The sequence below is a fragment of the Entelurus aequoreus genome, linkage group LG16 (genome assembly GCF_033978785.1).
Source record: "Entelurus aequoreus isolate RoL-2023_Sb linkage group LG16, RoL_Eaeq_v1.1, whole genome shotgun sequence".
Lineage (NCBI taxonomy): Eukaryota > Metazoa > Chordata > Actinopteri > Syngnathiformes > Syngnathidae > Entelurus > Entelurus aequoreus.
Genome location: NC_084746.1, coordinates 45,066,571 through 45,131,585, shown reverse-complemented (window position 1 = coordinate 45,131,585; position 65,015 = coordinate 45,066,571). Strand labels below are relative to the sequence as shown.

Here is a 65,015-nt window from a genome sequence, read left to right as displayed (position 1 = left end):
GGAAAAAAAACATATATAAGTCGCACTGGAGTATAAGTCGCACCTGCCGAAAATGCATAATAAAGAAGGAAAAAAACATATATAAGTCGCACTGGAGTATAAGTCGCACCTGCCGAAAATGCATAATAAAGAAGGAAAAAAACATATATAAGTCGCACTGGAGTATAAGTCGCATTTTTGGGGGAAATGTATTTGATAAAACCCAACACCAAGAATAGACATTTGAAAGGCAATTTAAAATAAATAAAGAATAGTGAACAACAGGCTGAATAAGTGTACGTTATATGAGGCATAAATAACCAACTGAGAACGTGCCTGGTATGTTAACGTAACATATTAAGGTAAGAGTCATTCAAATAACTATAACATATAGAACATGCTATACGTTTACCAAACAATCTGTCACTCCTAATCGCTAAATCCCATGAAATCTTATACATCTAGTCTCTTACGTGAATGAGCTAAATAATATTATTTGATATTTTACGCTAATGTGTTAATAATTTCACACGTAAGTCGCTCCTGAGTATAAGTCGCACCCCCGGCCAAACTATGAAAAAAACTGCGAATTATAGTCCGAGAAATACGGTACTCATAAATACTTTTTGAAGATTTCTGAGCTCACATGAACACATTAGAAATTGTTTCCTTAAAAAAACTAATTGTTAAAATGACTCTGGTTGTAAATGCTTTAATTCATACAAGCATTTCTGGGTTGTAGCATTAGCTGATTAGCATGACGATCGTTGAATAATAATACTTACAAAACTGCAGAAATTATCCACAGTTAATTTGTATAGCGAAAAACATATTTTTAAGGTCGTATACATGAACAGCAAAATAACTGTTCAAAAATACCTTCTCATTCTAGTGAGTACGCAAATATGAATTCTAGCATTTCTGGGTTGGCACTTTCGCTGAATAGCATGACATTGGGTTAAAATATTTGTCCAGAGGCCAAAAGCAGACTGCATGTAAAGTATATATATATATATACACACAGACACAGACACACACGTACATATATATATATATATATATATTTACACATATATTGTATATTACATGTATCCATCTATCTATTTGCTACCAGTTGTCACTCTCGAGGTCGTACATATAAATGTATATTTTTGTGCATATGTCTATATAGTGTGTATATAAGTGTATATGAATATTTATGTATATATATACATACATATGTATGTATATGTATACATATTAATGTATATATGTGTATATATATATATATAAATATTTACACATATATATTACATGTATCCATCCATCTTATTTGCTACTGCTTGTCACTCTCAAGGTCGTACATATAAATGTATATTTTTGTGCAAGTCTATATAGTGTGTGTGTATATGAATAAATAAATGATAAATGGGTTATACTTGTATAGCGCTTTTCTACCTTCAAGGTACTCAAAGCGCTTTGACAGTATTTCCACATTCACATACATATATATGTATACATATACATAGTCATGTATATATGTGTATATGTATACATATATATAGTCATGTATATATGTTTATATATACAGTATATACGGTGTATATATAAACAATGCAAATACAATATTTATACAGTTCTTAAAGGGGAACTGCACTTTTGTTGGAATTTTGCCTAACGTTCACAATCATTATGAAAGACATGACTGATGAATAAACAAAAGAAGCATTTTAAATATTAAATAAACGTAAATAAAAGTCTGCTTACAGCGAAGCCAGTGGGAGCTCCACTATTTCACCCATAAAAACCAATAAATAACCATTAAAAAACCGCCAACAATACTCCGTATACATTTCGTGACTAGAATATTAACCAATAGTGCTATTGTTATTATAAGCGCTATGGCAGACAAACTATTTATACCGTTTGTCCTCATGTTTACATCACCGAGTGGTCAGCTGTTTCCTTGCTTTCCTGCAAGTTTATTCTAGATCATAAATCATGCATCTCACCTGGACAGAAGACGCCTGCATAGGTAATCCAACACATTGGTACACTTTGACAGCCATTTGGGACATGAAACTGGCAAGGACGACATGAAAAGACACAGGGTATCCTCCCGCCTCCCCACACCTTTTCTTCACGAGGATTATGAGTCATTCTTCTTATAAATGGTAATATATGAGAATCCTAGTGACAGCAGACATTGTACAGTATGATTGTTGGCTCTAATAAAAGCCACAGTGAGTAATCAGTGATGGAAAAAAACCCCAAATGAGATGCGTTTTTTTAATGTGCTGTGTATGCTTAAAATGATCAAAATACGTAAATATCAAATGGTATTATAAATGTGCCTGTTACTACATTACATATATACTTACATCATGTATATAAAATCTTAATGGAGGTGTTTGGATGTTTTAAGAGCTTTGTAGGCGGAATTGCACGGCTTCTATATAGGCTCCATTGTAAGCGGACTTTTGATCAAATGTATTTAATGTTATGTATTTCATAATGATTGTGAACGATAGGCAAAATTCCAAAAGTGCAGTTGCCCTTTAAGTTTGTCTAGTGATATTGGTATCAAAATATAATTAGTGAAGTGTATTTATATAGTGCTTTTCTCTAGTGACTCAAAGCGCTTTTCATAGTGGAACCCATTATCCAAGTTACATTTAAACCAGTGTGGGTGGCACTGGGAGCAGGTGGGTGAAGTGTCTTGCCCAAGGACACAACAGCGGTGACTAGGATGGCAGATTGAACCCAGAACCCTCAAGTTGCTGGCACAAGCGCTCTACCAACTACGATGCCCCCATTAGAAAAACGTCTAATAAAGTTGATGTCAAAATCACTACACTAACTTCAGTTGTAGTTACAATTTTAAGTCAAAACCTCTTTTTTTTTTGCCTGTGCCCTCATGCTGATATTGATTGCACAGCTGTTTTTACTTCTAATCGGCGTTCGCAATTATTTAAATATACATATTATTCTTATACAAAATAAAAAAATGGGAAGTTTGTCGAACATGTATGAACATAGTGAAACTTGTAGTAAAGTTTCACATATTTCCAGTTGATCCAATTTCCATGTTCTCTGTTTGTAACATAACAGCGAATAAATAAAATAATATCCGCGGGGTATTTTTTGGGTGGGACAAACTTTGTCTCATTGGTCCCTGTTGTTTTTTTCTAATTAATAATGTCCACATAGCTCAGTTAGCAGGTTGTGTTTTGACTTCCTGTGTTGGTTATAATTAATTTGCACCATCAGCTTGAAAGGTTGCTTAATTGGATTGGGACAAAACATGACTTAAGGTCATTGACTAACATTACCAACGTAGTCCACAGGGAGGCGATATGTCTGCAGCGAACACACTGTACTGATATTAAAATTAAACTGGAAGCATAAGCGCCAGAGGACACATTAATCTGGGAACGTTTCGCGGGCCAGACTGAAGACGCTGGCTGGTCACACTTGGCCTGTGGGCCGTAGTTTACAGATCGATGCTCTAGCTAGTCATTGCTTTTAGACTTAGACTTACTTTTTATTGTCATTCAAATTTGAACTTCACAGTAGATAAGAACGACATTTTGTTGCATTAGCTCGTTGTAGTGCAAGATAAAAGAGCAATATGGTGCAGATATAAATAGATTACTGTACAGATAAATATATTGCACTTTTGCATATGCATCCACGTTTATGGATGAACCGTATGTTATGTAAGCATCAGCATAAATACTGTCAACATTTAACTTTGTAGCATAAAGACGCCCTCATGTTATCCAATTGTGTAGCGACAGGATTAATTTATCATATAAAAATTAGTCTAAGACAACACTAATTTTAACTAAGGTTAGTAAAGCAATCTTTGTGCATCCTACTGCCTTGAATAACTCAAACATGATGCCAAGTATCATGTTTAAAACCAGTGGTAATGATGTTTTCAGTCTGGCAGTAAAGTAACTTATCTTGGGGTGTGACTTGTAATAATAGACGTGAGTGAGCAGCCTACAAAGGGCAACAATGTGACAGCAAATTGCGAGGTCAGGTCTTCTGACGTACCATGGCCAGCTTCTTCTGCTTCTGTGGTATTTGCGCCATCTGAGGCCAGCGGCAGGTCAACTTCCAGGGAAAGCAAAGTGCCGTCACTCAAAGGGTCGAACAAAAAAAAGTCGACCCTTTTCAAAACATCGACCTTCAGGTGACAGTAAGTTGACGCCGACTTCTTACCACACACTGCGGAACCCCCACAGTGGCCATGTGACCTGGGCCAGTCGCCATGACACTTCCTAGATTTTACATGTGAAGTTACCCAGCAAGGGCCTAGATATGTAAATAATAGTTAGTATTCCAACATGATTATTTATTTTCCACTTTTAAGATAAATAAATGCATAGTGTTAAAAATATGTAACATAACTAGTGCAGTTGCATCATTTGACAACCCATGACGGATCTTTCTTGATGGCGTCGTTCTCTGGGCCCAAAATGGCCACGCCACACGTCTTGTGACCGGCGCATAGGTACCTGCACGATGAAATAAAATCATCAGCAAAATCAATCCCAACAGGTCGTCAACGTTGTTATGTTTATCATTTATGGTGTGTCGGTTAAAACCTTTCAGCTGCGTCCAGAATGTTTTCATGGGTGACGGCAAAGAGTCTTTCTCTGTGATGCTGCTTCATCTCGTCTGTCAGTCCACTCAGGAAGACGGACAAGCCTACAAGAGCGTGGTTACAAAGGACAGCAATGGACGACTGTTTTTGGTCTCTTTCCTCATTCTCAAATGCACCATTCGCTGTCCACCAATAAACACACAGCACTGGGTGGATAGATGGCAACTAGCTAACCTTGCGGACATGCAATCAATGATTGTGGGAGCTTGAAAGAGGGCAGTATTAATATGCATTGGATTTGGAAAGCCAGGATTTGCCAGGCCAAACAAAACAAACGGGCGGGCCAAATTTGGCCCCACTTTGGGCATCCCTGGTCTAAATAATCTTTGTTTTATTCATATATGTTTCGTTTTTTTTTTTTAAATTAATGTCGAATCAGTACAGCAGGTTCGAATTGGCTTCACTGCAATGGGAGATATGGAACCCTTCCCCTATCAACTTATTTGGTTGCCTTTATATATATAAACTTCATCAATCAATAATTAATGAATGATTGATTGATTTACTGATATTAGACTTAGACAAACTTTAATGATCCACAAGGGAAATTGTTCAACACAGTAGCTCAGTTACAATGATGGAAAGTGTAAGGATGAAAAGGACAATGCAGGTATAAATAGACTAAATATAGCGATATAAAATATAACATATATGCAAATATATACATATGTGTACAGTATATTATATATACAGATATATTATATTCTGTCTATTACATATATACAATATATAACAATTACCATGTACAATATTACCGTATATGTAACAGCGGCAGCATAAAATAGAGAGTAGATCCAGCAAAAAATAGAAAATAGACATTAAAAACAAAGAGAGGTAGCTGACATAGAAGGTGTCAGGTAATAGGCAGATATCATCGATTGCTGTATGGCGAGTGATTATACAGCTTGATGGAGTGCAGAATGAAGGAGTTCTTGAATCGCAAAGTGCGGGAAGGAAGATGAAGGAGCTGAACTTTGGACATTATCTGGAATATAATCACATCACTATAAAACATATTGGTTTTAATTGAATGGTAGTCGTTGATGCAGTCATTTTGTCTATTGTTCATACCTGATTAGTTATAACAAATACAAATATTCACAAAACTTGTAAAATATCATTAATACATTATTTCTTAATATCTAATGATTATTAAATATTGCATTTTTCTGGGTGTGTCTTTTATGCACACACCCAGGCTCCCATAGCCGCCAAATCTACTTCTGGTCACCACAGTTTATAAACCCTTGTTTATCGCTGTTAATTGGTTCCGGGCCTGGCTGTGGTAAATTAATTTGTGTATTTGTATAGCTAGAGAATTAAACCCCGTTTCTAAAGGTGTTTTATACATTAGGAAAGCCCTCTAGACATGAAATAACACCCAGATAGTCACCTTTCCAAGCCACAAACTTTGAAAAGCGACATGGTGAGGAACGACTGCATTACAATACTCACTAGGCTCCAGTTAGGCCCTGGTTATGGATTCTTTTGATACCCTTCCCAAGTAAAAAACAGATTTTTATGGCTTACCTTTGCTAGATGGCGCCACAGGTGAGTCGACAGAGGAGAATATGGACAGCTTTGCTTCGTCGATGTCCTGCTGGCTGAACTGGCCCGACTTGGCCCACTCCACACCTCTTCTAAAGGCAGAGAGTGTCTGCACCGAGTTTGGATCCCTTTGTGAGCAAAAGTGGGGGAAAAACATTAAACCCCATTAAACCCTGCAATTACTCCACGTTCCTGCCTACCTGTAGGAGTAAAAGGAAAAGACTCCTCCTCCCATCTTAGCTCCGCCCCCATAGGCTCCGCCTTTCTCTCGAATCTCTCCATGGAGGAACTTTGCTGTCATCATTCTCGCCAAGACACACAGACTGATGGGAGGAAGCAGTTACAAGTCAACAAGGAAAAAGTGGCCTTTTCATTTGAGTGGAAATTAGGTCACCTGGCGTAATGCTCGTGGTTGTAAGGAACTGTACGCACAGACTCGCTTACAAAGTTTACTGGGAATGGGAGCTGGAAGAAGGTCTTCATATAACAAGGGTGGAAATCGGGGTCCTGGTACAGAAAGTTTCAGTGTTTAGCATGTTGAATCCCTGCTTGAGGCACGTGTGTTTAAGAGGAATATAAAGGAATATAGGGAAACAAACATTGACAAGCTTCCTGCTGGGTCCAGAGTCACTGAGGACATCTAGTGGTCTCTAGTGGAGAAACATGTCAAAGCAAAGTCAGGTCCATCTTCAACCACAGTGAGTCCATCACACTCTCTGGCATTAAAACAGTGGCAACATCCTCGCGTGTAAAAAAAAAACACTCTGCGTGTGCATTTCCTCTCTAAGCGTACTAATTTTACGGTTGCGCAGCGTCTTTTGCTCGCCCTTGGGCTCGGTTTGCGCTCACGATGTGTCTTTCTTTTTCTCCACTCCTTTCTGATTGGTCACTGTCTCCTGATCAGAAACAATTTAGACAAAATAAGCCAATATCAGTGTTTTTTGTTAGTTATTATCCGTATTCTACACTACACCCTATTAAACGATGACATTACCTATTACTACTGAATGATGTTATGTGAACGTGCCAAAAATGGCAATACTTACCAACAACCCTTTACAACTTGTCAATAAAGATAGCTTATTTCTACCGACAACATGTTTTTCTGGATAAATGATCCCCAGGTAATTGCAATGTTGCAATATATAGAACTACTTTATATAGTATAATAAAAGGTAGATAATTTATCCATGCTCTTATGTCATAGTGCCAGAGTGGCAAGTGTGACACCCTCAAAATGTGACCAAATTTCTGTTTTTATTATTAGCAATTTAATTCATAAAGAAGAACATATTGGGGTATTTTGTCCAAAACTTAGACTAAACTAAAGACTGCTCCTCTTCCAAAATTATACCGTTTGACAGTAACAGTTGCCTTGGATTGTCTCTGATCAGGAGACAGTGAGGGTTAAAAAGTGCCCAATCAGAAAGGAGGGGGGTTTCTAGGTCATCAATTCAATGCCCACTCCTAATTAACAAAAGGGTGGAAATTCACGTGTGCGGAGAAGGAGGGAGACACATCACAGATGCAAACAGAGTCCAAGTGCGAGCAAAAAAGCAGAGTGTTTTTTTTTGCGTAAGGATTTTTGGCACTGTTTTTACGCTGTGACACTCCTACCTGGATGATATTTGGCCGCACGGCTTTAAAGTGCTTCCTTTTAGCAGCCACGTCCTTCATGAAGCTTTCCACATGCGTCGCAGACTCTGACACCTGCTGAGGTGTGGCGTTGATGGCACACCTGAAACCACAAATAATAATTAAATATGTCCTAAAACCAGCTGATGGAAAAGCGACGTGAGCCCACCTCATGTTGTCAGGATTGAGGATGTGTTTCTTGATCCTGGGCAGCATGCGAATGACCTGAGTGAGGTCTGACATCTCTGCTATCCTCTTCATGAACCGCACCTAATAAGAGTGTTTGTTTCACCTAATTAGCTGACATCAATACAAAGTAATTGATCTAATACCTGCTCCATCCCATCAAAGCTCTCATGGAGGTCCCCTGCTGGAGTCAGGTGACGGCTCGCCCGTGTCACGGCGTACATGTGGCCGGAGTAAGAAATCCCGTTGGACAGTTCCTGCGCTGACATCATCACCAGGACCCTCAAACGCTCCTCATCGTCAAAATGGGGGCTGAAACAAAGCCAAAAATTAGTTCAGTGTCTTAGTTTTTGTTGTCAGTGGACATACCTGTTGAAGATGTCCTGCCACAGCTGGAACATGTGAGGGACGTTCCTGTCCAAGCAGGAGGAGGACAGGAGGACGCCCTGAGACAGACACGCAGTGTAAACATCACAAATTGTGAGGTTCAATGCTTGTAAAGCGCTGACCTGTTCAAACATGTCCAAGCTGGAGCAGTCAGAGATGACCTGCGGAGACACGGACATGCCCCCCGTCCTCATCTCCATCTGCTGGGCTTGCTGCCGGTAGTCCAGAGACCCACAGCCCATCCTGACAACAAAAAAACAGTTTAGCTTCGTCATTTGTTCACAGCTCCTGTTAGGCTGACACACTTGGTGACGACGCTGCAGAAGAGCGGGACGTAGAGCTTCAAGTCCTCCGGAAGCGTGTTGAGGCTGCACATTGCCCGGAAGTAAACCAAACCGTTGGTGGGCTGCTCACAGAACTGGACCGGTACGCCTTCTGTGAAGGTAGCATCATGAAACACAAGCATTCTTTGTCAAACTTGACATTTTTAAAACAAACATGTCCTCAGTAACATGTTTTCAAGGTGCCATACCTGCACTGCTCATGAGCACAGGGGTGATGGGAATAGTGGGCGCAATGTCTGACACTTTGAGGGCCGGCAGACACGAAGCATCCTGAGTCTTACTTTGAGCATCCAGTAGCTGAAGACCTTAAAAGGAAGACACAAAAAAGGTCTTATTATTTAGCTATTAAATACTAGAAACAGCTCTAAATATGGTACAGACTACAGTATAGTTGTAAAAGTACAATGACAAAAAGAAATTAATACCTCTTTTCCCTCATTACATGTTACCTTTCTCATAGATCTCCTTCTTGTCGCCGTCAGACAGAGCGCTGATCTTCTCCTGAAGTTTGTCCTTCTCTGCTCTGGCCTGGTTCTCCAAGTAGGAGTCATCTGGACTCATGGAGAGAGTCAGCCGATGCGTGTTTTCCTACAGGAGGAACAAGACTTCATCATCTGAAAATAGGGTTTCTGTATTGCGATATACAGTATATTGCAGCCTTTGACAATGTTGATATATAACAATATATTATTTGGCATAAATCATAACAGAAGTATTTTAAAACCGGTTACAGATTACTCCTCCCTTGGCTGCTGACATATGATGATACTATACTGTAGGATACATTATTTAAAAAATGTCAGACTGTAGGATAGTTTGAGCCCTTCAATACATGGATATTAGTAAACAAAAAGGATACATGTTGCTGTTCGGTCAGTGGCAGATTTTTTCCAACAGTGCTTTTACATTAATTTAAGGTTGAACTGAATTATAAACTGAACTAGTATACACGGTCAGTATTACCATATTACCGTAATTTCCGGACTATAAGCCGCACCAGCTAAATTTAGGGGAAAATACAGATTGCTCCATATATAAGCCGCACCCGACTATAAGCCGCAGGGTTTTGATGTGTAATTACCATAGTATATAGGAGTTCTTGCTACCACGGAGGGGATTGTCGGGACAGAGATGACTGTTTGGGAACGCAAAGCGTCCCATTTATTAACTATAAATCTTTCAATCATTCAATCAAACTTTCACATCCTTGACATAGCGAACAGCATTCGTGCAGAGTACAAATAATACAACGGTGCAAAGTAATACAAAGTGCTCGCCTGTACGTTATCAAAATAACCAGCCTACCGGTATATGAAAAGTCAGTCTTTAATCATTGTGTCATTGTCTTCCTCCTGCGTACTAAAACCACCGAAATCCTCTTCGTCGGTGTCGGAGAAGAACAGGCCGTAAATAAGCCGCACCGTTGTATAAGCCGCAGGGACCAGAACGAGGGGAAAAAGTAGCGGCTTATAGTCCGGAAATTACGGTACTGTAGCGCAGTGGTCAACCTATTCACAATGCATTGACGACACGTTTGTGGCAGCCTTTTGCAGATTGCCTCTCTCAGTTTTGCGGGACATGGCTACAATGTGTCATCAACATGCATTATTACATTATGTTAAATTAAAATCTCTATCGTAGGCCAATCGTCTAGCGACTATACATCGCAACACTACTTGAAAGCAGCTTACTTTCAACTAAAACTGAAAATTCATTCAAATTAGTAAACTAAAGCCTATGTTTTCATTAGTAATTTGTTCCAAAAGGTTTGTTCAAACCCTAAACAATATTTCCCATAAGAAATAAATCTGACCTGCCAACATTTGGTGTTGGCAATTCTGGAAATCCATTCTTACACCATACCCAACCATGTCCCCTGCACTTTTTCAAAAGGCAGTTATTGTACCCTGCACTTTTTACCCCCATAAATAATGTTGCACTATCAAACACTATCGCCCAGCGACAAACGGCCGCTCAGGCTGAAGTTAGTCCCTTTAGACAAGCTCATTGATGGGCTTTTTGGCGTGGCCTTTTTACCATCGTGTCCAGGGACCTAACTAGGATTTGACAAATACAGAGGAAAAAAATTGGTTGTCCAAGAGGAACTCTGAAAAGCTGAAATCATGGGTATCCCAGCACTATATAAATTATATTACCTTGAGCAACACAATGAATTTTCCGAACACCAAAAGCTTTAGTTGAGCTATAACTATCTATCACATCTAACATCTTTGATAATCAGCATGATTTTGTAACGGTCTACTTTTTTATCAACATCGTGAAGTTTAGCATATTAAACAATTTTAATTTTCATTAAAACATAAATTTAAAAAACATACCAAATTTTCAACCACGACCAGGGTTCAAACCCAAAATTTTCTGCTTTGCACTGCAAGTACTAATGACGTCCGCCACGGAGCCACCGGAAGTGATGAAGGAAATTTTGCCTTCATATTTTAATCAGTGACGTGGTCAGGAATACGTTTGGAGTAAAATATTATATGATGCGCCTTGTCGTTCTATAAATTACATTTTAATGTGCTTCTTCACGCAAAGTGCCACCCCCCTCCAACTCCCACACTGATCGCGAAGCCATACACAGAGCGCATGTCCTGCATTTAGAGCGGGGTGGCACCTGACTGACACGACGACAGCCTTATACCAACAAAGACAGCGTTTCACATTAATTTAATTCACAACATTAGTTACATCAGTGTGATGTAATGTTAACAGCTCATTTTGGATCGCATAATGTTTAAAGTAAAAGTGGACTAGTTGTTGAAGTTGTAGTGGGCTGTGTATGACCAAAGATTGAGAGAGGATGATCTACCGCATGGTGATGTACAGCGCACACAATGTCCTATAGAAAGTACATTTACCGTCGGTCATATCATCATCCTTTTGTCACCTAAAACAATCCAGAGGACATGACTTTGGTGTCCTCGATAGTAGTTGGATCATGTCAATGATGATTGACAGCACGCAGCAGCTGACCAATCAGCGGTCGGATGCGAGATAAGAACAATTTGGTCTCCAGATGAAATATGAATCATGAGCAAGTAAGACAAATTAAAATAATCAAACAAGAGTCTAGTGTTCCACTCAAAAGTAGTTATGTTGTTGACTAAAACTTTGTGGCATAAACACCCCAGCTGTCACCGCTAATGGAATATGAATGCAAATTACAGCTCTGTGATTGCTGGTACTGCAATATCTTCAGTATCAGTCTTTTGTTCAAGCGGACATTGGGCGATTCCTAGCATAAACACACTAATTAACAATAAACTATTAGTATTAGTAATGTTATTTTGTACAAAAAATGAGTTATTGAACATTTTGTTTCCCATGTATTCATATTACTTCAAAAACAATTATCTAATCCCTTCAAATTACACCTTCTGTATGCAAGCCAGCTGTGTCCCCCCCCCCAACCCCATTACTGAAAACCAAATTTGTCCCAATAAAAAAAAGTCCAGAGATGGAGTCACTGATGCAATGGATTCTTTATCTGGGGACTCCATTCTAGTTTCTTGCGTGCAATATTTGGCCACACCATAACGGAGACGGTATACAAAAACAGAGGCAAGCAGTTTCGAATCATACGAAAAAGGAGGTGTACGAAAACTGATGGACCATTGTATATTTTTTAATAAACAATTAACACTATCTGCGCACGTACCTTAAAGTAGTGTTGGACTTTGTCCTGCAGGAAGCGTGGGTTTTCTTTCAGGGCTTGTCTGAACTTAGTGACACTGTTGTTGATCTGCAGCAGCTCCACGGGGTCACCATCATGGTTCCACAAGGACGCAATGTACTATCAACACAACAAGAGCGTTCGGCATTGAGAGGCTGACAAATATACACAACATGCTTCAGAGTGAAGGACACAATAAAAAGGATAACAACAAGCTCACCGAGGCCAGAGACAGGCCAAAGTTGGTGGACTGGTGCTTCATTTGGATCTCCAGCTTGTGCAGGAGAGCCTCAATCCTCTCGTCCTCAAAGCCTTTCCTTTGAAAGAAGAAGAGAAATAGCTTTTTGAAGCGATTTCCATATCTAAAGTAGCTCGTTTAGTCGGAAAACAAGTTAGATATGGATTAAGGGCACCCTCTGCTGATTGTGGACATAAATTATGATTCACAATTCAAGACTTACGCAATGATGTCACTGATGGTCTGGTGAATGATGTTCTTGACCTTCTCCGAGTCTGCCTCAGCCATGCCCTGGAGCCCGATGCTAAATGACGCCTCTTTGGTGCTGCCGTCGTATCTGCAGGAAACAACACATTCATCACACTGACACTAAATTGTTCTTCTGGTTCTTCTCTCTGAGTGTGCACACACACCCCACCACAGAGGAGAAGTCTGTTCCTATTTTGGGTTCGATTAGAGCTTTGTAAAAGGGAGCGTTTGGACCCGACGTCATCAGTGAAGACAACAAGCTGAGTGTGAAAGCTTCGAAGGTGTCGGTGATGCTGTGGAAAGAAAACCGAAGCTAAATTTCACGTTTTCTTAAAATGTAGAGAATGCATGAGGACAGCAGCAGTTGTCTTACTCTCCCAGCATGTAGCTGACACACAGCGTGTTCTGACGGGATTGATCAGGAGCCATGGGGTCAGGACTGCAGGTCACATGGTCGTCTCTCTAAGGAATAAACCAACAGTCAATGCATATTTTAAATAAAGCATCTCAGACTCTTTGTAGCTTACAGGACTGGTCCAGTGTGGCTGAGACGGGACTTGCGTGTTGGGATCGATACGATCAAACTTGGACAATGCCTCCACGTCAATCTGTTTCAGATGTTGCTCCAGAGGCAAGTCTCCGTAGGTGAAGAACCTGAGGAACACCGTGACAACAGGATGTCCAAGGAATATGTACAATAGTACAATGGAAAGAGTATGCCATCTTGTCTTCATATATTGAATCATCAAATAGGATTTAGAATAGAAAAGAAAAAAATAGGGTTGTCCAAATCAACATTTTTCCAATTTTTTTGTATCAGAGCCGATCCGTTTCGAGTCCTGATCTAATACCGTACTTTGACAACAGATTATAGAAATGAAAATATTTTCTTCCAAGTAATTAAACACAAAAAAACATAAAACTTATCTCATTAAATTAAGAATTTGCTAGTATTGTGGTAAATCAGATTGTGTATATATATATATGTATATATATATATATATGTATATACATATATATATATTTTTTTTTTTACAAAATAAAGTGTCGAGTGCATTATAACTAAACAAAAGAAAAAAATTCTGATGGTTCTGATTTAAATCATTTGGGGTTTGCCCTCAAAGCCTTCCTGTATCCAGAGCCAAAACAATAACAAAAAAGACCCACAAATATTTTGTAATAATAAAACCAGGAAAAAGAAAAATATCAATCTGATTACTTAATTATCGTTTGTATACGGATTCTATACTAGGTATCAATAGAATGGACATTTGGATCAATCATCTTAGGGTTGTGCAATAAGACAATATACAATTTAAATTATATAAATTTGCTGACAATAGAGCTTTTAATACTATCGTTATAATGAATGTCGATGACACATTTTAGCTGTGTCCCGCAAATTTGATAGCGACAAGCGAACAAAGGCATCCTCGCTAGCAAGCTAGCGGACTAACGTCCCTCCACAAAGAAGCTTCTAAATCACAAATTCTCGCCTCAATGGCGGCAGATCAACTGTTTCTTAAAAATATCTTTATCACTGTAGGACAAGAAGACTAGGAATAGCTAAACATGCTACACTACATGCCATAGGAGGACACAAAAACACATAGCTAACCGGCTAATTTTTGCTTTTGTTTAGTTATGTTGCTTTATTGACTTCATTGGAAATGTTGTACATTATGTAATATGAGAAAATAATTTAAATATGAATTGTTATTTTCCGATTACAGTTGTGATCCAACATTTTATGGTTTTGAACATTTTAAATATCAGCATTGGTATGATCAATACTGCTCTGAAACTAGTTGGTATTGGATTGATTCCCAAATTTGTAGTATCGACCAAAACTAATGTAAAATATCTAAACAACAGAAGAATAGGTGTTTATTACATTTTAACAGAAGTGTAGCTTGAACAATGTTACAATAGCAAGTAACATAATTAACAGTAATTTAGCAAGTAGATTAATAATAGTTTTGAGAAAATAGTACAGGATACAGTAAACACAATATGTTACTGCATATGTCAGCATGGATCCATTATTATATAATATGCCAGGGTGTACACCGCCTTCCGCCCGAATGCAGCTGAGATAGGCTCCAGCACCCCCCGCAACCCCGAAATGGACAAGCAGTAGAAATGGATGGATACATTTTGCAGCCTTTGCTTCCTCCAGTAAACTTTAAAGAAGACTGCTGGAGGCTGAAAGAGGAGATGCTTGTCAATAAGCACCCCCCGCGACCCCAAAAAGGGACAAGCGGTAGAAAATGGATGGACGGATGGATGTTGATATATATACCGTTATCGCTAAAGGCTTCAATATGTATCGCAAAATGGATTTCAGGCTTGGGCAGCACGGTGAAAAAAGGGGTTAGTGCATGTGCCTCACAATACGAAGGTCCTGGGTTCAATACCCGAAAAGGACAAGCGGTAGAAAATGGATGGATTTCAGGCCATATCGACCTTTCCTACCCCTACTTTACATTGAAACTTTAGCAGTTAGCTTCTTGCGTTGTCCTGCTTGGTGTGTGTAGCATGCTTAGCCATTTATTTTCCTCTAATCCTCCAGTGATAATAAGTATATGGAACAAACTTGGTTCATTTTGCACCACGGTGGTGAGAATAAGCATGCATTAGTTCGCACTGTAGATAGACATTGAGCAGGTGTTCTGGAAAGACATGCATGCACCCTTCTGAAATTCATGTAGCTCCTTTATGTATGTAACAAGAAATATGAAAATGTAAACATTATTATTAATTGTGTCTCCCTGAGCGTGCATCCATTTTGAAGGAATCTTTCACGTGAGTACCATCTTTAGCCATGTAAACACTAACACAGCTGCTGTAATGATTGGTTGGGCTCAGCAGATCATCAGCCGGTTGCAGTCAGTTAGAAAAAGGCAAATATCGGCCCCCGATCGGATCGGGACATCTCTAATAAAAATTATTCTTCGGTGTGTGTGTGTGTCTGCGCTCTCCTACCTGGCATTGCTAGGGTGGTAATGTGTGGCATGGAATTGTTTGAGCTGCTCCCAAGTTAGGTCGGGAATGGCCAGTGGCTCGCCACCAGACACCACAGAGTAGGTGTGGTCCGGATACAACTTGTTCTGGAGGTGCTGACCGTACACGCTCTCGTTGTCGGACTGTGAAGAAGCACGAGCAAGCCGTTAAAACTGTTAGGATATTTCTAGGCTCACCGTCGCTACAATTAACTCACAAAAACCCCCTTCATCTCATTGAAGACGACTCCTTTAAACACCAGGGGTGAGCTGGCGTCCGTCGGGTTCTCGTTCTCCAGCCTCCAACCTTCCTGCCTGAATTGTTTACATGTTTCATTAAGACGGCAAATGTTAAACGATGGCTGCCACCACTCACCAGAAATCCTGCTCTCTTAAGCACGGGAAGAACACAGCATCCAGATACACGGACAGAAGATTCTGGAAGTCTTTCTCGTTCTGGGTGGAGAACGGGTACATGGTGTAGTCGCTGGCTGTTGGTGAAGAGACAATTCTTTGTAAACCACCATGTTACTTTTTGATCAATACAATTTTTCCCTAGCGGCACATTTCATTGTTTGTGTTTTCGCAAAAGTACCTGTGAAGGCGTTCATGAAAGTGGAAAGAGACCTGTTGAGCATCTTGAAGAAAGGATCTCTGCATGGATACTTCTTGGATCCACACAGCACTGTGTGCTCCAGGATGTGGGGAACACCTGTGCTGTCCATGGGGGTGGTCCTGAACTGGACGCTAAAAACAAAGTACCAGTAGAGACCATTACAACAAATAATCAATATTGTTGTACAAACTATGCACTTAATTGTGTGAAAACAAAGCATATTTTGCAACATTTGAGTTTTATTAGGGTAAAAAATATTTGTAAAATCTAGGGACGCACAATATTTTTCTTTCAAGCTGATAACTTCCTGGTTCTTAAGAACGATGCCGATAGCTTATTTATGTTATTTTATAAATGTCAATGTGACTGTAGTCTGTGCACACCTGGAGGTAAAAACAAAGTTAAATAAAGGTGGATTTGATCAAATGTACCTGTAGATTTGTCCTAACCAAATATGACATCACTAATATGGTATCACATCCATAAACCGGTGAAGCTTATGTCCTGATTAGGGATTGTTATTGTTTGTATTTGAATTTTAACTAATAATAGCACCAAATAGGTACTTTAAAAATGGTGTCGCTGCTTATATGGGCACACACAAATTTTAAACATGCACATTTTTGTAAAAAAAAAAAAAAGTTTATTAAAAAAACCCAAAAAAAACCGTTTTGTTTTTTTAATGAAATGTTGTCCAGTGATTTTAGGGGCAATTGGGAGCATCTTACCAGGTAGGATCGCTTGATTTGTAATTAACCTTCACTTGGGATGGGAATTGATAAGATTTTTCCGGTTCCGATTCCACTTTCTATTATGTTTAATGATTTGGTTTCTTATTGGTTCTCTTATCGATTCTTATATATAAAAAAAGAAAATATAAAGGTGGATTAGCATCAATTTTTTTTAATTTAACACTAACATGACCTTACAAAGGCAACAGTGAGGTTTTAAGAGGCACGCGTAGCATAGAAAAAATTACTTTAGAAAATAAATACTCTTCTGTAGAATTTAACAAAATACACCACATGTTGAAATTACACAAAAAAGTAACATTTAGTAAGATTTTCAAAACTTTTAAGAATCTTTTGTCATCTCCCTAGAAAATATACTGGTGAACCTCAAAATATTATAATGGTTTGTTAAGATTTACAAGGTGAAACTATCACACACATAACATGCAACTGAAGATATTTCAAGCCTTCTTTTGTTATAATTTTTGTGATTATGGCTTAAAGCTTATAAAAACCTTGAATCAAATATCTCAGAAAATGTGGGGTTTTTAAAAACTGTAAGCTATGATCATCAAAATGATAAAGGCTTGACATATCTCACTTTGCATGTAATGAGTTAATACCACATATTAAGTTTCACATTTGAAGTTGAATTGCTGACATGAACTGACTTTTGCACGATATTCTAATTCTATGAGTTTTACCTGTACAATGGAAATGACTGTGCTTGCAGGAAAAAATTCAACGTTTCTCCGACTACAATTGAACTATTCACCTCTTGAAAATCAGAAGCACTGGCAAATTGGTTCAAACTTTTGACCACAAACTTTTTCACTGTTTGTCTGTCCTGCATGTATTGTACCCTTCCCTGCCGCGGTAAAAGGAGACACTTTAGTACTGGGCAGCAGACATGACCTGGAGCGAGTACTGCCCTCCTCGGAGCCAGTCAGAATTTGTCTCGTCTTGCTCATCTAGATGAGGAAGCAATCATTTGAATTTAACAAATAATAGCGCTATCATCATAGGCGGTGATTTAGTACCTGTTGTACTTACGGTAGATCGTGAGATGTTAGCTAACTGCTGCTGGGATTAGATTGGCTCGGTTCAAAAACGCGACTTTCATTTATAGTTATTGCATACTGTATGTTTAAATGTCCCAGTCCTGCCACACTCGTATGTCCTCCTCTTAAAAAAATAGCAATCTTGCTAGGGATGTCCGATAATGGCTTTTTGCCGATATCCGATATTCCGATATTGTCCAACTCTTTAATTACCGATACCGATATCAACTGATACCGATATCAACCGATATATGCAGTCGTGGAATTAACACATTATTATGCCTAATTTGGACAACCATGTATGGTGAAGATAAGGTACTTTTAAAAAAAAATTAAATAATAAGATGACTAAATTAAAAACATTTTCTTGAATAAAAAAGAAAGTAAAACAATATAAAAACAGTTACATAGAAACTAGTAATGAATGAAAATGAGTAAAATTAACTGTTAAAGGTTAGTACTATTAGTGGACCAGCAGCACGCACAATCATGTGTGCTTGCAGACTGTATCCCTTGCAGACGGCGTGGCGAAGTTGGTAGAGTGGCTGTGCCAGCAATCGGAGTGTTGCTGGTTACTGGGGTTCAATTCCCACCTTCTACCTTCCTAGTCACGTCCGTTGTGTCCTTGGGCAAGACACTTCACCCTTTGCCTCTGATGGCTGCTGGTTAGCGCCTTGCATGGCAGCTCCCGCCATCAGTGTGTGAATGTGTGTGTGAATGGGTAAATGTGGAAATACTGTCAAAGCGCTTTGAGTACCTTGAAGGTAGAAAAGCGCTATACAAGTATAACCCATTTATCATTATCATTTATATATTGATATATAATGTAGGAACCAGAATATTGATAACAGAAAGAAATGGGGGGAGGGAGGTTTTTTGGGTTGGTGCACTAATTGTAAGTGTATCTTGTGTTTTTTATGTTGATTTAATTAAAAAAAAACAAAAAAACTAAACAAAAAAAAACCGATACAGATAATAAAATAGCCAATACCGATAATTTCCGATATTACATTTTAACGCATTTATCGGCATCCCTAAATCTTGCCTTTTTTCTGTCTGACCGACACTATGCACGTTGCATAATGACGTCATTCCCAATCCGTGACATTGTTAAGGGAATCGTTTGAAAAATTGGCTAACGATTCCAATGAATTTATACACTGAGAACTGGTTCTCAATAACAACCGGTTTTCGATTCCCATCCCTCACCCACCTACAGCACAGTTTGGGTAATCTCACCTCGTTGGATTGTTTAAAAAAAAAAAGTTTTTCAAAGCTTTATTTTAAAATTATCGGATTATCGGTGTGATGTCATATTTCCTAAAACGACACGATACTGATAATTATCGGGCACCTTCAATAAAATCCTAAAATCAATAGTCTTTGCAATGTTACAGAAAAAAAAAATGACTCCAACCATGGCAATTTTTGCCTGGAGTTTTTTGAAAAACTATGGCAAAATCAGAGATCACTGGTTTTGGACCAACCTGAAGAGATTATTGGGGTCATCCCTGGCTGCATGCAAATACTGAGCTCCTGTTTTATCATGAGTCAACTTGACTGCTGTGAGGAACAAGTCAGGTACAGCCACCACCTGTGGGAAAAAAACCCCTATTTTATTCCAAAACATAAAAGCATTGATTGATTGAAACTTTTATTAGCAGATTGCAAAGGAAGAGAATACATTATATGAAACAGTACAGTTTACACAGTACAGTACATATTCCGTACAATTGACCACTAAATGGTAACACCCGAATAAGTTTCTCAACTTGTTTAGGCGGGGTCCACGTTAATCAATTTATGGTAAATGAATCAGATTAATGATACCTAAAAATAACTACCTTAAATGGTAAAAGGATTATACTTGTATAGCGCTTTTCTACCTTCAAGGTACTCAAAGCACTTTGACACAATTTCCACATCCACACACACATTCACACACTGATGGCGGGAGCTGCCATGCAAGGCCCTAACCACGACCCATCGGGAGAAAGGGTGAAGTGTCTTGCTCAAGGACACAACAGACGTGACTAGGTTGGTAGAAACTGGGGATCGAACCAGGAACCCTCAGGTTGCTGGCACGGCCACTCTCCCAACCTCGCCCCACACCGTCCCGTACATAAGAAAGTTGCTAATTGACCTCCATTCAAATTATTAACCCAACACTATATAGTACTCTCCTATTGTGATAGCTATTTAAATCACCATCACATCAAACAGAAGTCATCATCAACTTTTAAGACATACTATTGATGGGGTGTTCGGGTCTGTGGGACCCGTTTTCATTTTTTATTCAAAGAAAAATGAAACAATTAATTAATTTTTTCAAACTGAGACTCACTGACTTTGGCTCATTTTTTGTGAAGAACATATATCAGGATACATATTTCATGACCACACACTATACACCCCCCCTACACATTTCTATTACATATAAGATGTCCGGGTCCACTGGACCCGGGGCTAATAGAAGTGTGGAAATTGATGTTCTGTGTAGCACACACACACACACACACACACACACACAGCAGGCCTAGACAGGAGGAGGACAGAGTGTAGGTACACAGAACATCAGAGGGTCAAATGTGCGAGAAAATGAGAGCAGACAGCGTTGACAAAACAATGTTGCAACCTTGTGTGGGAACCGCAGGTGCAGAAACACAAAAGAATAATCCTTGTGGGATGCAGAAACTGGCAGAGAAATTTTCCGTGCAACGTTCATATTGTTGTTACTCAGCCAGTGGGTCTGATGGACCCGTTGCATTTTGTGGCTTTTAATGCCTCACAATCAAACACTTTTATGTTAAAATACTGAACAGATGTTTATTGGGATAAGGTAAACATCTGTTCAGTATTTTAACATAAAAGTGTTTGATTGTGAGGCATTAAAAGCCACAAAATGCAACGGGTCCATCAGACCCACAAACGCTGGCTGAGTAACAACAATATGAACATTACACAAGGGTTTTAAACAATGGTATTAAGATAAACCACACAAGGTAGACTATAAGCTCAACGCTAAATGGAGATGTCTTGAAAAAAAACAAACCTCTTTGACTGTAAAGCCGTGGATTTGTTGACCTGCGTTGTAATGAAGAGCCTCCTCTTTTGCTGCTGTGCTCCTCTGCCTCCGTGGAAGCTGCCGGCATTTTAAACTGACAAGTACAAAACACAGCTCAAATTACACAGTGCTGGCAGACAATTTAAAGATGACTTTACGGTTCAAATCTTCATTAGTATGTGGGGCGGTATAGCTCGGTTGGTAGACTGGCAACTTGAGGGTTCCAGGTTCCCAGTCACTGCCATTGTGTCCTTGGGCAAGACACTTTGCCCACCTTTCTCCCAGTGCCAGCCACACTGGTTTAAATGTAACTTAGATGTTGGGTATCACTATGAAAAAGCGCTCTGAGTCACTAGAGAAAAACGCTATATAAATATGATTCACTTCACTTCACATATTAGTTACAAAATGCTAACATTCCTTGTAATCACCTAGTCTTCGTTTAAAATCCACATTTTAAAGATGGTTAATTACAGATAGTTGGTTAAATACAGCACATTACTCTCTGATAAACACACATTTCAGCTACAAGTCATGATAGCTAGCTTACCGTACATGACGTAGTTTCTCTAACACAGCCTTCGTGTGCCGGAACATAGCGGCTAATTTCGCCTGTGTTATAAGCGTCCTCTGTGTTTGGCTCAAATATACACACTGTTTTGGTCGTAACGACCGCAAATCTGCATTACTCAACACCTTCGTTGCCCTCTCATGCGGTGTGATGCTCAGAGTGGGGACATGTTGCTAAAGTGGCGCACGTCAAACTGTCCGCAACAACTGCGAGTACCAGAGTTCTAACACATGTTCCCGACGCAGGTATTGCTAACCTACAGCATTGTACCCATAGACTCTTATCAGTAGACGCAGCATTGGCTGGTGTGACGCGAGAAATTCGGCCGCCATCTTGAAGTGGTGACGAGGAGCCGGCGAGCAGCCTAAACTGACAGTTGACAGGTAGAAAACAAAGATGCCGGGCTGGTGTTCAGCGTTTTCCTGCTCAAATGAGCGGACTGTTGAAAATAGGAATCGGGGGATTACTTTTCACAAGTAAGATTTAACATTAACGTACTATTGGTTGTATTTTGTGAAAAGAATATTACCAGAGTTGAGAAGGAGCAAAGATCTTCAATAGTACTGGAATTGTAGCCGCTAGCAAACAAGAGAATGACCATAATATAATTGCTTGTCAATGAAATTAATTAAATTTGAAAAATGTCATACTTGTCATTCCTTCAGTGTGCATATTGGATATAGTTCTCTGCAAACTTATGGTGGCATCCTGCCTTCAGTGTGCATATTGTATATAGTTCTCTGCAAACCTATGAAATGTTCTAATTTGTCTTCATTATTTTGTCAGAATGCTTCATTTGTATGTGAAAATCACAAATAAATCTTCTGGGGGAGAATGACCCTCCTACAGGGGCTTGGTTTACAAACTTTCAGCCCCACCTAAAACAAAATTCACCAGCCGCCACTGATTATGATGCATTCTCATTTTAGGCAAAGTATAAGACAATACTTTCTTAACAGTATAATTGTAACTACGAATAAGTCTTCTTTTGCGTCGGATGAAAAGAGCACAGCTCCCTCCCCCCATTCTCAGCACATTCTACAGAGGCACTATAGAGAGCCTGCTGACCAACAGCATCTCTGTCTGGACTGGAGCCTGCAATGCCTCAGACTGGAAGTCTCTCCAGAGAGTGGTGAGGACGGCGGAAAAGATCATCAGGACTCCTCTTCCTCCTATCCAGGAAAACTCAAAAAGCCGCTGCCTGACCAGGGCTCAGAAAATCTGCAAAGACTCCTCCCACCCCCACCAAGGACTGTTTTCACTGCTGGACTCTAGAAAGAGGTTCCGCAGCCTCCGAAGCAGAACCTCCAGGTTCTGTAACAGCTTCTTCCCTCAGACCGTAAGACTCTTGAACGCATCATAATTAAATTATCCCCTCAACTCCCCCCAAAATGGATTAACTCGCTGGAATAAAAAAGACAATATAACATACATCCATAAACGTGGACACATGTGAAAAAGTGCAATATATTTATCTGTACAGTAACCTATTTATTTATTTATATATGCACCTTATTGCTTTTTTATCCTGCACTACCATGAGCTTATGTAACAAAATTTCGTTCTTATCTGTACTGTAAAGTTCAAATTTGAATGACAATAAAAAGGAAGTATAAGTCAAGTAACAATATTCAAATACTAACATTGTTGGGTAAAACAGAAATTGGTTTTATTCTGAATCCAGTGAAACAGATTGGTGGTTTTAGCTGATATAAAGACTTTCAGGTGTTTATATATGTTTATGTTTAAGTATTTGGCAGACGCTTTTATCCAAAGCGACATACATAAAAAATACATATAAAACAATCACTGTAAACATTATCATTTAAGGGAAGAATGTAATACAAAATATCAATACAAAGTGTCAAGACAAAATAAACTCTCTGCAATACAGTCTATAGGTCCCTAAGATATATAGATATCTAATGTATTCATACATTGTTTATGTAGAATATACGCATGTTTGTATAACCTAATCATATTGTTTCTTGAACTTAAAAATAGATGACTGTTTTTCCCCCCCCCCTTCTCTGGGATTATATTCCCATTTCCCAGTTTTGATCTCGGACATCTGGTCACTTATAGCAGTGGTTCTCAACCTTTTTTCAGTGATGTACCCCCTGTGAATTTTTTTTAAATTCAAGTACCCCCTAATCAGAGCAAAGCATTTTTGGTTGAAAAAAAGAGATAAAGAAGTAAAATACAGCACTATGTCATCAGTTTCTGATTTATTAAATTGTATAACAGTGCAAAATATTGCTCATTTGTAGTGGTCTTTCTTGAACTATTTGGAAAAAAAGATATAAAAATAACTAAAAACTTGTTGAAAAATAAACAAGTGATTCAATTATAAATAAAGATTTCTACACATAGAAGTAATCATCAACTTAAAGTGCCCTCTTTGAGGATTGTAATAGAGATCCATCTGGATTCATGAACTTAATTCTAAAAATTTCTTCACAAAAAAATAAATCTTTAACATCAATATTTATGGAACATGTCTAGCTGTCAACATTGAATATTGCATTCTTTCTTTTCACAGTTCTTTTTGACATACATTTTAGTGAGGGTCAAACCATCATGGCATGGGGAAACTCTGGGTTTATGGTAATGAATGGAATAGCCTACTTGATTTGATGTTCAGTTTATGAACTTACATTCATATTTTGTTAAAGTATTATTCAATAAATATATTTATAAAGGATTTTTGAATTGTTGCTATTTTTAGAATATTTAAAAAAAATCTCACGTACCTCTTGGCATACCTTCAAGTACCCCCAGGGGTACGCGTACCCCCATTTGAGAACCACTGACTTATAGCATATAAGAATATTATATTACTGTTAAGCAAACTATGAATAATAAAACACGCCAAAACATGTGTCCTTCATCATAGCTACACGTATGACAAAAAACCGCGTGAAAATCAGTAGTATTCAGTGAGGTAAAATGAATTAAATGCGTTGACAGATCATTGCTCCTGCCAAATGAATTGCACTGAGTGGAGCAGCTCACCACTCCAAGATGGCGGCCCCGCGTCTCGTCAGCGCCAGTAGGCAGTAGCGCTCGATGCTGAGTCTACTTATAAGATGTCTATGATTGTAACGCTGCGGTGCCATTTTTTTTGGCACACGTGACTGAGCCCCGCATCATCCTTGCGTGTGATTGGTCAAATGCGTAAGAAAACTACCTGTGATTGGCTAAACATTCTTACCAGACTTAGAGGGAGAAATATCACTAATACAATTACTTTCCGACGTAATTTGTTGAATATAGCCTAAGTAATGACACATCACGGAACATTTTAAACCAATTACAGTATTTGGCTTACTCTTTGTAATTTATGAGTGTAATTTCATTTTAAGTCCAATAGATGCCACTGTAGGACAGGTGTTTTGTTGTCAACATAATTTCCTCTTTTTATATACTGTACTGTATGTGTATGTTTGCCTTGCTCACTTTCTGCCATTAAAGGCTTGATAAATTAAAGACATTTAGTCAACATATTAGTTTTTTGTGAGCTCGGCAATATAGTCCATGACTGTGTTCAAAACTCATACTTACATTAATAATGAGCCCAAATGATGTTATATATGTCAGTGTTTTTTAACCTTTTTTGAGCAAAGGCTCATATTTTTCATTAAAAAAATACGGAGGCACACCACCAGCAGAAAACTAAGAATTTTGAGTTTGTTGTTGTTTTCCTGTGTGTAGTGTTTTAGTTCCTGTCTTGTGCTATTACTTTGGTGGCTTTTCCTGTTTTGTTGGTGTTTTCCTGTAGCAGCTTCACGCCTTCCTTTGAGTGCTATTGCCTGACCTGCTTTCTATTGGCAATCAAGACTATTTCAGTTGTGCGGACGCTTTCCTTCTTTGTGGGGGTCATTGTTGATTGTCATGTCATGTACGGACACACACTGTAAGTCTTTGCTGTCGTCCAGCATTCTGTTTTTGTTTACTTTGTAGCCAGTTCAGTTTTACTTTCGTTTTGCATAGCCATCACTATGCTTCATTGCCTTTTCCTGTCGGTTTTGTTCATTTTTGGTTTAAGCGTTACATACCTTTTTACCTGCACGCCGTCTCCCGCTGTGCTCTGCATACTGGGATCACGACAAACCATCCTCGACGCGTTCCGACTTCTACAAAGCAATGAACTACCTGCTGCCACCTACTGATATGGAGTATTACATGGTTACCCTGCCAAGCTCTACACAGCACAGGCACTAGACAACGGCACATTATTATAATTAATGATTTGCAAATAATATTTTTGGGACCAATTAGGTTAAAGTTGCATAATTTCCCACGGCACACTAGTGTTTGAAAAACACTGATATATGTTATACAGTATCCGAGTCCTGTTTGCATTAGGTTTATACCCTCCTGGTGGTACAAAATTGTAGTGCATTTTCTAAAGAAGACATGTTAAATATATAGTGGTAAATATACCAAATACTTCAAAAAATGGGACCCATTGCCTCCCTGCTTGGCACTCAGCATCAAGGGTTGGAATTGGGGGTTAAATCACCAAAATGATTCCCGAGCGCCGCGCACACTGCTGCTCACTGCTCCCCTCGCCTCCCAGGGAGTGAACATAGGGATGGGTCAAATGCAGGGGACAAATTTCACCACACCTAGTGTGTGTGTGACAATCATTGTGACTTTAACTTTAACTTTAAAATGAATGTTGAATATGTTCCTTCCTTTGCAGTTCAAATGCTGTGCAAGTAAATGGACCATTTTCCACTTCAGCGTTGCAATTACGACCTGGACTGAAGACAGAGTAAAGAGAAAGCTAATTGCCACCCAGCTGCATCTGCAGATAAAATTAGAAGCAGGTTAAATCATACATGTGTGACATATTGCACTGCAGACTCCCTCCAAGTGAACGCTCCTTTATACGGACCCTCCAGTAACACATGAGAGCTTTTTTTTAAGAGTGCTGACAAGTTCCAGTTTCTTTGGACTCCTTCCTTTGTGTTCCCACTGACAGCATGTGGGAGAGTTCCCTCAGCAGCACGAATAAGAAGCATGCCCACTTCTTGACAGAGTAGCAGGCATCTCCCAACATGGCAGCTGCCTCCAGTCTGCTTATGTCCTATTGTTATTAGTGAAAAGCTGCACCTTCCTATTAAAGCAAATACACAAAAATAAAACATATTTTCTTTCTTCCATGATTTTAATAGTACACATGAGGTAATTGTTACCTGATATGATGACATGCAATGCAATCAAAAGTCAAATTGACCTGTTTTTTGGATTTTCCGAACACTTGTGTATGTCACACAATGCAGTAAATAATCCCGTATATGGTTGGCTACGTCGTGGGTCATGACACTGTTGATGTGGCAGGTGGTGCCACGTTGTGCTTTCAGTGCTGTTTCCTGCAGGTAAATCCACAGGATTTTATAAAGGTCTGCACTGTCCAGACGCAGGCTTAAACTATCCATCAATGTCAGGTAGAAAACAAAACCTCAGCTTCTCTTCACCACTGTGTGTTTCCTATTTTTAACAGCTTTCTTTTACTGCTATTTCACAACCTGAGTGACAGTCTGCTGCTCTGTTGGCGTTTCCTCCCCGTGAAACAACTCCGTGTTTATTTCCTGCCGAGATATTGTAGTTGACTGCGGCCAAAAACTGTTTTAAAAGGCTGTAGGCGTAAAACTGTGACATCTTTTTTAATTGTTATGTGGCAGTAAAACACCACTATTAACAAGACAACCAAATTCCACCACATTGATTCCATTTGCATGCCGAGAACATAAAATTGACTTCAAAACATATCCAATATCTATATATGTACACTACCGTTTAAAAGTTTGGGGTCACATTGAAAGGTCCTTATTTTTTAAGGAAAAGCACTGTACTTTTCAATGAAGATAACTTTAAACTAGTCTTAACTTTAAAGAAATACACTCTATACATTGCTAATGTGGTAAATGACTATTCTAGCTGCAAATGTCTGGCTTTTGGTGCAATATCTACATAGGTGTATAGAGGCCCATTTCCAGCAACTATCACTCCAGTGTTCTAATGGTACAATGTGTTTGCTCATTGGCTCAGAAGGCTAATTGATGATTAGAAAACCCTTGTGCAATCATGTTCACACATCTGAAAACAGTTTAGTTCGTTACAGAAGCTACAAAACTGACCTTCCTTTGAGCAGATTGAGTTTCTGGAGCATCACATTTGTGGGGTCAATTAAACGCTCAAAATGGCCAGAAAAAGAGAACTTTCATCTGAAACTCGACAGTCTATTCTTGTTCTTAGAAATGAAGGCTATTCCACAAAATTGTTTGGGTGACCCAAAACTTTTGAACGGTAGTATATATATATATATATATTTTCTTAGAAAACAGTGTTCTGCACAATGATCACACACACACGCACACGCACACACACACACACACACACACACACACACACACACACACACACACACACACACACACACACACACACACACACACACACACACACACACACACACACACACACACACACACACACATTTATAGTACAGGCCAAAAGTGTGGACACACCTTCTCACTCACAACACAACTGATGGTCCCAACCCCATTGATAAAGCAAGAAATCCCACTAATCAACCCTGATAAGGCACACCTGTGAAGTGAAAACCATTTCAGGTGACTACCTCTTGAAGCTCATCGAGAGAATGCCAAGAGTGTGCAAAGCCGTAATCAGAGCAAAGGGTGGCTACTTTGAAGAAACTAGAATATAAAACATGTTTTCAGTTATTTCCCCTTTTTTTGTTAAGTACATAACTCCTCATGTGTTCATTCATAGTTTTGATGCCTTCAGTGACAATCTACAATGTAAATAGTCATGAAAATAAAGACAACACATTGAATAAGAAGGTGTGTCCAAACTTTTGGCCTGTACTGTATCACATTTAAATGATTAACTAAAACAACCTTAAAGGCCTACTGAAAGCCACAACTACCGACCACGCAGTCTGATAGTTTATATATCAATGATGAAATCTTAACATTGCAACACATGCCAATACGGCCGGGTTAACTTATAAAGTGACATTTTAAAATTCCCGGGAAATATCCGGCTGAAACATCGCGGTATGATGACGTATGCGCGTGACGAAGTCCGAGTAACGGAAGTTATGGTACCCCGTAGAATCCTATACAAAAAGCTTCATTTCATAATTCCACAGTATTCTGGACATCTTTTGCAATTTTTTTAATGAACAATGAAGGCTGCAAAGAAGACAGTTGTAGGTGGGATCAGTGTATTAGCAGCGGACTACAGCAACACAACCAGGAGGACTTTGTTGGAGCGCTAGCCGCGCTAGCCGCGCTAGCCGCCGACTTCACCTTGACTTCCTACGTCTCCGGGCCGCCAAACGCATCGGGTGAAGTCCTTCGTCCTTCTGCCGATCGCTGGAACGCAGGTGAGCACGGGTGTTGATGAGTAAATGAGGGCTGGCTGGCGTAGGGGGAGAGCTAATGTTTTTAGCATAGCTCTGTGCAGTCCGGTTGCTAAGTTAGCTTCAATGGCGTCGTTAGCACAGCATTGTTAACCTTCGCCAGCCTGGAAAGCATTAACCGTGTATTTACATGTCCACGGTTTAATAGTATTGTTGATTTTCTATCTATACTTCCAGTCAGGGGTTTATTTATTTTGTTTCTATATGCAGTTAAAGCAAGATGCTATCACGTTAGCTCGTAGCTAAAGCATTTCGCCGATGTATTGTCGTGGAGATAAAAGGCACTGAATGTCCATTTCGCGTTCTCGACTCTCATTTTCAAGAGGATATAGTATCCGAGGTGGTTTAAAATACAAATCTGTGATCTACAATAGAAAAAGGAGAGAGTGTGGAATCCAATGAGCCAGCTTGTACCTAAGTTACGGTTAGAGCGAAAAAAGATACGTCCATCGCTGCCTCTCAAGTCATTCACTGTAACGTTCCTCGTCTACGAATCTTTCATCCTCGCTCAAATTAATGGGGTAATCATCACTTTCTCGGTCCGAATCTCTCTCGCTCCATTGTAAACAACGGGGAATTGTGAGGAATCCTAGCTCCTGTGACGTCACGCTACTTCCGGTACAGGCAAGGCTTTTTTTTATCAGCGAGCAAAAGTTGCGAACTTTATCGTCGATTTTCTCTACTAAATCCTTTCAGCAAAAATATGGCAATATCGCGAAATGATCAAGTATGACACATAGAATGGATCTGCTATTCCCGTTTAAATAAAAAAAAATCATTTCAATAGGCCTTTAAACACCTGTTACCTAAATTATTTTTTAAAGTTATTGGTTAATTAAAAAAATATTTTTTAGTTAAAAAAAGGAGCTGAGCCAGAAGGCAAAGCTCTCAATCTACCGGTCGATCCACAATCCAATCCTCACCTATGGTCATGAGCATTGGGTTATGATCACGGGTACAGGCGGCTGAAATGAGCTTCCTCCGTCTGGTGGCGGGGCTTTCCCTTCGAGATAGGTTGCGAAGCTCTGTCATTCGGGAGGAGCTCAGAGTAAAGCCGAGGCTCCTCCACATTGAGAGGACCCAGGTGAAGTGGTTCGAGCAACTAGTCAGGATGCCCCCTGGGGAGGTGTTTAGGGCACGTCCGGCTGGTAGGAGGCCAAGGGGAAGACCCAGGACACGTTGGGGAGACTATAGACCCTTTTCCACCTCTGGTTCCTGGATCTGTAGGTTCCTGTAGAACTGAGTGGTTTGTGTTTCCACATTTTACAGTTCACGGTAGTTTATACAAATCTAGGTGATGACGTATGGAGGAGTGCTTTAGTATATTTCTACACTAATACTATATTAGGTCACAGTTATTTTACTGAAAAGTAAGTAGATGAAATACAAAGCAATAATATACAAAACGATATAGTGTACCGCGCCACACAGACAACTTCATAACAGAAGCTTGTGGAAATCACACATCAATACCTTAAAAGAAGGAAACGCACGGTTGCAGCTATTTCGGATACAACACATCTCAGACGGCAACATAGCAATGTTGAGCAACGGTTTTGGATAAGGCCTGGAAGAATGGCAGCCTGGTGGGATATGTTTGTCAACGAGTGTGTTGTGCCAGAGGAACGGCAAGAGAACTTTCGAATGTCCAGGTCAGCTGTGATTCTACTTAGCGAAAAACTTTGTCCATTTGTCGAAGGGGAGACAACGACAATGCGGGCTCCCGTGGACAGGGGAGTTAACAGCAGATACATTTGGACTGGCAAAGCAGACTATCAGTTATTGTCCGCAATGTATCTCGAGCGAATACTCAACGTCTTGTTTTGTACTCCATAACTATTGTGAAGCCATGAAGTGGTTGCGGCCGTCAAGTACGACCGCCAATTTCAGCCTAAAAGCACAGTGTCCTGAACAGATATCTAGATCCCTACATTGATTGTTGTAAAATGTTCATTATCACATTGTTTACTTTCACACGTCCATTAAAGATATGATTCATGTATGATGGCTCAGGTGTGATTCACTACAATAGTCTAACAGCTGCTGATGGTGAGGCAAGCAAGGTTTACTGTTAAAAGAAATGTGGCAATAGTCTACATTGAAACACAGGGTAAGGATACACTTCCAGGTTAGAGGTAACTACAAACCCTGTTTCCATATGAGTTGGGAAATTGTGTTAGATGTAAATATAAACGGAATACAATGATTTGCAAATCCTTTTCAACCCATATTCAATTGAATGCACTACAAAGACAACATATTTGATGTTCAAACTCATAAACTTTTTTTTTTTTTTTGCAAATAATAATTAACTTAGAATTTCATGGCTGCAACACGTGCCAAAGTAGTTGGGAAAGGGCATGTTCACCACTGTGTTACATGGCCTTTCCTTTTAACAACACTCAGTAAACGTTTGGGAACTGAGGAGACACATTTTTGAAGCTTCTCAGGTGGAATTCTTTCCCATTCTTGCTTGATGTACAGCTTAAGTTGTTCAACAATCCGGGGGTCTCCGTTGTGGTATTTTAGGCTTCATAATGCGCCACACATTTTCAATGGGAGACAGGTCTGGACTACAGGCAGGCCAGTCTAGTACCCGCACTCTTTTACTATGAAGCCACGTTGATGTAACACGTGGCTTGGCATTGTCTTGCTGAAATAAGCAGGGGCGTCCATGGTAACGTTGCTTGGATGGCAACATATGTTGCTCCAAAACCTGTATGTACCTTTCAGCATTAATGGCGCCTTCACAGATGTGTAAGTTACCCATGTCTTGGGCACTAATACACCCCCATACCATCACGGATGCTGGCTTTTCAATTTTACGCCTATAACAATCCGGATGGTTCTTTTCCTCTTTGGTCCGGAGGACACGACGTCCACAGTTTCCAAAAACAATTTGAAATGTGGACTCGTCAGACCACGGAACACTTTTACACTTTGTATCAGTCCATCTTAGATGAGCTCAGGCCCAGCGAAGCCAACGGCGTTTCTGGGTGTTGTTGATAAACGGTTTTCGCCTTGCATAGGAGAGTTTTAACTTGCACTTACAGATGTAGCGACCAACTGTAGTTACTGACAGTGGGTTTCTGAAGTGTTCCTGAGCCCATGTGGTGATATCCTTTACACACTGATGTCGCTTGTTGATGCAGTACAGCCTGAGGGATCGAAAGTCACGGGCTTAGCTGCTTACGTGCAGTGATTTCTCCAGATTCTCTGAACCCTTTGATGATATTACGGACCGTAGATGGTGAAATCCCTAAATTCCTTGCAATAGCTGGTTGAGAAAGGTTTTTCTTAAACTGTTCAACAATTTGCTCATGCATTTGTTGACAAAGTGGTGACCCTCGCCCCATCCTTGTTTGTGAATGACTGAGCATTTCATGTAATCTACTTTTATACCCAATCATGGCACCCACCTGTTCCCAATTTGCCTGTTCACCTGTGGGATGTTCCAAATAAGTGTTTGATGAGCATTCCTCAACTTTACCAGTATTTATTACCACCTTTCCCAACTTCTTTGTCACGTGTTGCTGGCATCAAATTCTAAAGTTAATGATTATTTGCACAAAAAAAAAAGTTTATCAGTTTGAACATCAAATATGTTGTCTTTGTAGCATATTCAACTGAATATGGGTTGAAAATGATTTGCAAATCATTGTATTACGTTTATATTTACATCTAACACAATTTCCCAACTCATATGGAAACGGGGTTTGTATTTAATTATACCACATTAACATTTGACAACCAAACAATTACACAAGGCAACTCGATAAAGAATCTGGGTATTATCTTCGACCCAACTCTCTCGTTTGAGTCACACATTAAGAGTGTTACTAAAACGGCCTTCTTTCATCTCCGTAATATCGCTGAAATTCGTTCCATTTTGTCCACTAGCGACGCTGAGATCATTATTCATGCATTCGTTACGTCTAGCATTAAAAGATTACAGTTGGTACAAAATGCGGCTGCTAGACTTTTGACAAGAACAAGAAAGTTTGATCATATTACGCCTATACTGGCTCACCTGCACTGGCTTCCTGTGCACTTAAGATGTGACTTTAAAGTTTTACTACTTATGTATAAAATACTACACGGTCTAGCTCCATCCTATCTTGCCGATTGTATTGTACCATATGTCCCGGCAAGAAATCTGCGTTCAAAGAACTCTGGCTTATTAGTGATTCCCAGAGCCCAAAAAAAGTCTGCGGGTTATAGAGCGTTTTCTATCCGGGCTCCAGTACTATGGAATGCCCTCCCGGTAACAGTTAGAGATGCTACCTCAGTAGAAGCATTTAAGTCCCATCTAAAAACTCATTTGTATACTCTAGCCTTTAAATAGAATAGGGGTGGGGGGGTGGGGGGGGGGCACAGATTCGATGACCACAGGTCTTACATCATTAAAATACTGTAGTTATTGTTGTATGTTTTATTGTGTTGTTTTTATATAATATTTATTACTGTTTGTTTTGGTTTTCAAAAGGCATATGTTATAATAATTGTGCTGTTGGGAGTTTGGGGGTGGCAAGCACCAATTAAATGAACTACTTTAAACTGCTGATTAAATGAATCTGAACTACTTCCATCTGGAACCTTCTGTTCTATCCTGGGGGATAGACCGAGTGAGACGTTTGTACAGTGCCTGTGTTTTTAAAAAGGTGTAAAACTTAAATTGTTTTATTGTCTTGTAACTGTAATCTGTGACATGTCCTGCTGACCTCTTGGCCCTTGTAAAAGAGATCTTGATTTCATGGGTTCTTATCTAGTTAAATACAAGTTGAAAATATGTATATTTTAATACATTTAAATGGGTGACGGTGTTTTGCAATCTGACTTTTTCAAGGTACGAACTGCCTCAAAGAACCAATTAAACTTGCATCTTGAGGTACTATTGTATTCATTGCTCATAACTCACTTCTGTTACTTTCAGTCCTGTTCGTCAAATGAGTCAAGTTGAATGAGATGGGTCGATTATCAGATTTAGAGTTGGAAAAAGACACGCATTTTAGTTTATTTTGAGTGAGTTCAAACAAGAAAATGCCCCCAACATATGAATAATAGTAATAATGATGATAATGACAAACGCTTTCAGACTCAAAAAGCATATTCCATGTTTGGAGATGTTTCATGTTAAAACATGTTGTTAGGAAGTCTAATTAATATGTTTATGATATTAAACATTCGGCTGCTTGGAAACGGAAAAGTCCCACAAGACTTTTAGCCGGGTTATTAACTCATGAACCAAAATGTTATTTTTGCCTGCATCGTTTTCATTAGCGCACAAGTTAAATGAGAATTTGGGCCGGGGTCTTTGGTAACATCCCATCATCCCCCTTCGACCCCCCTCTCCACCAATTAGAGTGTTGGAGCTGAAGCTAAATGAAGCATGGTGGCAATCTGTGATTACTTCAAACCCCCCGGCTTTGTCAAATCAGGACCCCAACGCAGAGAAGAAAAAAAGAGTAATAACAAAAAGCGCAGGAAAGATAACTAAGGATGCACACAAAAGGTGTGGAGAGGAAACAGTTAACACTACACGGCAGCGCCGGGACAAAGCCACAGGAAACAAGCCTGGAGAGCTTAAGTTGTTAGGAGGAAATGAGTATCAGGTGTGTGCACAGGTGACACCACCCCGTTACCCATTTTTGTACCACAGCTTCCATCCATCCATTTTCTACCGCTTGTCCCTTTTGGGGTCGCGGGGGGTGCTGGAGCCTATCTCAACTGCATTCGGGCGGAAGGCGGGGTACACCCTGGACAAGTCGCCACCTCATTGCAGTGTACCACAGCTTGTTTTAACAAAATTAATTAAAACCTTTAAAAAACATACTTAAAAAAAAAAAAAAATGTAAATGAAAAAAAAAGCCTGTTTTTTATTGGCCTTTTGCTAGGAATGTAAGGATTACCGTTATAATGATGAATTGTGATCATCGAATTCCCGATGGCAAGTATTGCCGTTTCAAATCTTAATTATCTTCAAACCGTGATTGATTACTACTAACTCACAGAAAAGTTCCTCCACTAGACAAGCCGCTAGCGCGCTAATCGCTGGCTAGCTTGAATACTAGAATGTGGGAAAAAATCGATTCGAATTCAAATCGCCATTCTCACGTTGTACGATTCAGTATCGATTCTCATTTTTCAAAAATCGATTTCATTTTTATTTTTTAATTAATCAAGCCAACAAAAAAATATTATCAACAACAGTATCAATATTAGTAACAATTTCAACATAGCAGTGATTAAAAACCCCTCATTGACATTATCATTAGACATTTATAAAAAAAAATAAAAAAATAAAAATAAAAATGAACAATAGTGTCACAGTGACTTACACTTGCATTACATCTCATAAGCTTGACAACACACTGTGTCCAATATTTTCACAAAGATAAAATAAGTCATATTTTTGGTTCATTTAATAGTTCAAACAAATTTACATTATTGCAATCAGTTGATAGAACATTGTCCTTTACAATTACAAAAGCTTTTTACAAAAATCTACCACTCTGCTTGCATGTCAGCAGACTGGGGTAGATCCTGCTGAAATCCTATGTATTGAATGAATAGAGAATTGTTTTGAATCGGAAAAAATATCGGTTTTGAATCGAGAATCGCGTTGAATTGAAAAAATCGATTTTTAATTGAATCGTGACCCCAAGAATCGATATTGAATCGAATCGTTGGACACCCAAAGATTCACAGCCCTATTGAATACTAACATGAATACAAGACACATTAACGTATTTCCCCATGACAAACAACACAAATTTTGCCTTTAATATCAAACACTCTAAAACAATTACAAATTAAAACAGAAAAAGATCAACTCAAATAATAATAGATCAATATTTTTAAGTTTTTTTCTGCCAAAAAAGAATATCGTGTGTGTTCTTTATTGATTTATGTATTTATTTTGAATAAATCTTGGTTAAAAGATTTCAGGGTGTGTATAAGTATACACACTACCATGTCCAAAATTATAACCGTGATATGAAATTTTTATGTTGTCACATCTTACTCTCTGCATATTCTGAAAATGTAATGAATGTCTTAATAATGAGATGTACTATTATATACGGTGGCGGGCCGTGCGTTTCCCACCTAGGCCTTCAGTGATGTCCCACTTCAATGATTACCTCTCAAAATACCATCATTGATGTCACCACATGACCATTGCTGTAGAAATACTATACAGGAACACATTTACGTACTACTTTGCATTGAATTTGATTGATTGATTGAAACTTTTATTAGTAGATTGCACAGTGAAGTATATATTCCGTACAATTGACCACTAAATGGTAACACCCGAATAAGTTTTTCAACTTGTTTAAGTCGGGGTCCACTTAAATTGATTCATGATACAGATATATACTATCATCATAATGCAGTCATCACACAAGATAATCATCAGAGTATATACATTGAATTATTTACATTATTTACAATCTGGGGTGTGGGATGTGGAAGTAGCTTACCACCACCAGGTGTGAATGAATGATGGGTTTTTAACATGTAAAGCGACTTTGGGTACTTAGAAAAGCGCTATATAAATCCCAGGTATTATTATTATTATTATTATATCAACACTTCAGTCATCAACAATTGCATCATCAGAGAAATGGACATTGGAACAGTGTAGGACTGACTTGGTAGGATATGTACAGCAAGTAATGGACATAGAGAGAGAGATCAGAAAGCATAAGAATAAGTATCTACATTTGATTATTTACAATCTGGGGAGGTAGGATGTGGAAGGGAGGGTGAATCACCTCAACAGTGTACAAAACAGGTTATTTTCTGGCACATTTAAAAATCAATAAACCCGTATCAGCAATTAAAACATCTCTTATGTGGTACTGTCAAAATTTAAATGGCAAAAAACAGGCTACATAGAAGGCCTTACTGACAACAACTTGTGATCTGATTGGCTATCACAACTGTCTATCAACTGTATGTCCCTGTTCACTTACAGTGCACAGACGCCTGCATTGTTGATTCTGAAGGCCCCGGGCAGATTTGGTACAGCATGGCAACATAAGCTAGCTGGATTCTGATTGGCTAAAAACTCTAACCTAAAAACAACAGCACTGGAAGGAGCATAATATGACATGAAGAGAATATGAATACTTTCAGATATTTAGGGAAAGTAAATTAAAAATTACTTTTCTCTTTAATTATGAACATGATTTCTGGTTATGTTAGGCCAGCAGAGAAGGCCTTGCTGACCACTGATTATATAGTATTATATAGTATAACCCTTACTTACTGGGAAAAGTTGGACTTCCTGGACATAACATATGTGCATGTCCTGTACATTCATGTGAAAAACTACAATAACCTGTCCAGAAGACAAGCCGCTCACAGTAACGTTAGGACGTGTTGTGTTTGTGTGCAGGAAGAAGCCGGGCCGCGACCTCTCAGAGCAGATGTTGATTGGCGGCAATGTTCAAAGTTAGTCTGCCCTCCGCCTACTGGCTGCAACTCTTATTTGTCTATTCTCTTTCAAGCTCCTTCACAACTCCACTAGTGCATGTTTGTGTGCGTGTGCATGTGTGTGTGTGTGCCATTATTCTTTACAAGTGTATGAAGACGTATTCGACACACGACACATCTGTCGTTTTGGCATACATTTGTTAAACCCATTATTTAGACATCTTCAATTAATTATGATGCATTTTTCCTTCCAAATGTTCATACCAGCTAAACTGCTACAGTGGCTAGTTAGCGGTTAGCTTGACAATGGAGCACAGACCTCCTCCAAGTCCTCACAATCCTGAACATGACAAGATGGTCTTCACTCATACCAGAAAAAACATTTGGTCGCATGGTTATGCGGAGGTCGTTCTCCCAAGATGCAGACGGAAACTCCGGAGACAGGTAGGAAATTATTTTTTTGCATAAATCATGCAGGAAATGCAGAAAAACAAAAGCGTGCCGATAGCACGGGAGGCAAAGCTTGGGAGGAGGCTAGCGCGGGAGCTAGCACATAAACAGGAATCAAGAATCAAAAACTATAGCCGTCGTTAACTGTTGTGTGATGCAAACAAGGAAGCCAGACTGATTGTGGACATGTACATCCATTCGTACATTATATTACTTTCATTTACTTTCATGTAAAAAAAAAACTCATTTTAAGTTTTGCGACTTTTATTTTATTTTGTAGTCATAGTGACTTTCTCCCGGTCAACTTCCTTTGTTTTCACCTTAACAAAGTGCGCATGCAAGTGACGTCGAGGCCACATTGGGGCCACATTGGCATACTTGCCAACCTTGAGACCTTCAAATTCGGGAGATGGGGAGGGGGGGTGGGGTGTTTGGTGGTAGCGGGGGTGTATATTGTAGCCCGGAAGAGTTAGGGATGCAAGGGATTCTGGGTATTTGTTCTGTTGTGTTATGGTGCGGATGTTCTCCCGAAATGTGTTTGTCATTCTTGTTTGGTGTGGGTTCACAGTGTGGCGCATATTGGAAACAGTATTAAAGTTGTTTATACCGCCACCCTCAGTGTGACCTGTATGGCTGTTGATCAGGTATGCCTTCCAGTCACTTTCGCGTGTATGCAGAAGCCGCATACAACATGTGACTGGGCCGACACGCTGTTTGTATGGTGAAAAAGCAGACGCGTCGACAGGTTGTAGAGGACGCTAAAGGCAGTAACTTTTGGTTGCTGATTAAAAAAGCCTTGCCTTTACCGGAAGTAGCGTGACGTCGCAAGTTGAAGGGCTCCTCACATTTCCCCATTGTTTACACCATGCAGCGAGAGCGATTCGGACCGAGAAAGCGACGATTACCCCATTAATTTGAGCGAGGATGAAAGATTCGTGGATGAGGAAAGTGACAGTGAAGAATTAGAGTGCGGTGCAGGACGCCAGGGTGTATCTTTTTTCGCTCTGACCGTAACTTAGGTACAAGGGCTCATTGGATTCCACACTCTCTCCTTTTTCTATTGTGGATCACGGATTTGTATTTTAAACCACCTCGGATACTATATCCTCTTGAAAATGAGAGTCGAGAACGCGATATGGACATTCACAGTGACTTTTATCTCCACGACAATACATCGGCGAAGCACTTAAGTTACGGAGCTAACGTGATAGCATCGGGCTTAACTGCAGATAGAAACAAAAGAAATAAAGCCTTGACTGGAAGGATAGACAGAAAATCAACAATACTATTAAACCATGGACCTGTAACTACACGGTTAATGCTTTCCAGCCTGGCGAAGCTTAACAATGCTGTTGCTAACGACGCCATTGAAGCTAACTTAGCTACGGGACCTCACAGAGCTATGCTAAAAACATTAGCGCTCCACCTACGCCAGCCCTCATCTGCTCATCAACACCCGTGCTCACCTGCGTTCCAGCGATCGACGGAGCGACGAAGGACTTCACCCGATCATCGATGCGGTCGGCGGCTAGCGTCGGATAGCGCGTCTGCTATCCAAGTCAAAGTCCTCCTGGTTGTGTTGCTGCAGCCAGCCGCTAATACACCGATCCCACCTACAGCTTTCTTCTTTGCAGTCTTCATTGTTCATTAAACAAATTGCAAAAGATTCACCAACACATGTCCAGAATACTGTGGAATTTTTCGATGAAAACAGAGCTTTTTGTATTGGATACAATGGTGTCCGAATACTTCCGTTTCAACGATTGACATCACGCCCATACGTCATCATACATAGACGTTTTCAACCGGAAGTTTCGCGGGAAATTTAAAATTGCACTTTATAAGTTTACTGGCCGTATTGGCATGTGTTGCAATGTTAAGATTTCATCATTGATATATAAACTATCAGACTGCGTGGTCGGTAGTAGTGGCTTTCAGTAGGCCTTTAAAAAAAAAATCAGATTTGGGCCAATTTGGCCTGCAGTGTAAACGTATAGTCTACCAAATGTGTTGGAAGAACTAAACTTTTATACTGCACTAGGAACCATGAATATTGTCTTGAGCCCAAATGCAGTAAAAAACAAACAATGTTTGCTGTTTGTTTATATTTAATAAGGTATATCCTTGCGTGTTCACACTGTGACTGGAATAGTTTGTCAAAGGGTTGCCTAAATTGTGCGTTTGTTGTGGCGCCTTAACACCTGCTGCATCCTCAGCGCAACCTTGTTGAATATTTCATCTGTGCGTTGCGTTTCTGTGTCGACTTTCACCCAGGGCTTTCTGGCACCTTCTTCTTCTTTTTTTTCCCTCCCTCCCTTTCTTTTATTGTTTTGCTTCTCTAAAAACAAAGTCAATTTAGGATGCGAGGCTCATCAAAAGGCTCACTTGTCTGCCAGCCCAGTTAAATTATTCATCCTGGTTTTAATAGACGGGAATATGATTGCATGCTTTGACAATGATGATGATGAGGAGGGGTGTTGGGGGGGTGGGGGGGCATGCTCGTCCAAAATGTATGTGAAACACTCATGCATGTTTAATAAGCACATAACAGTAACATCATAAAGGTTATTGGCCATGAATGTTACGCCGCTTTGGGATTCTTTGGCAGCGTTTCTTTTCCTCTACTAAAATATCCAGTGACTAAACGTAAGACCTAAAATTGTAGTCAACAATGAATTCTCTTTCTGTGTAGTGTCTTGTCGAGATGTCTTTTAATTGGCCTTCCTGTCTGTGAAGGTGAGGTACAGTAATGAGACGGGACTCGTGTAGGTGGAAAATGGAGTAGTCCCGCATGGATTGACACCATGTGTTCTTGTTTTCTATAATATATATATTTAGATGAGCTATAGATAGATACATGTATATGGCAGTGCTCTTTTTATTCCATATATAATGGTGCACCAGTGTGTTTACGCTGAGCTCATACATGATTCATGTCAACAGGTAACATCATATATTCATACTGGAGGTCACATTTGACATGGACCCAGCAGTAAAAAAACACATTCCATACAACATACAAATGAAATAACAACACTTTCCCTACAACATACACATTAAATAACAACACTTTCCATGCAACATACAAATTAAATAACAACACTTTCCATATAACGTACACATTAAATAACAACACTTTCCATGCAACATACAAATTAAATAACAACACTTTCCATACAACGTACACATTAAATAACAACACTTTCCATGCAACATACAAATTAAATAACAACACTTTCCATACAACGTACACATTAAATAACAACACTTTCCATGCAACATACAAATTAAATAACAACACTTTCCATATAACGTACACATTAAATAACAACACTTTCCATGCAACATACAAATTAAATAACAACACTTTCCATACAACGTACACATTAAATAACAACACTTTCCATGCAACATACAAATTAAATAACAACACTTTCCATACAACGTACACATTAAATAACAACACTTTCCATGCAACATACAAATTAAATAACAACACTTTCCATATAACGTACACATTAAATAACAACACTTTCCATGCAACATACAAATTAAATAACAACACTTTCCATACAACGTACACATTAAATAACAACACTTTCCATGCAACATACAAATTAAATAACAACACTTTCCATACAACGTACACATTAAATAACAACACTTTCCATGCAACATACAAATTAAATAACAACACTTTCCATACAACGTACACATTAAATAACAACACTTTCCATGCAACATACAAATTAAATAACAACACTTTCCATGCAACATACAAATTAAATAACAACACTTTCCCTACAACATACACATTAAATAACAACACTTTCCATGCAACATACAAATTAAATAACAATACTTTCCATACAATGTACACATTAAATAACAACACTTTCCATACAACGTACAAATTAAATAACACTTTCCATACAACGTACAAATTAAAAAATAACAACACTTTCCATACAACATACACATTAAATAACAACACTTTCCATACAACGTACACATTAAATAACAACACTTTCCATACAACATACACATTAAATAACAACACTTTCCATACAACGTACACATTAAATAACAACACTTTCCATACAACGTACAAATTAAAAAATAACAACACTTTCCATACAACGTACACATTAAATAACAACACTTTCCATACAACGTACACATTAAATAACAACACTTTCCATACAACATACACATTAAATAACAACACTTTCCATACAACGTACACATTAAATAACAACACTTTCCATACAACATACACATTAAATAACAACACTTTCCAAACAACATACACATTAAATAACAACACTTTCCATGCAACATACAAATTAAATAACAACACTTTCCATACAACGTACACATTAAATAACAACACTTTCCATACAACATACACATTAAATAACAACACTTTCCCTACAACATACACATTAAATAACAACACTTTCCATGCAACATACAAATTAAATAACAACCCTTTCCCTACAACATACACATTAAATAACAACACTTTCCATGCAACATACAAATTAAATAACAACACTTTCCATACAACGTACACATTAAATAACAACACCTTCCATGCAACATACAAATTAAATAACAACACTTTCCCTACAACATACACATTAAATAACAACACTTTCCATGCAACATACAAATTAAATAACAACACTTTCCATGCAACATACAAATTAAATAACAACACTTTCCATACAACGTACACATTAAATAACAACACCTTCCATGCAACATACAAATTAAATAACAACACTTTCCCTACAACATACACATTAAATAACAACACTTTCCATGCAACATACAAATTAAATAACAACACTTTCCCTACAACATACACATTAAATAACAACACTTTCCATGCAACATACAAATTAAATAACAACACTTTCCATACAACGTACACATTAAATAACAACACTTTCCATGCAACATACAAATTAAATAACAACACTTTCCATACAACGTACACATTAAATAACAACACTTTCCATACAACGTACAAATTAAATAACAACACTTTCCAAACAACGTACAAATTAAATAACAACACTTTCCATACAACGTACAAATTAAATAACAACACTTTCCAAACAACGTACAAATTAAATAACAACACTTTCCATACAACGTACAAATTAAAAAATAACAACACTTTCCATACAACATACACATTAAATAACAACACTTTCCATACAACATACAAATTAAACACTTTCCATACAACGTACAAATTAAATAACAACACATTCCATACAACATACACATTAAATAACAACACTTTCCATACAATATACAATAGTTAAAAGTGGATAAAAAGAAAAAGATGATGTCCATATATGTCCAGCTCAGCTTGTGTTAAACGCCAGTGCAAATAAGTAAGTTTTTAAAGAAGATTTAATCGAGAGATGTTGCCATTTTGAGATTCAGAGGGAGAGCGTTCCAAAGTTTAGGGCCTGCTACTGCAAAAGTCGTGTCTCCTCTGTAGGGATGATACTCGAAACCGGTTTTCCCGGTTGTTTGATAAGAAAAGAACCGAGTCTTCGGACTCGAATCCCTTTTTGAGAACCGGTACCCGTTATCGAGACCACTATAGTAAAGGAAAAGAGTTGATTCTTTATTCGAATCCCGTCCCGACCAAAAATGCTCCGTGGGACATCACAAGAAATGGCGTCACGTAGCGAAAGCAGGAAAACAATGGACGGGAAAAAGCGCTCCAAGGTGTAATAAAGTTCAAAACAAAAGCTATAATCCATCGAATAACTTTACTGAGAGATTTTAGCAGGGTAAAACACATGACGAACACTTTTACGACCAACCGGAAACATAGCAACCAGGCTAGCAACGCACCTCCTTTACGGCAGCTGTCGCAACGTTCTTAAAACAACCGCAGCACATACATATATATACAACATATCTCCCTTTTTTAACTTTTGTTTTTCTTTCCTTGTAAACAAAACAAAATCACACTGTAGATGTGTTGTCTGTCTAATTATAAATAATGCAGACGAGGCGTGTTGGCTGAGTTCTTGACGTTTACTTTCACAGCGTGGCAACATGCAACACTTTTCGGGGCTACCGCGCATGCTCGTAACTCCCGTTGCATGCTGGGTAGTGTAGTTGTTATATTCTCTAGCTCATAACATTTTCCCCCATAAAGAAATAATGTTAACTCAATAAAGTGTATTTCTTTTTTTAGCTTTAACTTTTCATTTTTTAGCATTGCAAAGAACTTTTCTCTTCATAGAATTTTCTTTCAATAAAGAAATAAAGTGCAAAAATGTCAAAGCATCATAACAAACAGTTATGTCAAATAGCAGCAGAAGTGCACTTTTTGGAGAGCTGTATTATTTCCAGTTTTGTGCCCAAGGGACTGATTTTATTTAACACTATATTATTATTTATACACTTATAGTGATCACAGAGACAGGTTGTTTTTGTGTTACTGTATATATTTGTTTCTCTGAAAAATCCCACTTAATATACTTTGGGTAACAACAGTCAATATTTATTTATTTTATTTTATTTTTTTAGGTGGGTAACAGTCAATATTTATTTATTTATTAGATTTTATTTTTTTTAATTATATAATAAAAGTGAGCTTTTGTTAAACCAAATATTGTGTGTTTTTTTCCATATACAACAACCTATCTGGACTCGATAAGAGAATCGATAAGGAATCGGTTCGATAAGAGGATTCGATAATAGGCTCGAACTCGATAATTCCTTATCAAACATCATCCCTACTCCTCTGGTCTTCAGTCTCGACCTTGTGTTCTAAAAAGCACTGGTCAGACGACCTTGGAGCTCTGACAGGGGTGTGCAGAATACGTATAGTTCAGATATGGTTGCTAGAGCTGGCCCATGGAGAGATTTAAAAACATATAATAAAATCATGAACCGAATTCTATAAACAACAGGCAGCCAGGGAAAACAGCACAAAAAATGGAATGGTCGAGTATCAGGAAATAGGTGAGGAAGAAGAACAAACAGATGAGCAACTGAAAAAATAATCGCTGCAAATGTCCCCATCCTTCCTCGTGTGTGTCCCTCCCATTAAAATGTGAATTTTGTGTCCTTGTCTCGATTTTTTATACATTGTTGAAATTAAATGCTGCCGAGCCCAAATGTCTCTGATGTGCGCATCAATAAGTCTGAGGAGTAAAAGTTGGCATTTTTTTATGTGAACTGTTACCCAGCATCACTTATGAGTGGAGCGAAAGTACCCACAGTCTGTAGAAATGTGCGTACGACAGCTAAGACGTTGCCGTGAGACAGCGCACATTTCCACGTTAAAGGAGCCATATGTAAGAATTGCATGTCAAGTCATCATTAAATGGCCCTGATAAAGGCATTAATAAATCATGTTCTTTTCGAATACCTCTATAACTCATAACAGTAGTTCAGCCGGGATATGCTCATTTCAAAATTAGATTTACAGCCCCGAAATATTGTTATTGTTTTCATGTTGATGCCCCGCCCTCCACTGTTTGACCAATTAGAAAGTCCGTGAGTGTGTCACATCCAGGTTGCCAGTTACGCACCGAGCTACTGCCTCTGGTAAAGTTACTAAACATGTCAGACCTTAGTAAATCTAAAAGGCCTCGTTACGATTCACAATTTATTCATGACAGAGCCAAGAACAAAATGAGGATTTGTTTCGGGGATGCCTTTGAAAGATGGAGATGATTGAATGCGGAGAAGATTTTTTTTCATCTGACGCCAAATTTGCTAATTTCCTCCTTGATAGGTAAGTAAGGCATTTATGTTTTCTTATTACTTGTAATAAATGGAAATTGACATTTTCTATGTAAACCATATTGTTCAATACAGTCTATGATCTTGTCTAACTAAGCTGGTATGTTCGTGGAACGAATGCTTAGCATGCCCGTTAGCCTATATGTCAATGTGTATTCAAACTGACAGGGCAAAATGTGTTTTTGACAAATAAAACCTATGTGGATATAAGTAGTGTCAGTGCCTATTTCGTTCTCAATATGCCGATATGCTGAGGAAATGGGTTCCAACATTTGCACGGATGTCATGACAATGTGAAACGTATGGAGACAGCCAAATCACATGATAAAAGAATTCCTCATTCGTGTTTGCATATTGTGGACTACATGTACCAAGTTATATGGCAATCTGAAATGTTTGGAACAGTAGCCTATAGGCATACCTTGATAAAATGTCTCTTTAGTTTTGGGCGTACATTAGGCTGCTAAGCATGTTCTACTTATTTTCACCAGTATAACCATTTACTATGAATTGATTAACGTGGACCCCGACTTAAACAAGTTGAAAAACGTATTCGGGTGTTACCATTTAGTGGTCAATTGTACGGAATATGTACTGTACTGTGCAATCTACTAATAAAAGTCTCAATCAATCAATCAAGCGTTGGTTGTAGTTCGTTTTAGTCTTTGTTTTCTGATAGTACTGACAATAACCATATGCTTGCCATTAGAGATGTTTGCCGATATCTGATATTCCGATATTGTCCAACTCTTAATTACAGATTCCGATATCAACCGATACCGATATATACAGTTGTGGAATTAACACATTATTATGCCTAATTTTGTAGTGATGCCCCGCTGGATGCATTAAACAATGTAACAAGGTTTTACAAAATACATCAACTCAAGTTATGGAAAAAAATGTCAACATGGCACTGCCATATTTATTATTGAAGTCACAAAGTGCATTATTTTTTTTAACATGCCTCAAAACAGCAGCTTGTAATTTGGGACATGCTCTCCCTGAGAGAGCATGAGGAGGTTGAGGTGGGCGGGGTTGGGGGTAGGGGGTAGCGGGGGGTGTATATTGTAGCGTCCCGGAAGAGTTAGTGCTGCAACGGGTTCTGGGTATTTGTTCTGTTGTGTTACGGTGCGGATGTTTTCCCAAAATGTGTTTGTCATTCTTGTTTGGTGTGGGTTCACAGTGTGGCGCATATTTGTAACAGTGTTAAAGTTGTTTATACGGTCATCCTCAGTGTGACCTGTATGGCTGTTGACCAAGTATGCCTTGCATTCATTTGGGTGTGTGAAAAGCCGTAGATATTATGTGACTGGGCCGGCACGCAAAGGCAGTGCCTTTAAGTTTATTGACGCTCTGCACCTCTCCCTACGTCCGTGTACACAGCGGCGTTTTAAAAAGTCATAAATTTTACTTTTTGAAACCGATACCGATAATTTTGAAACCGATACAGATAATTTCCGATATTACATTTTAAAGCATTTATTGGCCGATAATATCGGACTGCCGATATTATCGGACATCCCTACTTGCCATTTGTTATGATATTGTATGCAAGCATGACATACTTATAGCCTAATTTCTGTGTAAAATGTGTTGGTTAGAGCAGTGTTTTTCAACCACTGTGCCACGGCACACTGGTGTGCCGTGAGATACAGTCTGGTGTGCCGTGGGAGATGATCTAATTTCACCTATTTGGGTTTAAAATATGTTTTGCAAACCAGTAATTATAGTCTGCAAATGATGTGTTGTTGTTGAGTGTCTGTGCTGTCTAGAGCTCAGCAGAGTAACCATGTAATACTCTTCCTTTCCTTTCTTACTTTTCCATCAATTGATTAACGTGGACTCTGACTTAAACAAGTTGAAAACCTTATCCGGGTGTTACTATTTACTGGTCAATTGCTCGGAATATGTACTGTACTGTGCGATCTACCAATACAAGTTTCAATCAATCAATCAATTCCATATCAGTAGGTGGCAGCAGGTAGCTAATTGCGTTGTAGATGTGGGAAACAGCGGGAGGCAGAGTGCAGGTAAAAAGGTGTCTAATGCTTGAACCAAAAATAAACAAAAGGTGAGTGCACCTAAGAAAAGGCATTGAAGCTTAGGGAAGGCTATGCAGAACGAAATTAAAACTGAACCGGCTACAAAGTAAACAAAAAGAAAATGCTGGACGACAGCAAAGACTTACTGTGGAGCAAAGACGGCGTCCACAATGTACATCCGAACATGACATGACAATCAACAATGTCCTCACAAAGAAGGATAAAAACAACTAAAATATTCTTGATTGCTAAAACAAAGTGGATGCGGGAAATATCGCTCAAAGGAAGACATGAAACTGCCACAGGAAAATACCAAACAAAGAGAAAAAGCCACCAAAATAGGAGCGCAAGACAAGAACTAAAACACTACACAGTACACCTACTTTGAGACAAGAGCTATATTGATGCATGCTTGGTTATGGTTCAAAGTCGTATCCAACAATTGCGACAACGACTTTTTACTGTCAACTGAGTTTCGGTTTTTTTATGATTTCTGCTGGTGGTGTGCCTCCGCATTTTTTCAACGCAAAAAATGTGCCTTGGCTCAAAAAAGGTTGAAAAACACTGGGTTAGAGATTTGTTATTGACAAAACGCTTATCTATTCAGCTATTACGGTGCCAGCACCTCAACCCCTACCAAGAGGCAGTGGAAGTTTGAAGTTTCTGGGAGTAGCCCAGTGGATTGAGCTGGATTCGGATGCGTATCTGGCCACCTTCAGTCAAGGAGAGGGGGAGGGTACTACAGAATTTTGACCGTGATTGCAGTACCATTTCTGGCCAGATTCTTAATTATGGCTTCTTTAACGTCAATTTTAAAACATTTCAACATTGTCGTGAAACGGGGCGTAAGACAGCTTTTTGTGCGTATACAAGCTTGTTACAGTTGCCTGGGATTCCTATTAAAAAATGTAAGTACGTTCAAATCCGGAAAACTACGTAAGCCAGTAAATTCAGACGTATTAAAGTGTACGCCAAACGAAGCCATCACAATCAACCTGAAATTGGTCCCAAATCAGGCTGACATTGCGGTGTCTCCGAGAACTGAAAGCAGGCTGAAATAAAAAAAGAGAAATGGTCATTTCAGGAAGAATGTGAAGAAGAAGATGGATGTGCGTGGCCAAAACTGACTCTGGGAAATTAGAGCCGCACCCCGTTTGAAAAGATAGTCGCTACAATGACCGTAAAACTTTTAAAGAGGTGGGTGACTCTGATTACCACCAATATAAATACAATTTGTGTGACTTATAACAAAGTGTAGCCTGCTCAGACTCAGGAGTTTCATGTGAAAATGATGATATATGGATAGGTCAGAGTTTTTGGAATACTTTTATTCTTTACTTCAGCTTTAAAGGGGTAATGATGCAGAAAGTATCAGAGTGTATACCAGGAATGTCAAACATGCGGCCCGTGGGCCGGATCAGGCCCGCGAACACGTTGAATCCGGCCCGCGAGATGAGTTTGCTAAATGTGTTAAATTCAGCTGCATTTTTAAATGAAAGAAACTGCTGTTCTAAATGTGTCCACAGGATGTTGCAATGGCAATTCTGTTAGGCAAGCAAATAATTTATACCAAGCAAGAGGTACACCCGATGTAAGACAATCAGGAGTAAAATAAACAATTGGTAACCCCACTTAAAATGCTGCGTAACACACTGCACATTGATCTAGTTCTGTGAAAAGTATTGTCTTCTGTGCAAATTTCATTTACTGCAATACTGTCAGTCTTTTAATTTTTTATATTTGGTTTGTTGAAATTGTTCACACATTGCACAGCTTTTATGTTTCTATCAATACACAGTGATGCCTAGAAGGCAGGGAGTAACTCAACCCTCTTGAGAAGTTTGTACCTCAGTGATACCAAGAAAAGTTTTTACTTATGCTTTATTTTGTTTTTTTTTGTTCAATCCTAGATGGGCTGTGACTTAAAAGTTGAATTGCTTTGTAGATACACTGAAATTAAGACTAAGTTCATTTTGTTTTTGAAACCGCACCAATTTTTTTCCTCAGAATTTGACTATAGAAGTGTTTTGTCAAGAAGATTATTTGTGATATGTAAATTTTCCAAATGTGCTTGTGCTATTTTGGGCCGAAGTAAAACAAAGAACACAATCTGAAGTTGTCGTAGTTGTATTTTTAAGTTATTATTAGAGATGTCCGATAATGGCTTTTTTGCAGATACCCGATATTCCGATATTGTTCAACTCTTAATTACCGATTCCGATATCAACCGATACCGATATTTACAGTCGTGGAATTAACACATTATCATGCCTAATTTTGTTGTGATGCCCGACTGGATGCATTATACAATGTAACAAGGTTTTCCAAAATAAATCAACTTAAGTTATGGAAAAAAATGCCAACATGGCACTGCCATATTTATTATTGAAGTCACAAAGTGCATTATTTTTTTAACATGCCTCAAAACAGCAGCTTGGAATTTGGGAGGTTGAGGTGGGCGGGGTTTTGGGGTGGCGGGGGGTGTATATTGTAGCGTCCCGGAAGAGTTAGTGCTGGAAGGGGTTCTGGGTATTTGTTCTGTTGTGTTTATGTTGTGTTACGGTGCGGATGTTATCCCGAAATGTGTTTGTCATTCTTGTTTGGTGTGGGTTCACAGTGTGGCACATATTTGTAACAGTGTTAAAGTTGTTTATACGGTCACCCTCAGTGTGACCTGTATGGCTGTTGACCAAGTATGCTTGCATTAACTTGTGTGTGTGAAAAGCCGCATGTATTATGTGACTGGGCCGGCACGCAAAGGCAGTGCCTTTAAGGTTTATTGGTGCTCTGTACTTCTCCCTACGTCCGTGTACACAGCGGCGTTTTAAAAAGTCATACATTTTACTTATTGAAACCGATACCGATAATTTCCGATATTACATTTTAAAGCATTTATCTGCAGTCTGATATTATCGGACATCCCTAGTTATTATGCCATTATTTTACACCACGGGGGAATACATTTTCCTCCATGCGGCCCCTGAGCTAAAATGAGTTTGACACCCCTGGTGTATACCAAAATAAAAGGATCGTTTACAAACAAGCTACCTTTTCTGCCTGACAAAGTAATGGTGAAAAGCAAGTAGAAAGTCAAAATATATAAATCCCCCCATGCACAGTCTAGTCCAGCCACCTGCGGCCCCACCGAGCGAGCCTCTGGGTTGTTTGCTAAACGTGGGGGAAATTAAAGCATGTCAGCGCTGAGCGGGATGGCCATGTAATGTGCAGCACGCATAATTAACCCACACAACTTTTATTAGCCCCGACGGCACCCTGCACACTGTATATATGCATGTGTGTGTGTGTGTGTGTGTGAGACAGAGCGAGAGAGAGAGAGAGAGACAGGTGTGTGCTCCAGAGGCAGAGAGGGGGTGTTCATCTTCATGTACTGACTGAAAGCTGGATTGACTGCTTGTATGAGGCGCACGAGGAATGCTCCACTATGGAAGAAATCACTGGACAGAGCCTTTTTTTGGATTTGGAAACATTCTAAAAAAGTCACAGAGAAGTAGTAGTAGTCAAATCGCGTGTGCAGTACCAACCATTAGAAATAGAATCACTGAATTGGATGACTATGAATCAAATATGATGTGTGTTTGAGTCTTTAAGCTGTTGTTGTGTTGGGACTAGTGAAATGATTTAGATACTTTTCGGTACTTTGATACTTTTCTAAATAAAGGGGAGCACAAAAAAATTGCATTATCAGCTTTATTTTAACAAAAAATCTTAGGGTACATCAAACATATGTTTCTTGTTGCAAGTTTGTCCTTAAATAAAATAGTGAATACAATAGACAACTTGTCTTTTACAAACCCCGTGTCCATATGAGTTGGGAAATTGTGTTAGATGTAAATATAAACGGAATACAATGATTTGCAAATCCTTTTCAACCCATATTCAATTGAATGCACTACAAAGACAAGATATTTGATGTTCAAACTCATAAACTTTATTTATTTTTTTTGCAAATAATAATTAACTTAGAATTTCATGGCTGCAAACGGGCCAAAGTAGTTGGGAAAGGGCATGTTCACCACTGTGTTACATGGCCTTTCCTTTTAACAGCACTCAGTAAACGTTTGGGAACTGAGGAGACACATTTTTTAAGCTTCTCAGGTGAAATTCTTTCCCATTCTTGCTTGATGTACAGCTTAAGTTGTTCAACAGTCCGGGGGTCTCATAGTCTTCATAATGCGCCACACATTTTCAATGGGAGACAGGTCTGGACTACAGGCAGGCCAGTCTAGTACCCGCACTCTTTTACTATGAAGCCACGTTGATGTAACACGTGGCTTGGCATTGTCTTGCTGAAATAAGCAGGGGCGTCCATGGTAACGTTGCTTGGATGGCAACATATGTTGCTCCAAAACCTGTATGTACCTTTCAGCATTAATGGCGCCTTCACAGATGTGTAAGTTACCCATATCTTGGGCACTAATACACCCCCATACCGTCACAGATGCTGGCTTTTCAACTTTGCGCCTATAACCATACGGATGGTTCTTTTCCTCTTTGGTCCGGAGGATACGACGTCCACAGTTTCAAAAACAATTTGAAATGTGGACTCGTCAGACCACAGAACACTTTTCCACTTTGTATCAGTCCATCTTAGATGAGCTCAGGCCCAGCGAAGCTGACGGCGTTTCTGGGTGTTGTTGATAAACGGTTTTCGCCTTGCATAGGAGAGTTTTAACTTGCACTTACAGATGTAGCGACCGACTGTAGTTACTGACAGTGGGTTTCTGAAGTGTTCCTGAGCCCATGTGGTGATATCCTTTACACACTGATGTCGCTTGTTGATGCAGTACAGCCTGAGGGATCGAAGGTCACGGGCTTACCTGCTTACGTGCAGTGATTTCTCCAGATTCTCTGAACCCTTTGATGATATTACAGACCGTAGATGGTGAAATCCCTAAATTCCTTGCAATAGCTGGTTGAGAAAGGTTTTTCTTAAACTGTTCAACAATTTGCTCACGCATTTGTTGACAAAGTGGTGACCCTCGCCCCATCCTTGTTTGTGAATGACTGAGCATTTCATGGAATCTACTTTTATACCCAATCATGGCACCCACCTGTTCCAAATTAGCCTGCACACCTGTGGGATGTTCCAAATAAGTGTTTGATGAGCATTCCTCAACTTTATCAGTATTTATTGCCACCTTTCCCAACTTCTTTGTCACGTATTGCTGGCATTAAATTCTAAAGTTAATGATTATTTGCAAAAAAAAAAAAGTTTATCAGTTTGAACATCAAATATGTTGTCTTTGTAGCATATTCAACTGAATATGGGTTGAAAATGATTTGCAAATCATTGTATTCCGTTTATATTTACATCTAACACAATTTCCCAACTCATATGGAAACGGGGTTTGTAGTAGTAAGTAAACAAAGGCTCCTAATTAGTCCTCATGTGTCCAGGGACATATTTCCTGACTTTATAAACATAATACACATTTAAAAAAAACGAAAGAAGATGTTGTGATGCCAAAAAATATTGACGTAATCATAGTAGTATCGACTAGATACGCTCTTGTACTTGGTATCTTTACAGTGGATGTCAGGTGTAGATCCACCAATGGCGTTTGTTTACATTGTGACGCCGGTGAGCTACGGTGTGTAGTGAAGCATGTTTAGCTATTCCTCGTCCTGCAGGGATGATACTTGTAAGAAACTTACTTTATTTGTCGCCATGGAGGCGATGATTAGTGATTTAGAAGTAGCTAAAACACTGCCGACAGCGGCTGGACTTTAGCCGCTCGCTCGCTAGCCATGTCTTAAAGCAGTGGTCCCCAACCTTTTTGTAACTGCGGACCGGTCAACGCTTGAAAATTTGTCCCACGGACCGGGGTTGGGGATTTTTTTATTTTTTTTTGTCATAAAAAAATACAATCATGTGTGCTTACGGATTCTATCCCTGCAGACTGTATTGATCTATATTGATATATAATGTAAGAACCAGAAATATTAATAACAGAAAGAGCAACCCTTTTGTGCGAATGAGTGTGAATGGGAGAGGGAGGTTTTTTGGGTTGGTGCACTAATTGTAAGTGTATCTTGTGTTTTTTATGTTGATTTAATTAAAAAAAAAACTATTAAAAAAAAAATTAAAAAATAATTTTATTCTTGTGCAGGCCGGTACCAATCGATCCACGGACCGGTACCGGTGGTTGGGGACCACTGTCTTAAAGCACCTCTTCCTGAGGGCGTTTCAGTGTTATAACTTCACCTTTATTGTTAGTTTTTAAGCCAAAATGTGTTCGTTCTCCCTTTTCTATCTACACACTGTGTCCGCTTGTAAGTACTCTGTGATTGTGCACTGCCAAACATGCTCCATTGCTCGTAAACCAGCAATAAGACGACGTGACGACGACGAGGGGGTGGTGGACTGGTACTTTTTAGAGGCGGTATAGTACCAAATATGATTCACTATACTAATATTGGTATACCGTACAACCCTAGTTGGGACCCTACATTTATCTTGTTGGTGAAATCCTCATGTCATTCTTAATGAATATGAATAGAATATCCCGCCAGCAAAATTAAAAGTACTTTTACACTAGAATATTGTGCGGCAATAAAGCAAAGGTATTAACGAGTCAGGTTTTTCTTACTGATGAGTGTTATGAGACATAATGTACTCTTACTAGTGCATGCACTGATTGCAGGTGACGCTTGCATAAACTTTTTTATTAACACCTTTCCCCACCTTACGTTCCCATGGAAACAAGCTTGCGCACTGCACACACATCCACGTGCGTGTCACTGACTAGATATATACACTGTTAGTCTGCTGTATGTGTGTATTCAGTGTTTTCATTCTATTCCCCGTGCGTGTGCACGAGCATCATTTGAGGTGTGTGTGCAAATAGCTGCTGGCATGTTTGTAATCATCTGACTGTCTGCACTTGTTTGTATTCGTGTATAGGTGTATGAGCTCACGTCATGTGAGTGTGTGCGTGTGTTTAGGCTCAACATAGCAAGAAAAAAAGGAATTGATGAGTTTTCTGACGGAACGAATCAACAAAGATCCATTTGATCCTCTTCTGAAGCACGCATGCACACACACACACACGCACGCACACACACACACACACACACACACACACACACACACACACACACACACACACACACACACACACACACACACACACACACACACACACACACACACGCACACACTTTCCAGTCGTCAGCAACATGCACTATCTCTGGCAGCAGATGCAGATGACTCTACTTTGACATTTCAGTGCTTAAATAGAAACATTTTATTTGACCAGTAAAACCAGCTCTCTTCCTCTCTCTCTCTCTCTCTTTCACACACATGCAGGCGCACACACTCACTCAATTAACCCTATTTAAGTGCTCCCTCAGGGGAATGATGGACAAACAAGAGAAAGTAGAAGCTAATGCTAACTTGAGGCCAGTGATATTTGCTTGTTGATGTCTGATTTGTGTTTATTTTGCAATTAAAAAAAAAATAAAATCAACACATGCAAGTACAATGGAACCTTTCAGGTCAAACCAATTAGTTAGAGGATGCTTGTTGATTTCAATTACTGTTATTTTCCCCCCCATTAAAAATGGAAATAGTGTCCACTATTAAAGTGGGCAGTCAATGTTTCAATTCACATTCCAACATTTATAATAACAGACTAAAACATGTGCAAACCGGTGGAACAGGGGTTAGTGCATGTGCCTCACAATACAAAGGTCCTGAGTAGTCCTGAGTTCAATCCCGGGCTCGGGATCTTTCTGTGTGGAGTTTGCATGTTCTCCCCGTGACTGCGTGGGTTCCCTCCGGATACTCCGGCTTCCTCCCACCTCCAAAAACATGCACCTGGGGATAGGTTTATTGGCAACACTAAATGGGCCCTAGTGTGTGAATGTGAGTGTGAATGTTGTCTGTCTATCGGTGTTGGCCCTGCGATGAGGTGGCGACTTGTCCAGGGTGTACCCCGCCTTCCGCCCGAATGCAGCTGAGATAGGCTCCAGCAGCCCTCGCGATCCCAAAAGGGACAAGCGGTAGAAAATGGATGGATATATAAACATGTGCAAACTAGGGCTGCAACAACTAATCGATTAAATCGATTAAAATCGATTATAAAAATAGTTGCCGATTAATTAAGTCATCGATTCGTTGGATCTATGCTATGCGCAGAGGCTTTTTTTTTAATTAATTTTTTTCTTTTTAAATGTTTTCTTTGTAAAAATTTTTTTTTAATAAACCTTTATTTATAAACTGCAACATTTACAAACAGCTGAGAAACAATAATCAAAATAAGTATGGTGCCAGTATGCTGTTTTTTTTTCAATAAAATACTGGAAAGGATAGACATTTAGTTTGTCTCTTTTATCCGATTATTAATCGATTAATCGAAGCAATAATCGACAGATTAATCGATTATCAAATTAATCGTTAGTTGCAGCCCTAGTGCAAACTGAATAGCTCTGCATCTACTAAACGTGTGTAAAGTGGATTGCGTCTGTTAAGTGAGCGGAATAAGGCGTGCAGTCCATTTTGCGTCTCTGTCCGTATGTGGAATTAAATTATGGAATGGATTAACCAAAGAAATCAAACAAAGCACCATTATGATTCAGTTTAAAGGCCTACTGAAATGATTTTTTTTTATTTAAACGGGGATAGCAGATCTATTCTATGTGTCATACTTGATCATTTCGCGATATTGCCATATTTTTGCTGAAAGGATTTAGTATAGAACAACGACGATAAAGATCGCAACTTTTGGTATCTGATAAAAAAAAGGCTTGCCCCTACCGGAAGTAGCGTGACGTAGTCAGTTGAACATATACGCAAAGTTCCCTATTGTTTACAATGATGGCCGCATGAAGTGAGAGAGATTCGGACCGAGAAAGCGACAATTTCCCCATTAATTTGAGCGAGGATGAAAGATTTGTGGATGAGTAAAGTGCAAGTGAAGGACTAGTGGGGAGTTGAAGCTATTCAGATAGGGAAGATGCTGTGAGAGCCGGGGGTGACCTGATATTCAGCTGGGAATGACTACAACAGTAAATAAACACAAGACATATATATACTCTATTAGCCACAACACAACCAGGCTTATATTTAATATGCCACAAATTAATCCTGCATAAAAACACCTACGTGTTTGTTATGCTAGCTCCTATGCTAGCTCCTAGCTCCATAGAACACGCCAATACAATTCAAACACCTGATCAACACACACAATCACTCAGCCCAAAAGACCGTTCACCTAACCCAAGGTTCATAAAGCTTATATATTTAAACAAAGTTACGTACGTGACGCGCACGTACAGTCAAGCGATCAAATGTTTGGAAGCCAAAGCTGCATACTCACGGTAGCACGTCTGCGTCTTTGTCATCCAAATCAAAGTAATCCTGGTAAGAGTCTGTGTTGTCCCAGTTCTCTACAGGCGTCTGTGTATCGAAGTCAAAAGTCCTCCTGGTTAGAGTCTCTGTTATCCGACTTCTTCGATCTTGACTGCATCTTTCGGGAATGTAAACAATGAAACACCGGCTGTGTTGTGTTGCTGCTGACTTCCTTCGCAAAATACGTCCGCTTTGCACCGAGAACTTTCTTCTTTGCTTGCTCAGCTTCTTTCTCCATAATGCAATGAACATAATTGCAACAGATTCACCAACACAGATGTCCAGAATACATCCAGAATGAGATGAAAACAGCTATTTCGTATTGGCTTCAATGTGGAAGCCACACCCGTGTTCTACTGGCTCAACACGCGCATACGTCATCCTCAGAGGCGTTTCGAGCCGGAAGTTTAGCGGCAAATTTAAAATTGCACTTTATAAGTTAACCCGGCCGTATTGGCATGTGTTGTAATGTTAAGATTTCATCATTGATATATAAACTATCAGACTGCGTGGTCGGTAGTAGTGGCTTTCAGTAGGCCTTTAAGAGACTGTTCAAACTACAAGTGTTCACAAAGTACACAGAACAAGAACTATGATGAACATCTTGAACCCTTTTTTTTTTAAAATTGAGACAAAGATTATTTATGTTTACTTACTATGGTATATTATTTATTTATTATTATTTGTTCATTGTTATGTTACAGAGAAAAGGAAATAGGATAAAATTGCTACGGTATGAAAAGGTTTATGATTAAATAAGCTTTGCTTCTTCCTACTCCTTTTCGGACGTGCTTGAATGAAACAACTGGAAATATGTGATGCATTACATTGTATCGTATGCATGTTCGAAATAAACTGAAACTGAACTGAAACTGAAGTGAACTGTCATAAAAAATTTGCAAAATATACGCTGATCATCAAAACGCCCACAATACTGGGAGGAAAAAATGCAAATATGTTATAAAGCACGCTCAATGTGATTTATCGACCCTCATCACCGTTTTGCAAGCTCTATTTTGCGTTTTATTTAGCACACCTAAAAAAGGACGTGCAAACTGACAGTTCCACACACGGCTGTAAGAGAGGAGTGCAGAAAGAACAGACGATGAATAGAGAATCCTCCGTCCTACGCGTGTGTCTTAACATACTATCAGAAATAAACAATATTAGACATCAACATCCTTTTATAAAAACTAAAAGGGCTAATAAAAACAATTTCAAATGTCAGTTTTGGTGCCATTTAGTATTTATTTCTAATGGCGTTTGTATATGTTAAGCGCTCGCATGGCTGCGGTATTTGTGACCCCAAGATGCAGGAACCAGGAGGAAGCGATGAGCAGGTAAGAGGATTTTAATATCTTTAAACAGAGGAGAGAGCAGTCTTGCATGTAACAGTTAGCAAACATGAATCAATTCCCGAGCACTGAGGAGCGCGCGAGGCTGGCATAAATTGAAGCCTGCTGATTGGCACCAGGTGTGGACCGGCTGCCAATCAACAGCAGGTGAGGGGAAAAACAGCGCTCAGCGGGACAAACAGGAAATAGAACCAAAATAAGAGCACTGATAGGAAATAAACACAAAACAAGTGAGCCACAAACAGAAATGAAGTGACAGATCGTCACAGTATTTTCACATAGAATATGTATTACTAACATGTATGCTATATGATAGTTATGTGTTTTATGAAATTGCATTGTCCCCTTTGAAATAAACTAACCTTAATCTTAATGATAAAAAAACTTCTTGAAGTATGCACTTTTTGCATCGACAGCACATAGTACCTTGAGCAATAAAAAAGAAAAAAGAAAACAAGTGGTTTCATTTTAGATGCACAGCACGACTGCTTCTAAAATTCCCATAACAATTGGCAAATATCTCCTGCATGTTTGCAAACACAGCAAAACGCCGCAGGTAGGAGCTGTTACGTTGGGAAGGCAGGGCTGCGATGGTCGTGTTCCCTCCAGTGCAGAAAGACAAGCAGGAGCAGCGTGCAGGTAGGATTGAGTCTTTAATTATCTAAGACAGGACAAAGGTCACGGCGCATGCGCAGTCACGCCTGACTTCTGCTGCGAGCACAGCCGGCGTCGCCGCTGGAGCCGCGCCGAAAACACACCTCTGCTCGCTCTTCCCGCATCACGGCCACGCCCCTGCTCGGCTGCAAACAATCTGCAATCAGCGCACCTGGGTCTGATGAGGGCAGACGGCATAAAGACCAGCGTACCCGAAGATCCGGTGCCGGAACGTAGTTCTCTGTACACAGTAAGCTATCGCGTCTCTGGCTCCCCTCCCGTATACTTGCTCTCTCTTTGTGCCTTCCCAATTCCCGTGTCTTATGTCCTTTGTGTTTTCCGCAGTGCTTTCCCTGTCTCCCGTGATCGAGCTGTGGGCTGACTGCCTCTCTCGATCCTCGACCCCTGCTTGGACACAGACCTTTTGACGCCTCGCTATACCCCCCCGACAACCTGCCTGTCTCACGGACATTCGAGCCTGTCTTTCCCCTCCAGGGCGTCCGCCTCTTGCTCAACACTCACGGTAACACACAACAGTTAATTCCACACATAGTCTCACAAACACACACACACGTTTGGATTTTTGTCACGCTACATTCTTTAGTTTATATTAATATTGTTTATGTATATATATATATATATATATATATATATATATATATATATATATATATATATATATATATATATATATATATATATATATATATATATATATATATATAGTGTTTACATTTATAATAAATCATACAACTACTACGCCCCCTTGTGGTCTGTGCCGTCTACTCCTCCTGTACGTAACAGCAAAAACTAAAGACGCCAAACAAGCGTGGAGCAAAAAATCAAATTGTCACCAAGAGAGAACAGCTAGGAATTCTAGAAGCAGGAAAAAAACACTTGAGCATGGTGAAAAACAAGAAGTAAAGTAAATGTTGCGAAAGCGAGCATTGACCCAGCAAGTTGTGCTGGGCGACTGAAAACTATCAAGGGGAGTGATTAACCAAAACACCCGGTGGGAACACTAATTACTAAACAAAGGCAGGTGTGGAGAATTAGTGCCCATGGAAACCAACAGTAAACGAAAGGAAAGCGGGTGCAGCCAGGAAACAGACTGAAACATAGGAAACAAGGTACTAAACATAAATCGGGCAGGAGCATGACAACATGAATGTGCAGTAAAAGAGAGTGTCTCCATGGTGATGCCCTGTACAGTACACGCAAAAATCTCATTTAAATAAAGTGGTCTGCATCACTTTACAATTCTACACACAGTGTTAGTAGATCACGCTTCCTCATAGTACACGCTATTTTATGGATTGCACACGCTGTTTAGCGAGTGCTATTTAGATCTTAGTAAATCAGGCTTGAGGCGTCATCGTAACTCTGCTTTTAAACACATCTCCTACACAGCTGATCTGCCACAGAAAAATAAAACATAGCAGAAGGGAATCTGTGTTGCCAACTTAGTTGTTACGGCTCAAGCCCCTGCCGCCACACAGTCTGCTGTGCGCTCCTCGGGACACGCCCACGGCGTTCCTCTCCTGCTGCAGCCGCGCCTCACACAATCAGCAATTTACACACTTGCCACTGATGAAAGCTCCACGTCCTTCATAAACCAGCGGATCCTGCGTTCCAGTGCCAGAACGTAGCTACTTGTCTCGTACAGTAAGCCCTACACGTCTCTAGCTCGCCTCGCCTATGTGCTTTCTTGCTCTCTGCGCTTCCCCACCGTGCTCATCGTCTTGTGTTCTGTGTCGTCACCCTGCAGCTTCTCTTCGTTCCCTGGATTCGAGCCGTGTGTCTCGTCTCCCCGGATTCCTTCCTGTCTTCTTGCTGCCTTCCTGGATCTCGACCCCTCGCCTGGACACGGACTCTGACGCCTCGCTTCTGCTCTCGACCTCTTGCTTGCCCACGGACCTCAGAACCTGCCTTGCTCCTTCCGGACTTTCGCACCTTCCTCAACACGCACCATACGTATTTGGATTACTTGCACACGTCATTCTATTATTTTAATTGACACGCCTAAGGCTAAGCGACGTCCCTGTTCTCCACCGCACTTAACGTTAGTGACTTTGTTGCTATATATAGCAAGTCTTCAGATGCCTCTTGAATTCTCTTTTTTCAAAAAGCGATTAACAACAAATCTAGCATTTTTATCTTGTCTTTTTCGACACTGAAAAAGAAGCATTGCTCTTCTCAACGAGCATCGGGTGCTTCTGTGTGCCTCTGCCCCATATAAAAGCACTCACAGGCAGCGCCATCTTGTTTGTGACATAAAAAAAACCTACAAAAAAGCGACCAAAGTTCTTTTTACTCAGTTTTTTCTTTTCTCCGGCATCCATTACATTTACGTGACTAATTATGCAAATCAGACGTGGACGTTATGTAGGTGAGCACGCCGAGCACATGGCGCTAACTTAAATGCTGAAGTCAGCTGCCCTTCGACTCAGCAGTGAGACAAAAGCTTAATAAAGTCGAAATGCAGCGGAAGGATCCTACTGCGCAGCTTCCTGTTTTAAAAGTGCGTCGGTCTGTCTGCGTTCAAGTCAAACGGTAAATTTCCCATCTAGGACCTTTTAAAAATGACCCCCCCCACAAAGATGTTTTATTGCAGGAGATGCATGCAAACCTTTCATCAAAGTGATCTTAGATCATGGAACAGATTACAACATCCCTCCACTACATCATGTCTTTTTAATATGAATTTATGTTCATTTCAGAAGATGGTTCTCATAAAACGATCACTGCTTTAATCAGCCGTAAACCCATCACAGACATACACATCTTTTTTTATCTTTGCCTTTGCGGCCACTTCATACACAAGTTCCAATGTAAAACGTGTAGGGCTGGGCGATATGACAAAAAAATTTATCACGATATAAGTGTTTCATATCAGTCGATATCGATAATTATTGATAAAAAATAAAAAAAACCTATTCTAAATAAAGACCAGTAGAAAAAAAGGCTGAATTTAAATACTTTTATTTTAAATATAACCTTTAACCTTTAGAACGAGGTCAGCATTATGAAACACAGTCAAATAAATGAAAATACTGGTCGATGTGCAAATATTAACATTAAATAAATGCTTAATCCAACAAAATGTGCAAAGTATTGTAATTAAGAAATTAGTAGTGTACAACTCAGGCTTTAAAGCCGTATTAGTAACAATATATACAAATAAATAACAGTCACATTTAAGGCTGAAACGACGCGTCGACGTAGTCGACGTCATCGGTTACGTAAATACGTTGACGCCGTTTTTGTGTGTCGACGCGTCACATATTTACGTCACACTACCGTCATGGCGAAGCGCAAAGCAGACGATCAAAGCAGACGATGCGAGCGAGGGGGAAAAAGCACGCCAAAAGTCGTCAAAAGTGTGGGAGTATTTCAAAAACGGCCTAATAATGTTGTTGTTTGCACACTGTGTCGAGCGGAAATGGCCTATCATAGCAGCACAACGGCTATGAACGAACATTTGAAAAGAAAACTATCAACCATCAAAAAACATGAATGTGTCATTTGTATCTGCTAGGGGTGTAACGGTACGTGTTTTGTATTGAACCGTTTCGGTACGGGGCTTTCAGTTCGGTACGGGGGTGTACCGAACGAGTTTCTAAGCTAAAGCTAACTTTAGCTGCTAAAGTCTTAACAAGCTGCTTCGCTCCTTCTGCCTGTCTCAGCACGCAGCATTGTCCCACCCACACAACCATCTGATTGGTACACACGAAGCATTATCAGCCAATCAGCAGTGCGTATTCAGAGCGTTACCAGCCAATCAGCAGTGTGTATTCAGAGCGCATGTAGTCAGCGCTTCAGCGTGGAGCAGATAGGTGTTTAGCAGGTGACCATCAGGCAGCGGACTCTCCCCAAATGATAATAAACACCTCCCAGTCAACTACTAGTAACATCACTATGAACCCGTTGACCTTCTAGAAACTTAAACTGCAGCTCAGCTCACTCGCAGTCCTGGCTTGAGGTGAAGGCTAATTAGCTCTCAGTTCCAGCCACATCGACCCCTTCTGAGCGCCTATTTTCAGCTGCTGGGAATATTGTAAACATGAAAAGAACCAGAGCATGTAGACATGCTAACCTTTCTTCATTACAACTGTTAGTCACTCACTGGAATGAGTAGAATTGGTTATTGTGTACTGTGTTGGACTGGATGTTTATTTTGCACATTTTAAAAGCAATACTTAATGTTTACAGTGCTCCAGAATATTTAGATTGGCACTTTTTTGTATTGGATGTTTATCTTTATTTTTGCACATTTTAGCAAATAAGCAATACTTTCACTTTTGTTGAAATGTTTACACTGTTGTTACAGAATATTTCGTTTTACACTTTTTTGTATTGGATGTTTATCTTTATTTTTGCACATTTTAAAGCAAAATAAGCAATACTTTTACTTTTGAAATGCTTATACGATTGCAAAATATTAAGATTTGCACTGGATGTTGACTTTTATATTTGCACATTAAAAAGTAAATAAGCTACTTTTAATTTTGTCAAAGGTTAAAAGTTTTAAATGTTTACATTGTTACAGAATATTTAGTCATGTTGTTGTCAATGTTGACTGAGTGGCCATACTTCTTTTTTTTTGTAAATAAAAGCCATGCCTTTTGAAAAAACTGGCCTACATTTATTTTTTCATCTTCATTTTGAATAAAAAAAAAAATCGGTAAAAGGAAAAATAATCTATAGATCAATCAAAAAAATAATCTATAGATTAACCGATTAATCGAAAAAAATAATCTATAGATTAATCAATAGAAAAATAATCGTTAGCTGCAGCCTTAGTCACATTAAGCAAGCAGAAACAAACATGTCTTACAGAATATTGTAAACATCGGAATAAACTTGCGTCTGAACATCTGTGACAAAACAAACCTGTTACCCTCTTCACTCATTTATGGAAAAATCAAACCAACTTCAGTATCTCCTTTTCCACGGATTCCCTGCACATTGTGTAAAGTTTAGGAATAGCTGTCTTGGAAAAGTGCTTTCGGCCAGGTAGAACATAACGGGGGTCGAGCACGTGTATGAGATTCTTGTACCCAGACTTCTCAACTATGCTGAGCGGTAGCATGTCCTTCGCTAATTGATACACCACTGCATCCGTTATTTCTTTATAACGTTTTGAATTTTTGCCGTATGGCACTGCTGCCGAGTAATACTGTCTGCGGCAACAACAGACCACCATTGAGACGATGGTGGTCTGTTGTTGCCGCTTCGGTGCTGTTCCACTTGCACCGGCTGATGTAGATGGTTGTGGCTGTTTGATACTGCTGTACTCCAGCGGGTGAGAGCGACTAAGGGGTTAAAATAAGTTTGTCGTGTTCCCAGACTTGGTCGGGACGACGACCTTGCAAAGTTTGCAGACAGTATTACTCTGATTCGTATCGGATTTTAAAAAATCCAAAATACTGCCAAACTGGTGACGTGACGTTTCCTTTTTTATTTACAATTTCCTCTCATGCTGCC

The 65,015-nt window shown here is 39.3% G+C and overlaps 1 protein-coding gene across 2 annotated transcripts; it reads right to left on the bottom strand.

The window, feature by feature from the left end:
- Nucleotides 1-4,306: 4,306 nt before the first annotated feature.
- pitrm1 (pitrilysin metallopeptidase 1) lies at nt 4,307-22,248 on the bottom strand. 2 transcript variants are annotated; one of them, XM_062023100.1, is made up of 27 exons: nt 21,939-22,241; nt 21,377-21,482; nt 19,812-19,918; nt 16,512-16,663; nt 16,293-16,407; nt 16,135-16,231; nt 15,900-16,060; nt 13,442-13,568; nt 13,288-13,376; nt 13,079-13,207; nt 12,889-13,002; nt 12,648-12,744; nt 12,413-12,547; nt 9,183-9,321; nt 8,922-9,038; nt 8,695-8,824; nt 8,512-8,632; nt 8,372-8,448; nt 8,149-8,314; nt 7,986-8,086; nt 7,799-7,919; nt 6,781-6,831; nt 6,576-6,688; nt 6,382-6,504; nt 6,164-6,309; nt 4,575-4,677; nt 4,307-4,484 (listed from the first exon to the last, which is right to left on the bottom strand). In XM_062023100.1, exons 1-27 carry the CDS (start codon nt 21,983-21,985, stop codon nt 4,391-4,393), a joined length of 3,078 nt encoding a protein of 1,025 aa, XP_061879084.1. In that variant the 5' UTR covers nt 21,986-22,241; the 3' UTR covers nt 4,307-4,390. The 2 variants fall into 2 exon arrangements, with proteins under 2 accessions (XP_061879084.1, XP_061879083.1); XM_062023099.1 differs by having other exon boundaries at nt 8,372-8,632; nt 21,939-22,248.
- Between the last annotated feature and the right edge of the window lie 42,767 nt (nt 22,249-65,015).

Bases quoted from the DNA above. Each gene is read 5' to 3' on its own strand.
- pitrm1 (XM_062023099.1), bottom strand. From the start codon at position 21,985: ATGTTCCGGCACACGAAGGCTGTGTTAGAGAAACTACGTCATGTACG. The intron at 6,689-6,780 runs GTTTGTTTCCCT...TTTCTGTACCAG, and splicing joins CCAGCAGGAAGCTTGTCAAT to GACCCCGATTTCCACCCTTG. The intron at 4,485-4,574 runs GTTTTAACCGAC...TTCATCGTGCAG, and splicing joins ATTCTGGACGCAGCTGAAAG to GTACCTATGCGCCGGTCACA.